The sequence below is a fragment of the Hordeum vulgare genome, chromosome 2H (assembly GCF_904849725.1).
Source record: "Hordeum vulgare subsp. vulgare chromosome 2H, MorexV3_pseudomolecules_assembly, whole genome shotgun sequence".
NCBI classification, from domain to species: Eukaryota; Viridiplantae; Streptophyta; class Magnoliopsida; order Poales; family Poaceae; genus Hordeum; species Hordeum vulgare.
This window is the reverse complement of record NC_058519.1, coordinates 453,682,744-453,754,832: the sequence shown is the minus strand read 5'-3', so window position 1 is coordinate 453,754,832 and position 72,089 is coordinate 453,682,744. Positions and strand designations below refer to the sequence as shown.

The 72,089-nt window shown below is 43.1% G+C and overlaps 3 protein-coding genes and 1 non-coding gene across 4 annotated transcripts; 2 read left to right on the top strand and 2 right to left on the bottom strand.

Annotated features, from left to right (window-relative positions):
• Nucleotides 1-30,053: 30,053 nt before the first annotated feature.
• On the top strand, nucleotides 30,054-31,176 carry LOC123430240 (momilactone A synthase-like). The gene is made up of 2 exons (XM_045114119.1): nucleotides 30,054-30,106; nucleotides 30,226-31,176. The coding sequence occupies exons 1-2, from the start codon at nucleotides 30,066-30,068 to the stop codon at nucleotides 31,004-31,006; spliced, it is 822 nt and encodes a 273-aa protein (XP_044970054.1). The 5' UTR covers nucleotides 30,054-30,065; the 3' UTR covers nucleotides 31,007-31,176.
• A 10,353-nt stretch (nucleotides 31,177-41,529) lies between these two features.
• On the top strand, nucleotides 41,530-45,016 carry LOC123426622 (chloroplastic import inner membrane translocase subunit HP30-2-like). Its single transcript, XM_045110483.1, has 6 exons — nucleotides 41,530-42,004; nucleotides 42,517-42,632; nucleotides 43,924-44,050; nucleotides 44,270-44,424; nucleotides 44,554-44,616; nucleotides 44,694-45,016. The coding sequence occupies exons 1-6, from the start codon at nucleotides 41,675-41,677 to the stop codon at nucleotides 44,719-44,721; spliced, it is 819 nt and encodes a 272-aa protein (XP_044966418.1). The 5' UTR covers nucleotides 41,530-41,674; the 3' UTR covers nucleotides 44,722-45,016.
• Nucleotides 45,017-45,472: 456 nt separating this feature from the next.
• Nucleotides 45,473-45,546, bottom strand: TRNAN-GUU. Its single transcript has one exon. It is a non-coding gene; the product is annotated as a tRNA-Asn (tRNA).
• A 752-nt stretch (nucleotides 45,547-46,298) lies between these two features.
• LOC123426621 (chaperone protein ClpD2, chloroplastic) lies at nucleotides 46,299-51,700 on the bottom strand. Its single transcript, XM_045110482.1, has 12 exons — nucleotides 50,656-51,700; nucleotides 50,186-50,355; nucleotides 49,864-50,093; nucleotides 49,648-49,756; nucleotides 49,430-49,560; nucleotides 48,920-49,021; nucleotides 48,556-48,837; nucleotides 48,343-48,464; nucleotides 47,958-48,252; nucleotides 47,621-47,854; nucleotides 47,105-47,338; nucleotides 46,299-46,812 (listed from the first exon to the last, which is right to left on the bottom strand). The coding sequence occupies exons 1-12, from the start codon at nucleotides 51,273-51,275 to the stop codon at nucleotides 46,501-46,503; spliced, it is 2,841 nt and encodes a 946-aa protein (XP_044966417.1). The 5' UTR covers nucleotides 51,276-51,700; the 3' UTR covers nucleotides 46,299-46,500.
• Nucleotides 51,701-72,089: the final 20,389 nt, after the last annotated feature.

Genomic DNA, 72,089 nt, shown 5'->3' with positions numbered 1-72,089 from the left:
GTGAGCCACGGGGACTCAGCAATCTAATGACCTTGGTACTGAATCTAGTCAAGTTACTAGGTGAGGACGGTTTAGTGTATGGGTTTGCAGCAACCTAAGCATATATGGTGGCTAACTTACGTTGATCAGAGTAATTAAATGGTGGTCTACTTTCGTCAAACATAACCCCACTGTGTTCCCGATCGAAGAGTGATCTTCGAAGGAGACAGCCACGGTTACACACACAGTTGGCAGTTTTATTAGAGTTACTTCAAGTTATCTATAACCGGATGTTAACAATTTATCCATGTTTGCCACATAACCACGGGCACGGCTCTCTGAAAGATTAAACCCTACACGGGTGCTCCAACTAGTCCATCACAAACTGCCACGGGCCGCAAAGTCATCCTCTATCATGAAACTCGTGATCTCGTCGGATTCCTTAGAGGAAAACCTCAACTTTGAGGAGACCCAAAGTTTCACCGGGATTCCTATACGCAAGATATATCGCTAAGGTAATACAAATCTAGCGGGACGTCCCGACATGTCGACGAACCCGATAGGAGTCGCGTATCTTGTTCTGAGGACACGACGGATGGGAAACCTATAGGAAACCAAACCTCAAGTTTCCTTGTGGTGGCCCCGCAGTCTGCCTAATTTGTACCAACACTCATGAGGAGCAATGGTCCGGTTGTTGATTAAATCCTCGGGGTAGCTATTCCCTATGCAAATTATTATTAGGTGATTAGAAGATTAAAACCAATGTTGGGTCGTGCCGGACAAGCCTTAACACGACACGATTTATCAAGGGGGTCCCATAACAATCCCGAACGTGTTAGGAGCAATCAGTTATGGAATCAAACACCGGTAACCGAAACTAAGGCAGCAACAACGGAACAAATCACCCGGCAAAAGTCTAGGCCTCCCGTCATTTACCAAGTATATAGGTGCATTAATTAAATAGCGGTTTAAAACATAATGATATCAAAATACTCATGTTATCACATGAGACAGATGGCACCTGCAACTAGCAAAGCTACTCATTAGAGGTTGAGCAAGCCTACTTAGCCAAACACCTTTAGCTAGGAGAGGGAGGTGTTTGGGGTTCATGGCAAAGACATGTGGCATTTATATCAAGTGGTAGGTAGCGAGCATGTATCGAAGGAAACGTGATTCCAAGCATAACAAAGCTAGATACAGTATCTAGATCACGGTCATCTTGCCTGTGATGTCTTCAGCTTGGAACTGCTCTTGATCTTCCTGCACGTACTCTCCAGAATCCATGTACTCGCTCTCTAATCCCGATGCTACCCAAGATAAGATAACAGCCAATGAACACCAACACAACATGATGCAACAAGCAATATGATGCATGTGTGAAGAAGGAAGCATGCATCACTATTCTAGTCACTTTCATATGCATTAGTTGAGTTAATTGAATTCTGGACGGAACCTCATATTAGTTATCTTGACATGCATGAATATGGCATGAACTTGTGCATCACGAGAAAATGATGCAAAAAAACATATAAAGAACGTAGAGAACGGAGTTACGGATCTACAGGAAACTACAAAACAAGATATGGAGACCTACGGTTGAAACCATCCACAAACACACTCCAATGGCACTCCCCTGGTGTTACCAGGTTGCCAGATGATCAAGCAAGAAAATATAAGTGGGTTGGTGCATGGGAACACACCACACCATCAACAATGCCCACACAAGCTTCAAATCAATAAAAACATGCAATATGTTTTCAACAACATCATAGCAGTTTGTCTACAATATTTAAAGTGGCTACAACCATCTAAATGAAGCAAGCAAGATATGAGGCAAAAGCCATCCAAAAGCTCTACAACCCTGAACAAGAAATTAATGCAAAGGAATCACCCATGAGCAGATCTATGGACACAAACTTTGACAAAATATCACGGATTCTGGGACTTAGTGAAAATTACAGATTTTCACGAGCTGCTTATGCTCTGAAGCATTTTGACAGCCTCCAAAATGATATCTACAGGAAGTGTATAAGCATGAAATTTAACAGGGAGCTAGACAAACATAAAAGCTCACAAACTTTAGTTTGTTTCATGGGCTGATTCCCAACACAGGAGCTAATTCAACCAAGACAACAGGGGAAGAAAATAACATGAGATTCTCACACTTGGTGAAAATCACAAGGTTTCACAAATCTGTCAGTTTCAGCCAAGTGTCAACTTTGACAAGGCACAATAGGTGCATACAAATTCCTAAGAACAAAACAAAGGCTCCATGTTGTAGAGGGGTTCACCCACTACCACTACATCAAGGATTCATCCTCAAAGGGTCAAGGTACCACCTAATACAAGGCACTAAACATGGCATCATGACAGAAAATAACAGTTTTATGAAGTTGCTCTAAAGTGAAATCTGATTGCACCAATGGATTCCTGGGATGATTCTACCCCAAAATCATATATAATACATGGGTACTTGCATGTAACATCAAGGCACAAAGCAAGCTCCAAAATTATCACCTAGAATCCAATATGCTATATAAGATTAACATCACATGTAAACTACACATATTGCCACATCTACACCTACACATGCACACCCACAAGCACCATACACAACTACCTCACTTTCATGGTGGAAAGCATGAGGGGTTAGACCCTCATGCACAAGTGCACATGCACCCATGCACACACATACACCTACATGAGCACACACACACACATACATGTGCTCACACACACTCAAGTGCACATACACACAAACACTACAAGAATAGGTGCAACATGATGGTTAGACCCCCTTGCACATGTGCATGTGCATCCACATGCACACACACACACACTCACATGTGTACACACATACACTCATGTGCACACATACACACATGCATATCCTCTTGCACACACATACACATGATCACTAATCTACACCCTGCTATAAGAGAGAAAGAATATGTTATCTACAAGCAAACCCCTGGCCTAACCAACAGCATCAAATAACAGCAAAAGAAATAAACAAAAAACAAGATAAAAGGGGGGTGTACACACATACACTCATGTGCACACATACACACATGCATATCCTCTTGCACACACATACACATGATCACTAATCTACACCCTGCTATAAGAGAGAAAGAATATGTTATCTACAAGCAAACCCCTGGCCTAACCAACAGCATCAAATAACAGCAAAAGAAATAAACAAAAAACAAGATAAAAGGGGGGAGGAAGTGGGTTCGAGCCCACAACCTTCCTGTCACAACAACAAGCTCCTACCACTACACTACTCACGTCTAGTTGAGCTAACAGGGACATCACCCTAGGTAAGGGGCGCTCCACTAGCACCAGCCGAAAAGACAACAAAGGAAGAAAAAAAGGGGCTTTGCTGGGGATCGAACCCACAACCCCTAGCACCACAACACGGCTATGCACCACTGGGCTACCACATCGGCTCTCGACAGAGAAGAGGAAGGACGCAGGTTGACTCTCTCTGACAGGCACCTACCACTAGCAAAAACAGAAAATGGGGGCCTGCGGGGGATCGAACCCGCGCCCTGTCGATCTGCGCGTGGGGTTCAAACCAGCTGATCTGGTGCGATGCTACTGTCCCACACGGGGAACTCACACCAGGTAAGCACGAAAAGGGCGGGGCCTTGCTCTGCTTTTGCAGAGAGGCGCCGACGATGATGTTCATCGGTGCACAAGCACGCCGGCAGCACACTATGAGCAGAGAGGGGAAGAGAGGGGAGGAGAGGGAACTCGCGCGTCACCTAGGGTGTCGAGGAGAGGGGCTTGCCGTGGAGTTGCACACGGGCCGACGACGAGGTGCTGCAGAAGGAGGCCGCCGGAGTGGAGGAAGAAGGTATCGTTTGTGCGGTCGATGTAGCTACTCCCGTTGCGTGATCTCTTTGGGAATGGAACTCACGCGACCTTTGCTTGCTCCTTTTCCGGTCGGGGAAGAAGACGAGGCGCAGATCCGCCAACGACGAGCTCAACAGGAGTCGGCCATGGCGGTGGAGCTGCTCGGGAGCGCCCCCGACGGTGCCAGAGAGGAGAGGAGGAGGAAAATGGAACCCTAGGGTTGCGAGGAGGAGCGCACCGTGCTGATATAGCCTCGGGGTGCGCGCTTGGAGCCACTAGATGAAGGGAAGAAGAGATCGGTGGTGGTGGTTCGGTCGTACAGGGTGACGACGGCGAAAGGATGGAGACGGTCGTCCTACGGGCCGTGAGCAAGAGGAGGGAGGTGAGGCGGCCCACGAATAAAACAGGGAGCCTGCCCACCTGTTAACCAGAGAAGGAAAATAAAAAAGGTTTTCTATTTTAAAACAAGCAACACACAAACAAAAATGCCCACTGCCACACAGGGTTTGAAAAAGAAACAGAGAGAGAGATCCAATCTTGGAGGCGCTCTTGCCCCTCCGCCGCCATGGAGGCCAAGGACCAGAGAGGAAACCCTCCTCCCATCTAGGGGGGAGGCCAAGGAAGAATAAGAAGGAGGGGGCTCTCTCCCCCTCTCTCCTGGTGGCACCAGAACACCATCGGGGCCATCATCGTGACGACGATCTACACCAACAACTTCGCCGCCGTCATCACCAACTCTCTCCCCCTCTATACAGCGGTGTAACACCCCTTCTCCCCGCTGTAATCTCTACTTAAACACGGTGCTCAATGCTATATATTATATCCCAATGATGTATGGCTATCCTATGATGTTTGAGTAGATCCGTTTTGTCCTATGGGTTGATTGATGATCATGATTGGTTTGAGTTGCATGTTTTATTATTGGTGTTGTCCTATGGTGCTCTCCACGTCGAGAAAGCGTGAGGGATCCCTGTTGTAGGGTGTTGCAATCTGTTCATGATTTGCCTATGGTAATTTGCTTGAGTGAGAGAAGTATAAACCCGAGTAGGTGGGTTGTTTCATATGGGAGTAAAAGAGGACTTGATACCTTATAATGCTATGGTTGAGTTTTACCTTAATGATCTTTAGTAGTTGCGGATGCTTGCTAGAGTTCCAATCATAAGTGAATATGATCCAAGTAGAGATAGTATGTTAGCTTATGCCTCTCCCTCATATAAAATTGCAATAATGATTACCGGTCTAGTTATCAATTGCCTAGGGACAAATAACCTTCTTGTGACAAAAAGATATCTACTAAGAATAACTTAGTTGTTACTTCATCTAAGGAACCCCTAGTTTTTATATACGTGTTCTTTATTTTCTTGCAAACCTATCCTATCACGCCTACAAAGTACTTCTAGTTTCATACTTGTTCAAGGTAAAGCGAACGTTAAGCGTGCATAGAGTTGTATCGGTGGTCGATAGAACTTGAGGGAATATTTGTTCTACCTTTAGCTCCTCGTTGGGTTCGACACTTTTACTTATCGAGAAAGGCTACAATTGATCCCCTATACTTGTGGGTTATCAAGGATCGGTGCAAATTTCATCGGGGCATCCAAACCCCGTGGAATGTTATGCTTTGTCACACGTAAACCTTCCTATATCTTCCACAAAATAGCCTCCATACCTACCTATCATGGTGTAAGGACGTGGATGTCGCCTAGCGGGGGGGTGAATAGGCGCTTTAAAATAATTACGTTTTAGGCCTGAACAAATGCGGAATAAAACTAACGTTTAATTTGTGAAGCACAAAACCTAAAACAACTAGGCTCACCTATGTGCACCAACAACTTATGCTAAGCAAGATAAACAACTAAGTGATAACAAGATATATAACAATAAACTATATGGCTATCACAAAGGAGAGTGCATAAGTAAAGGGTTCGGGTAAGAGATAACCGAGGCACGCGTAGGAGATGATGTATCCCGAAGTTTCAAGGAAAAACGTGCAAACGGCGAAGATCTTGGGGCGGTAGTACCGCCGGAGCGGTACTACCATTCGCCCGAGTGGTACTACCGATGGAGCGGTACTACCGCTCCCCCCAAGCGGTACTACTGCTCAAAATGGAAGAAGACCCTGAAGATGCCAGAAGAAAAATATAAGCGGAAGAGAGGCCGGTAGGGGAGGGCGGCAGTACCGCCAGAGCGGTACTACCGCTCTTCCCCAGCGGTACTATCGCTTGACACAGAAAACTCTGCCTTGAACTACCATAACTTTCGCATACGAGTTCCGAATTGAGAAAACTCAAGCTTGTTGGATCGAGGATGACAAGATCCATCATATAAGATGTGAAACCTGTTGGGGAACGTAGTAAATTCAAATTTTCCTATGCCATGCAAGGATTTATCTTTGGAGAAATCAGCAAGGAGAGAGGTTGTAGAGCATCTTCATACCTTTGAAGATCTCTAAGTGTAAGCGTTACTATGAACACGGTCGATGGAGTCGTACTCGCACCAATTTAGATCGTGGTCGGTTCCGATCTATGTGCCGAATCACGCCACCTCCGCGTTCAACACACGTACAGCCCGGTGACGTTTCCCACGCCTTGATCCAACAAGGAGGAGGGAGAGGTTGAGGGAGAGCTCCGGCAGAACGATGGCGTGGTGGCGGTGGAGCTACGTGGTATTTCGACAGGGCTTCGCCAAGCACCTCGGAAGAGGAGGAGCAGGGCTGCGCCGAGAGAGAGATTTCGTGTGTCACAAATCAGCCAAAACTCCACTATATAGGGGAAGAGGGAGGGGGCGCCCCCTTTAGGGTTCCCACCCCCAAAGGGTGCGACAACCCCATCTAGGGCTGGTGGTGGCGGCCAGGGCAAGGGAGAGGGGGGTGGCGCACCCCAGATGGGCCTTACGCCCATCTGCGCTAGGGTCCCCCCCCCCTTCCCTCTCTTGCTGCGCCTTGGACCTAGGTGGGAGGCACACAAACGCACTCTGTGCTGGTTCCCTTCCACCTTTTGGCCCATGCTAGCCTTTGGGGCTGGTGGCCCCTCCCGTTGGACCCTCGGAACCCTTCCGGTGGTCCCGGTACATTACCAGTGTCGCCCGAAACAATTCCGGTGACCAAATCCTCACTTCCTATATATAATTCTTTACCTCCAGACCATTCCGGAGCTCCTCGTGACATCCGGGATCTCATCCAGGACTCCAAACAACCTTAGGTAAGCTCGTACACTATTACCATATAACCCTAGCATCATCGAACCTTAAGTGTAAGGACCCTACGGGTTCGGGAGACATGCAGACATGACCGAGACATCTCTCCGGCCAATAACCAACAGCGGGGTCTAGATATCCATGTTGGTTCCTACATGTTCCACGATGATCTCATCGGATGAACCATGATGTCAAGGATTCAATCAATCTCGTATGCAATTCCCTTTGCCTATCGGTATGATACTTGCCCAAGATTCGATCGTCGGTATCCCTATACCTTGTTCAATCTCATTACCGGCAAGTCTCTTTACTTGTTCCGTAACACATAATCCCGTGGCTAACCCCTTAGTCACACTCAGCTCAATATGATGATGGATTACCGAGTGGGCCCAAAGATATCTCTCTGTCACACGGAGTGACAAATCCCTGTCTCGATTCGTACAACTCAACAGACACTTTCGGAGATACCCGTAGTGCACCTTTATAATCACCCAGTTACGTTGTGATGTTTGATACACCCAAAGCACTCCTACGATATCCGGGAGTTGCACAATCTAACGGTCTAAGGAAATGATACTTGACATTAGAAAAGCTTTAGCAGACGAACAACACGATCTAGTGCTATGCTTAGGATTGGGTCTTGTCCATCACATCATTCCCCAATGATGTGATCCCGTTATCAATGACATCCAATGTCCATGATCAAGAAACCATGATCATCTATTGATCAACGAGCTAGCCAACTAGAGCCTTACTAGGGACACATTGTGATCTATATATTCACACATGTATTACGGTTTCTCGTAAATACAATTATAGCATGAATAATAGACAATTATCATGAACAAGGAAATATAATATTAACCAATTTATTATTGCCTCTAGGGCATATTTCCAACAGTCTCCCACTTGCACTAGAGTCAATAATCTAGTTCACGTCACTATGTGATTGTAATGAATCTAACACCCATACAGTTCTGGGGTTCGAGCATGTATTGCTTGTGAGAGAGGTTTATAGTCAACGGGTCTGAACCTTTCAGATCCGTGTGTGCTTTACAAATCTCTACGTCATCCTACAGATGCTAATACGTACCATTTGGAACCATTCCAAATGATTGCTCCACTATACGAATCCGGTTTACTACTCACAGTCATATGGATTAGTGACAAAGCTTGCATCGACGCAACCCTTTACGACGAACTCTTTAATCACCTCCATAATCGAGAAAAATTCCTTAGTCCACTAGTTATTAAGGATAACTTTGACCGTTGTCCAGTGATCCATCCTAGATCACTTTTGTACCCCTTGACTGACTCATGGCAAGGCACACTTCAGGTGCGGTACACAATATTGGCATACTATAGAGCCTACGGCTAAAGCATAGGGCACGACCTTCGTCCTTTCTCTTTCTTCTGTCGTGGTCGGGCTTTGAGTCCTACTCAAATTTACACCTTATAACACAGCCAAGAACTCCTTCTTTGCTGATCTATTTTGAACTCCTTCAACAACTTGCCAAGGCATGCATTTTGTTGAAAGTTCTATTAAGCACTTTGATCTATCTCCATAGATCTTGATGCTCAATGTTCAAGTAGCTCATCCAGGTTTTCCTTTGAAAAAACTCCTTTCAAACAACCCTTTATGCTTTCCAGAATTTCTACATTATTTTCGATCAACAATATGTCAACCACATATATTCATCAGAAATTGTATAGTGCTCCCACTCAGTTCTTTGGAAATACAAGTTTCTCATAAACTTTGTATAAAACCAAAAACTTTGATCATCTCATCAAAGTGTACATTCCAACTCCGAGATGCTTGCTCCAGTCCATAGAAGGATCGCTGGAGCTTACCATACTTGTTAGTACCCTTTAGGATCGACAAAATCTTCTGGTTGTATCACATACAACCTTTCCTCGAGGAAACAATATTTTGACATCCTATCTACAAGATTTCATAAATGATGCAGCAACTACTAATATAATTCCAACAGACTTTCAGTGTCGCTACGAGTGAGAAAGTCTCATCGTAGTCAACTCTTTGAACTTTGTCGAAAACATGTTTGCGACAAGTCGTGCTTTCTTAATGGTGACTTCTCACCATCACCATTTGTCTTCCTTTTAAAGACCCGTCCATAGTTAATAGTCTTACGACCATCAATTAGTTCTTCCAAACTCACCACTTTGTTTTCATACATGGATCCTCACTCGGATTTCATGGCCTCCAGCCATTTGTCGGAATCCAGGCCCACCATCGCTTCACCATATCTCGTAGGTTCATTATTGTCCAACAACATGACCTCTAAGACAGAATTGCCGTACCACTCTGTAGTAGTACACGTCCTTATCCACCTACGAGGTTTTGGCAGTGACTTGATTCGAAACTTCATGATCACTATCATAAGCTTCCACTTCAATTGGTGTAGGCGCCACAGGAACAACTTCCTACGCCCTGCCATACACTGGTTGAAGTGATGGTTCAATAACCTCATCAAGTATCCACCATACTCCCACTCAACTCTTTCGAGAGAAACCTTTCCTCGAGAAAGGACCCGTTTCTAGAAACAAACACTTTTGCTTCCGAATCTGAGATAGGAGGTATACCCAACTGTTTTGGGTGTCCTACGAAGATGCATTTATCTGCTTTGGGTTCGAGCTTATCAAGCTGAAACTCTTTCACATAAGCATCACAACCCCAAACTTTTAAGAAATGATAGCTTAGGTTTCTCAAAACCATAGTTCATATTGTGTCATCTTAACGGAATTACGTGGTGCCCTATTCAAAGTGAATGCAGTTGTCTCTAATGCCTAACCCATAAACAATAGTGGTAATTTGATAAGAAATATCGTAGTATGCACTATATCCAATACGGCGCGACTATGACATACGGACACACCATCAGACTATGGTGTTCCAGGTGGCATGAGTTGTGAAACATTTTTCACGTGAAACAATTTTTACATTGTCTTAAATGTTTACCAAACTCGTAACTCAGATATATATGTTTACCTCCACGATCACATCGTAGACATATTATCCTCTTGTCACGATGATCTTCAACTTCACTCTAAAATTACTTGAACCTTTCAATAATTCAGATTTGTGTTTCATCAAGTAAATACACTAGTATCTACTCAAATAATCTATGAAGTAAGAACATAATGATATACACTGCGTACCTCATCACTCATTGGACTGCACACATCAAAATGTGTTACTTCCAACAAGTTACTTTCTTTTTCCATCCCACGAGAAAATGAGGTCTTTAGTCATCTTGCCCATGTGGTATGATTTGCATGTCTCAAGTGATTCAAAAATCAAGTGAGTCTAAACGGTCCGTCTGCATGGAGTTTCTTCATGCATTTACACCAACGGGCATGGTTTGCATGTCTCAAACGTTTCAAAAATGAGTGAGTACAAAGATCCATCAGCATGATGCTTCTTCATGCATTTTATACCAATATAACTAAGCAGCGGTGCCACAAGTAAGTGGTACTATCATTACTACTTTATATCTTTTGGCAACAATATTATGAACATGTGTAGCACTACGATCGAGATTAAATAAACCGTTCATTTTAGATGCAAGACCATTGAAGGTATTATTCAAGTAAAAAAGAATGACCATCATTCTTTTAAATGAATAACCGTATTGCAATAAACATAATCCAATCATCTCTATGCTCAATGCAAACACCAAATAACAATTATTTAGGTTTAACACTAATCTCGATGGTAGAGGGAGCGCGCGATGTTTGATCACATCAATCTTGGAAACACTTCCAACACACATCGTCACCTCTCTTTCAGCTAGTCTCTGTTTATTCCGTAGCTTTTATCTCGAGTTACTAACACTTAGCAATCGAACCGGTATCTAATACCCTGGTTCTACTAGGAGTACTAGTAAAGTACATATCAATATCATGTATATCCAATATACTTTTGTCGGCTTTGCCAACATTCTCATCTACCAAGTATCTAGGGTAGTTCTCTTCAGTGACTGTTCCCCTTATTACGTAAGCACTCAGTCTCGAGTTTGGGTTCAACCTTGGGTCCCTTCACTAGAGCAACAACTGGTTTGCTGTTTCATGAAGTATCCCTTCTTTCCCTTGCCCTTCTTGAGACTAGTGGTTTTACGAACCATCAACAATTGATGCTTCTTTTGATTTCTACTTTCGCGGTGTCAAACATTGCGAATAACTCAAGGATCATCATATCCATCCATGATAATTTAATAGTTCATCATGAAACTCTAGCAGCTTGGTGGCACTGACTCTGGGGAACTATCACTATCTCGTCTGGAAGACTAACTCCCACTTGATTCAAGTGACTTGTAGTACTGAAACAATCTGAGCACATGCTCAACGATTGAGCTTTTCTCCTTTACTTCGTGGATAGAGAATCTTGTCGGAGGTCTCATACCTCTCAACAAGGGCACGAGCATGAAATACCAATTTCATCTCTTGGAACATCTCGTATGTCCCGCGACGTTAGAAACATCTTTAGTGCCTCAATTCTAAGCAGGTTAAGTATTATGCACTAAACTATCATGTAGTTATCAAAAATGTGTATGTCGGATGTTCGCAACATCCACAGATCAGGCTTGGGGTTTAGCACACCGAGCGGTGCAGTAAGGACATAAGCCTTCTGCTTAGCAATGAGGACAATCCTCAGTCAACGGAGACAGTCCGCACAATTGCTACTTCTATCTTTCAACTAAGTTTTCTCTAGGAACATATCAAAAACCTGTGGAGCTATAGCGCAAGTTATAACTTCAAAGACCTTTTGACTATGTTCATGATAATTAAGTTCATCTAATAAAATTATTTAATGAACTCCAACTCAGATCGACATCCCTCTAGTCATCCAAGTGATACATGATCCACGTCGACTAGCCCGTGTCCGATCATCACGTGAGACGAACTAGTCATCAATGGTGAGCATCTCCATGCTGATTGTATCAATCATACGACTCATGTTCGACCTTTTGGTCTCCTGTATTCGAGGCCATGTCTGTACATGCTAGGCTCGTCGAGTCAACCTAAGTGTTTTGCATGTGTAAACTGGCTTACACCCGTTGTATGCGAATGTTAGAATCTATCACACCCGATCATCGCATGGTGCTTCGAGACAACGATCCTTTGCAACGGTGCACACTTAGGGGAATACATATCTCGAAATTTTAATGAGGGATTGATGTCTACTACACAACCTTCTCCTTGTAGACGTTGTTGGGCCTCCAAGTGCAGAGGGTTGTAGGACAGTAGAAATTTTCCCTCAAGTGGGTGACCTAAGGTTTATCAATCCGCAGGAGGCGTAGGATGAAGATGGTCTCTCTCAAGCAACCCTGCAACCAAATAACAAAGAGTCTCTTGTGTCCCCAACACACCCAATACAATGGTAAGTTGTATCGGTGCACTCGTTCGGCGAAGAGATGGTGAAACAAGTGCAATAAGGATGGTTGATATAGGTTTATGTAATCTGAAATTACAAAAACAGCAACGTAACAAATGGTAAAAGTGAGCACGAACGGTATTGCAATGCGTGGAAACAAGGCCTAGGGTTCATACTTTCACTAGCGAAGTTCTCTCAACAATTATAACATAATTAGATCATATAACTAGCCCTCAACATGCAACAAAGAGTCACTCCAAAGTCACTAATAGCGGGGAACAAACGAAGAGATTATTGTCGGGTACGAAACCACCACAAAGTTATCGTTTCTGATCGATCTATCATGGAGTTCGTACTAGAATAACACCTTAAGATACATATCAACCAAGACCCTAATGTCGCCTAGATACTCCATTGTCACCTCAAGTATCTGTGGGTATGATTATACGATATGCATCACATAATCTCAGAATCATCTATTCAACCAACACATAGAACTTCAAAGAGTCCCCCAAAGTTTCTACCAGAGAGTCAAAACGTGTGCCAACCCGTGTGCATAGGTTCCCAATGTCACGAACCCGCAAGTTGATCACCAAAACATACATCAAGTACTCACATGAATCCACGTGTGCCAACCCATATGCATAGGTTCCCAATTGTCACAAACCCGCAAGTTGATCACAGCAGATAGACACGTGCAAGACATACATCAAGTGTTCTCAAAGACTCAATCCGATAAGATAACTCCAAAGGGGAAACTCAATACATTACAAGAGGGAGAGGGGGAAGAACATCATAAGATCCAACTATAGTAGCAAAGCCCATGGTACATCGAGATCAAGACATCTCAAGAACATGAGAGAGAGAGATCAAACACATAGCTACTGGTACATACCCTCAGCCTCGAGGGAGAACTACTCCCTCCTCGTCATGGAGATCGCCGGGATGATGAAGATGGCCACCGGAGATGGATTCCCCCTCTGGCACTGTGCCAGAACGGGCTCCAGATTGGTTTTTAGGGGCTACAGAGGCTTGCGGCGGCGGAACTCCCAATCTAGGTTTCTTTTTGGGGGTTTCTAAATTTATAGGAATTTATGGCGGTGGAATTGCGTCAGTTGGGCCCACGAGGAGGTCACAAGCCTGCTCGCCACCACCGGGGGGTGGTGGCGGTGTGAGGGCTTGTGACTCCCTCATGGCCCATCTAGCCTTCTTCCAAAGCTTCGGGGGTCTCTTTTGGTCCAAAAAAAATCATCGTAAAGTTTCATTCCATTTGGACTCCGTTTGAAAATGGGCCAAAAACACGGAAAAAACAGAAACTGGTACTTGGCACTGAGTTAATAGGTTAGTCCCGAAAAATATATATAATAGCATATTCATGCATATAAAACATCCAAAGTTGACAAGATAATAGCATGGAACCATCAAAAATTATAGATACGTTGGAGATGTATCAAGCATCCCCAAGCTTAACTCCTGCTCGTCCTCGAGTAGGGAAGTGATAAAGAATGAATTTTTGATGTTGCATGCTACCTAGCATAGTTGTCCTTTGTAACTTCTCTCACGTGACATGAATGTTCAGATCCGTTAGATTCAAAACAATAGTTTGCTATTGACATGGAAACAATAATAATTCAAGCAAACTAGCAAGGTAATCATGAACTTTCAAAATAACAAGGCCAAAAGAAAGTTATCCCTACAAAAGCATATAGTCTGGCTATGCTCTATCATCATTGCACAACGAATTTAAATCATGCACAACCACGGTATTGGCCAAGTAATTGTTTCACATCTTTACTTTCTCAAACCTTTTCAACTCTCACGCAATACATGAGCGTGAGCCATGGTTTTAGCACTATAAGTGGTGTGGAGTGTGGTGGAGGTTGCAAGACAAAATAAGGAGAAGATGATCACATTAACTAGGCACATTAATGAGCTGTGGAGATGCTCATCAATAGATATCAATGTGAATGAGTAGGGATTGCCATACAAATGATGCACTAGAGCTAGGAGTATGTGAAAGCTCTTAAAGAAAACTAGTGGGTGTGCATCCAACTTGCTTGCTCATGAAGACCTAAGGCAATTTTGAGGAATCCCATCATAGGAATATACAAGCCAAGTTATACAATGAAATTTTCCCACTAGCTATATGGTGGTGACAAAACGAGAGACTCTCAATCATGAAGATCATGGTGCTTAATATGCACAAGTGTGGAAATGTGGTGGCATTGTCCCTTCTCTCTTTTTATTTCATATTTTTTTGGTGGGCTCTTTGGCCTCTTTTTTTTGGTGGGCATCTTTGGCCTCTTTTATTTCCTCACATGGGACAATGCTCCATCAATGATGATCATCACACTTTCAACTCAAAACTTAGAGCAACGATGACTCTATATGGAATGCCTTCGGTGGTGTACCGTGACAATGATCTAGCATGGCATAGACATTAATGGAAACATCATGCTAGCTATCTTACGATCATGCAATGGCAATGTAGACGTGGTGGCACATGTCATGGTGGTAGTTGCATATATCTTGGAATGACTTTGAAAAAGCCATAGTAGGTAGGTATGGTGGCTGTTTTGAGGGAGGCTAATGGTGGGTTTTGTGCATCGGCGAAAGTTGCACGGCACTAAGAAGATAGTGATGGTGGAAGGTGAAAGTGCATCTAAACCATGGACTCAACATTAGTCATGAAGAAATCATATACTTGTTGCAAAAGTTTTATTAGTAATCGAAACAAAGCATTCAACGCATACTCCTAGGGGAAGGGTTGGTAGGTATAAACAATCGCGCGATCCCGACCGCCACGCAAAGGATGACAATCAAAAGACTAATCATGCTCTGATTTCATCACATAACGGTTCACCATACGTGCATGCTACCGGAATCACTAACTTCAACACAAGTTTTTCTAGATCCACAACACCTTACTAGCATGACTTCAATATTACCAAAAACACAACTCAAAACTAATTGAGATGAATCAAACTTCTCTAACTATTCAATGCACATGAAGGTGGAAGTTTTCGTATCCCTTTGGATAACTACCCCTTTTGAGACTACTTTCAAAGCATAGATCAACTACCAAGCCACGCACCGCTGCGCTCTAAAAGATAAAAGTGAAGCACATAGAGCAAAAGTATCTAGCTCAAAAGATATAAGTGAAGCACATGTGAGCTGAATTGTCTACCAAAAGATATAAGTGAAGCTCGACAAAATCACGGTGAGTGCATGTCTCTCTCTCTAGGTGTGCAGCAAGGAAGATTGTGACACAACAAAAATAAAAGACTCCTACGATACAATACGCTCCAAGCAAAAACACATAACATGTGGTGAATAAAAATATAGCTCCAAGTAATACTATCGATGGATTGAAGACGAAAGAGGGGATGCCTTCCCGGGGCATCCCCAAGCTTAGTCTTTTACGGCATCCTTGAATCTCTTGGGGTGCCTTGGGCATCCCCAAGCTTGAGCTCTTTCCACTCTTTATCTCTTTGTCCATAAGAACTTCACCCAAAACTTGAAAACTTCATAACACGAAGCTTAAACAGAAACTCGTGATAACATTAGTATGAGAAAGCAAACCACCACTTCCTTAGGTACTGTAGCAAACTTAAATTCTACTTATGCTGATGTTGGGTTACTGTATTTTCAATATTCCATGGCTAATACCCTCCTATACTATCCATAGTTTCATCAAAATAAGCAACCAACTCAACAAAAACAGAATCTGTTAACAGCAGACCAGTCTGTAGCAATCTGTATATTTCGTATACCTATGGTACTTCAACAATTCTGAAAAATTACGACAGTCTGAAGAAATTGCGTAGAAATCAGCAGCAAAAAGAATCAACTCAAAAGATCTTACAGAAAAACAATGGAAATTCTTTTCGTGAGCAGAAAGTTTCTGTCTTTTTCCAGCATGATCAAACAATCATCACCAAGACTAATCATAACGGTTTTGCTTGGCACAAACACAAAAAGAAACACAAAACACACAATCATAACAGAATTATGATGGTGTGGAGAAAACAAAGAAGGAAGCAAAAAAGCAAAGAAAAATTTATTCATTGGGTTGCCTCCCAACAAGCGCTATCGTTTAACGCCCTTAGCTAGGCATTGATTTCAATGATGCTCACATAAAAGGTAAGGATTGAAACACAACGAGAGCTTCATGGAGCAAATGGCTAGCACATTTAAGTCTAACCCACTTACTATGCAAAGGGAGTTTGTGATCAAACAATATATTGGAGCAAGAATCAACTAGCATAGGAAGGCAAAACAAGCATAGCTTCAAAAATTTCAACATATGGAGAGGAAGCTTGATACTATTGCAATAAGTAGAAGCATATGATCCTCTCTCATAGTAATTTTCAGTAGCATCATGAATGAATTCAACAATATAAACAACACCTAAAGCATTCTTTTCATGATCTACAAGCATAGAAATTTTACTACTCTCCACATAAGGAAATCTATTCTCAAGAATAGTAGTGGGAGTATCGTAAAAGACTTGAGCACTACAAATTGTGCCCACAATGAAAAACAAGGTTTAGCAAAGGGGTTCTCGAGAGTATGACAAGTTTTATCATCCCTCTTCTTTAAATCATAAGTATCCTCACAATAATCATCATAGATAGGGGGGCATGCTTTCATCAAAATAATTTTGATCATTCAAAGTGGAAGAACTAAAAAGATCATCTTCATCAAATATAGCATCCCCAAGCTTGTGGCTTTGCATATCATTAGCATCATGGGTATTCATAGAATTCATGCTAACAACATTGCAATCATTCTCATCATTCACATAATCTATGCCAAGCATTCTATGTAATTCTTCTTTCAACACTTGAGCACAATTTTCCTTCCCATCATGCTCACGAAAGACATTGAAAAGATGGAACATATGAGGCATCCTCAATTCCATTTTTTTGTAATTTTCAGCGAAAGAACAAGAAACAAAAGGATTCGATTGCAATATCTAAAGATATACCTTCAAGCGCTAACCTCCCCGGCAACGGCGCCAGAAAAGAGCTTCATTGACGGGATGGTAGTGCCGCTTACCTAGCCTCCGCGGCAACGGTGCCAGAAAAGAGCTTCATGTCTACTACACAACCTTCTCCTTGTAGACGTTGTTGGGCCTCCAAGTGCAGAGGGTTGTAGGACAATAGCAATTTTCCCTCAAGTGGGTGACCTAAGGTTTATCAATCCGCAGGAGGCGTAGGATGAAGATGGTCTCTCTCAAGCAACCCTGCAACCAAATAACAAAGAGTCTCTTGTGTCCCTAACACACCCAATACAATGGTAAGTTGTATAGGTGCACTGGTTCGGTGAAGAGATGGTGAAACAAGTGCAATAAGGATGGTAGATATAGGTTTTTGTAATCTGAAATTACAAAAACAGCAACGTAACAAATGGTAAAAGTGAGCACGAACGGTATTGCAATGCGTGGAAACAAGGCCTAGGGTTCATACTTTCACTAGCGAAGTTCTCTCAACAATGATAACATAATTGGATCATATAAATAGCCATCAACATGCAACAAAGAGTCACTCCAAAGTCACTAATAGCGGGGAACAAACGAAGAGATTATTGTCGGGTACGAAACCACCACAAAGTTATTCTTTCTGATCGATCTATCATAGAGTTTGTACTAGAATAACACCTTAAGATACATATCAACCAAGACCCTAATGTCACCTAGATACTCCATTGTAACCTCAAGTATCCGTGGGTATGATTATACGATATGCATCACATAATCTCAGAATCATCTATTCAACCAACACATAGAACTTCAAAGAGTCCCCCAAAGTTTCTACCAGAGAGTCAAAACGTGTGCCAACCCGTGTGCATAGGTTCCCAATGTCACGAACCCGCAAGTTGATCACCAAAACATACATCAAGTACTCACATGAATCCACGTGTGCCAACCCATATGCATAGGTTCCCAATTGTCACAAACCCGCAAGTTGATCACAACAGCTAGACACGTGCAAGACATACATCAAGTGTTCTCAAAGACTCAATCCGATAAGATAACTCCAAAGGGGAAACTCAATTCATTACAAGAGGGAGAGGGGGGAGAACATCATAAGATCCAATTATAGTAGCAAAGCCCATGGTACATCGAGATCAAGACATCTCAAGAACACGAGAGAGAGAGAGAGATCAAACACATAGCTACTGGTACATACCCTCAGCCCCGAGGGAGAACTACTCCCTCCTCGTCATGGATATCGCCGGGATGATGAATATGGCCACCGGAGATGGATTCCCCCTCCGGCAGGGTGCCAGAACGGGCTCCAGATTCGATTTTGGTGGCTACAGAGGCTTGCGGCGGCGGAACTCCCAATCTAGGTTTCTTTTTGGGGGTTTCTGAATTTATAGGAATTTATGGCGGTGGAATTGTGTCAGTTGGGCCCACGATGAGGTCACAAGCCTGCTCGCCACCACCGGGGGGTGGCGGCGTGAGGGCTTGTGACTCCCTCGTGGACCATCTAGCCTTCTTCCAAAGCTTCGGGGGTCTCTTTTGGTCCCAAAAAAATCATCGTAAAGTTTCATTCCATTTGGACTCCGTCTGAAAATGGGCCAAAAACACAGAAAAAACAGAAACTCGCACTTGGCACTGAGTTAATAGGTTAGTCGCAAAAAATATATAAAATAGCATATTCATGCATATAAAACATCCAAAGTTGACAAGATAATAGCATGGAACCATAAAAAATTATAGATACGTTGGAGACGTATCAGGGATCATCTTATCTTTGCTACCGTCGTTCTAGGCAATAAGATGAAAACATGATAAACATCACATGCAATCATATAGTGACATGATATGGCCATTATCATCTTGCTCCTTGGATCTCCCTCTTTGGGGCACCATGGTCATCAATGTCACCGGCATGATACCCTGATCTCCATCATCATGATCTCCATCATTGTGTATCCGTGGAGTCGTCACGCCAACTATTACTTCTACTACTATAGCTAACCGTTAGCGATAAAGTAAAGTAATCAACATGGTGTTGCATCTCATACAATAAATTAAGACAACTCCTATGGCTCCTGCCGGTTGTCATACTCATCGACATGCAAGTCGTGAATCCTATTACAAGAACATGATCAATCTCATACATCACACATCTAACATCACATTCTTTTGGCCATATCACATCACATAGCATACCCTGCAAAAACAAGTTAGACGTCCTCTAATTGTTGATGCAAGTTTTACGTGGCTGATTTTGGTTTGTAGCAAGAACGTTTCTTACCTACGTGACAGCCACAACATTGATATGACAATGCTATTTACCCTTCGTAAGTACCCTATTCACCGAATCCGATCCGAGTAAAGTGGGAGAGACAGGCACCCGTTAGCCACCTTATGCAACTAGTGCATGTCTGTCGGTGGAACCAGTCTCACGTAAGAGTACGTGTAAAGTCGGTCTGGGCCGCTTCATCCCACGATGCCGCCGAATCAAGATAATACTAGTAACGGCAAGAAATTGACAAAATCAGCGCCCACAACTTTTGTGTTCTACTCGTGCATAGAATCTATGCATAGAAACGTAGTAAATTCAAAATTTTCCTATGACATGCAAGGATCTATCTATGGAGAAACCAGCAACGAGGCAGATTATAGAGCATCTTCATACCTTTGAAGATCACTAAGCATAAGCGTTACTGTGAACGCGGTCGATGGAGTCGTACTCACAGCGATTCAGATCGCGGTCGGTTCCAATCTATGTGCCGAATCACGACACCTCCGCGTTCAACATATGTACAGCCCGGTGACGTCTCCCACGCCTTGATCCAGCAAGGAGGAGGTAGAGGTTGAGGGAGAGCTCCGGCAGCACGACGGCGTGGTGGCGGTGGAGCTACGAGGTATTCCGACAGGGCTTCGCCAAGCACCGCGGAAGAGGAGGAAGAGGAGGAGCAGGGCTGCGCCGAGAGAGAGATTTCGTGTGTCACAAATCATCCAAAACCTCCACTATATATAGGGGAAGAGGGAGGAGGCACCCCCTTTAGGGTTCCCACCCCAAAGGGTGCGGCACCCCCATATAGGGCTGGTGGTGGCGGCCACGGCAAGGGAGAAGGGGGTGGCGCACCCCAGATGGGCCTTAGGCCCATCTGCACTAGGGTTTCCCCCCTTCCCTCTCTTGCTGCGCCTTGGGCCTAGGTGGGAGGTGCACCAACCCACTCTTGGCTGGTTCCCTTCAACCTTTTGGCCCATGCTAGCCTTTGGGGCTAGTGGCCCCTCCCGGTGGACCCCCGTAACCCTTCTGGTGGTCCCGGTACATTACCGGTGTCGCCCGAAACAATTCCGGTGACCAAATCCTCAGTTCATATATAGAATTCTTTACCTCCGGACCATTCCGAAGCTCCTCGTGACGTCCGGGATCTCATCCGGGACTCCGAACAACCTTCGGTAACCTCGTACACTATTCCCATATAACCCTAGCGTCATCGAACCTTGAGTGTGTAGACCCTATGGGTTTGGGAGACATGCAGACATCACTGAGACATCTCTCTAGCTAATAACCAACAACGGGGTCTGGATATCCATGTTGGTTCCCACATGTTCCACGATGATCTCATCGGAGGAACCACGATGTCAAGGATTCAATCAATCCCGTATGCAATTCCCTTTGTCTATTGGTATGATACTTGCCCGAGATTCGATCGTCGGCATCCCTATACCTTGTTCAATCTCGTTACCGGCAAGTCTCTTTACTCGTTCCATAACACATCATCATGTGGCTAACCCCTTAGTCACAGTGAGCTCAATATGATGATGGATTACCGAGTGGGCCCAGAGATACCTCTCCGTCACATGGAGTGACAAATCCCGGTCTTGATTCGTACAACTCAACAGACACTTTCGGAGATACTCGTAGTGCACCTTTATAATCATGCAGTTACGTTGTGACGTTTGGTACACCCAAAGCACTCATACGGTATCCGGGAGTTGCACAATCTAACGGTCTAAGGAAATGATACTTGACATTAGAAAAGCTTTAGCAGATGAACAACACGATCTAGTGCTATGCATAGGATTGGGTCTTGTCCATCACATCATTCCCCAATGATGTGATCATGTTATCAATGACATCCAATGTCCATGATCAAGAAACCATTATCATCTATTGATCAACGAGCTAGCCAACTAGAGGCTCACTAGGGACACATTGTGATCTATATATTCACACATGTATTACGGTTTCTGGTTAATACAATTATAGCATGAAAAATAGACAACTATCATGAACAAGAAAATATAATAATAACCAATTTATTATTGCCTCTAGGGCATATTTCCAACAAAACCTCTATGAATGAAGAACCGGCAAAACTTCCAACATCAAAAACATCATAGAAGATGTGCATGAACTTCGTTTTCGATGAACACGAGCTTGTCATAAAGATGACCTTAAGCTCTAAAACTCATAGAGAGAAAAACCAAACAAGAACCAAGAAATATGTTGAAAGAATGCAAATGGTTTGAGATCTCAACGAACGTTATGATCAAGCTACTCACTTGATAACCCCCCTTGACAGTAAGACAATCTATCCTAAAATAGAAAAACCTATCAAGGGCAAACCTATACCTTGCACATAGTCCACTTGAGCTAGATGATGACAATCTTGACTTCCTCAAGATGGACCACCTTTCTTGATTGTGTTGTCTTAATGAAGACTAGTTGATTGCTCCCCCATACTCACTATGGGTGAGCCACTCTTCAGCACATGTTCACAAGTCCATTGCCACCACAATGTAGGGCAAGCTTCAAGCATGATATCTTAGTGATTCTCCACTTGAACTTGCCACCGCAATCTTGTTGACGATCACCACTTGACGTCATCCTCCATGGGTTGTATGAGATCTTCCTCTTGACGCAAGCCCATGGAAACACACTTAATCCTACATAGAACTCTCATGAAGACCATGGGTTAGTACACAAAAGCATAATGGACAATGCTTACCATACCATGGGATCACTTGATCCCTCTCGGTACATCTTGTACGCTTTGTGTGTTGATCAACTTGATTTACTCCTTGACTTAGTCTTGATCAACCTTGTGTCTTTATGACCAATCTTTGGATAAAGCCTTGAATACCACCTTGGTCATCATATAAACTCCTTGAAACCAATGGATGGACTTCAAGAAGTGCCTATGGACAAATCCTACAAATATAACTTAAGGCAACCATTAGTCCATAGGGATTGTCATCAATCACCAAAAACACATATGGAGAAATATGCTCTAACACATGGCATTTACATAGCCATTCTGAGATATATTACCATGCAGATTCCGCCATTACATCATATGACTAGTTCATCCAACATCATATTGCTTTGCATGATCATATATAGATGACATAAAATTTGTGGCAAAGCCACCACTCATTTATATTGCTGATACATGTCATGACAGAGGCATTCATATTGAGTCATAGTTCTTCATATCAAGCTTTCATGAGTTGTAAGTAAATAAAAGTGGGATGGTCATCATTATTAGAGAATTATCCTAGTGAGGAAAGGGTGATGGAGACTATGATTCCCCCACAAGTAGGGAAAAGTCTCCGGATGAGAAATAAAAATGGGGGAGGCCAAATGAGCCCACCATAATAAAAGAAGGAGGTATGATGAAAGTTGAATGAGAGAAAAAGAGAGAAGGGACATTGATACTATCCTTTACCACACTTGTGCCTCAAAGTGGCACCATGTTCCTCATATAGAGTCTCATGATATGTCATTTTCATATTCTAGTGGGAACCACATTATCATTATTATAAACTTGGCTTGCATATTTCGATGATGGGCTTCCTCAAATGCCCGAGGTATTCATGAGCAATCAAGTTGGATGCACACCCCACTTAGCTTCATTTGAGCTTTCATACACTTATAGCTCTAGTGCATCATTTGCATGGAAATCCCTACTCGTTGCATTGACATCTACTGATGGGTATCTCCATAGCCCGTTGGTACGCCTAGTTGATGTGAGACTATCTTCTCCACTTTTACCCCTTTGATATCCACCACCATATTCTATTCCACCTTATGTTATGTCCATGGCTCACGTTCATGTATTGTGTAAATAATACAAAGTTGATTCACTTTAAAAAGTATGATCCAATTGCCTCACTTGGACACTGTGGTGCTTGACATTTGTATTAATGTGGCGAAGATGGAGCCATGCTTTGCTAATATGAAAGATTAATAGGGGTAAGCATTCTTTTATGATCGAATATATTGAAAGATTGATGATTTTGTTGCTTGTGCTTATAATTATTACTATGTTGATGTTTGTTAATTCATTGTTTCTTAATGAGCATACATACAAAAGATTACATATTGGGCAGCATTTTGCATAAAAAATTCTGTTTTTATCATTTACCTACTCCAGGACGAGCACGAATTAAGCTTGGGGATGCTTTATACGTCCCCAACGTATCTATATTTTTTTATTGTTCGAGGCTATTATATTATCATCATAGGATACTTTTTAGGTCATAATTCACCAATTTATATTATTTTTGAGCACTAACCTATTAACCCAGTGCCCATGGCGAGTTGCCGTTATCTGTGTGTTTTTTGTTTTTTCAGGTTTTCTGTACCAAACAAAGTCCAACTGCCACACAAAAAAATATGATTTTTTGTAGACCCAAAGAAGACTGGGATGCTTTGAGAGGAGAAGTGAAGCCACACGAGGGGCCCACAAGCCAACAAGGCGCGACTAGGGGGGTGGTCGTGCCCTGATGGCTTGTGCCTTCCTCGTGGCCCCTCTTGCTTCGTTCTTTGGCCTATAAATTCACATATATTTCAAAAACGCTAAAAAGAATTGTCAAACACTTTTTACGCTGCCATAAGTCTCTGTTCCACGGCGATCCCATGTGCGGCTGCGTTCCGGCACTCTGACGGAGGGAGGATCGATCACGGAGGGCCTCTTCATCAACCTTGCTACCCTCGTGATGATGTGTGAGCACTTCACCACAGACCTACGGGTCCACAGTTAGTATCTTGATGGTTTTCTCTCTCTCTATCTCTCTGTCTCTCTCTCTCCCTCTCGCTCGATCTTCAATACAATGATCATCGCATATTTGCTTTAATCTATCTGATGTAATTCTTTTGTATGGTGTGTTTGTTGGGATCCGATGAATTGTGGGTTTGTGTTTAGATTATTCATGAAAAATATTTGAGTATTCTCTGAAAAAAAATATGATTCTATTTGCATGACCATCATTGCTTCGTAATTCTCCCTGATCTATTGAATTGCTTTGACCAAGTAGTTTGGTATTTCTTCACTGAGAGGGGTGTGTTGTAGTGGGTTCAACCTGGTGAGTTTCTATATCTCAGTGATAGAAGGGGACAAGTTGCGTCTTTGTGTTGCTGCCACTAAGGATTAAACAATGGGGTTTATTCATATTAGTTGAGTTTACTCTGTCTACATCATGTCATCGTTCCCCAAGTATTACTCTGTTTTACTCAACACTCTAGATGCATGCTCGTTAGCGGTCGATGGTTGGAGTAATAGTAGTAGGTGCACGCAGGAGTCGGCCTATTTTCTTATGGACATGATGCCTATATACACATGATCATTTCCATGAAAATTGCATAACTATCTATTGTTATATCAATTGCCCAACGGTAATTTGTTTACCCATCATATGTTGCTTTCATGAGAGATGCCACTAGAGAACACTGTGGCCTTGGGGTCTATTCACCTGTATATTGAGAAAACTTATAATTTCCTCGCTATTATTATTTGTCTTTTATTTTATTTTGCAAGTTAAAATTATCTACACACCTCATTTGCTTGTAAATAACGAGATCAAGGGGATTGACAACCCTCTTGCCCGTGTTGGGTGCAAGTTGTTTGCTCTTTTGTTTGCAGCCGCTCAAGACGGTTGAGGATTGATATTCATATTGGTTCGATAAACCTTGGTTTCTTAATTTAGGGAAATACTTACCCACATTGTGGTGCGATTACCCGTTCCTCTTCACGGAAAGACCAATGCAGATCACAAGTATCAGCCATCTCATTTTGGTGGTTGGTTATTGTTGGCAGGTTCATTTGTCCAACACACTGGGGTTTCGGGAGCGTGTGATCACCGTCGAGTCCAAGATACTGCAGATCGAGGACACCATCGCCGTCCAGAGCAATTATACTTGGTTTGAAATATGTAAGTGGAGGATACATTATATCCTGTAAAATAATGTGTACTTGTTGAGAGAGTAATAATAGCATTTCATTTCTGAATGTTGCGTTGCACGGTCACAATATCTTAGAAAAATCTTCGACAATGCTTATTCGTAGCTGAAAATCCTTTTCTGGTTATGCAATGCATCATCTCCTCCACTGACGTTGATGTCAAACCCCCTTCTCCAAGGTAACCAGACAATCCACTTCCTACAAATTTGCAAGCTTTCTTTCTGTCAAGTCCTCCACTCAACTCTGGATAATATTTCATTGAATCTATGATTTTCTCCTGAATTGATAGAGCCAGTTACAGGTCAAAGTGTTGTGATATGAGGTAAAGGAAATATTTATGGAGGAAATGTACTTTTACACATTGTATATGTTATCTTTACCTAAATCATGTGGTCCCTTTTCAGTTATGAGTTGCAGTGGTGCTTTGTGAAGATTATAAATTTGGTATGATTGTTTTTGCTCGCTAATTCATGAGCCTCACTACAAAGTCTGTATCTAATTTTTACCATGTGATGGCATGGCAACCATGGGGCAAATATGATTAAACCTTTTTAGTTGGCCTCATGAACACAAAGATCTGTTTCATTTTATTTTCCTGGACCTCATAAATATTCATTTTGCTTATTACAGTCCTGAGGTATTACAAAAAATTAAGCAGAAAGCAATGTTTGCTACCGATTCCTGTAATTGTCTTTCTATAGAACGTCTAACGGACGTAGAGATAAAAAAATCCTAATTGCTCTAGCTGGATTTAAATTTAGGACATTGCTTTTTGGTTGTCGAACAAGGTTTCACGGTGGTAGCAACAGTTCAAACTTGCAATAACTATGTGTTAGATGAAAGACAACAACATAAGAAGCGAGCATGTCACTTATGGGTAGGTTGTTATTGCTCAACTTTTCCAATAGTCTTGCAGAAAACTTGGTTGTTGCCAGTTGAATGTATGTTATGTTCTCAAATAGAATTCAAGTTCGTCTTTTATGTATATACTAGATCATTGATGGCGCGCGTTGTTGCGCCCGTCCATTGTGATGATAAAATAATCAGAATTTTCAAAAAATAATTGCAATTGTGGAAATTTATAAGTACTTATAACTGATAATACAGTTTGATCCACCTTGTGTTTCGTATGTATGATTGACAGTCGGCCTAGTCATCATTTTCCTTTAATAAGACTGCATGTACGTTAAACATTCTTTGGCATGACATTAACATAATGAAGCGATATTCACATATTGGGCAATAGTGCACATATTGTTGAAGCACACCTAGAAAACCCTTCAACGGTGTACAGATATGAGCATGGCTGCATAACTTTCCCAGTTTCCCCACGACAGTTCGGGGAGGATTTGAGCTAGAGCTTTATCGCATGCCACAGGGACGAGGAACCAAAAATACAGGCATAACTTGACAAACTATGTGATATAGCGAAACAACAAATCTTTGAGTGCTAACCATATTTTAGTCATCCAATGATAGTTGGATCACAAATGTATGGTCATGCATAATGTCAATCCTGGAACAAATTTACCAATGATGGTCTTAGTCTTAGTTGCAATGCGAACTTATAATCTATAAGAGAATATGCTTGTGTCTTCATCAGAGCAAATGGACTACACACTACTCAACTAAATGGTATGATCGAGGACAAGGAGCAATACCGACAACAAGAAACTTCAGTATGAAGTGGTGGATTAGTTACAAATTTCTTATCTTACTATTAAAAAAGGTATGCTTAGTTATGAACTAGTAAAAATAATATTCAAAACAAATTAGGCATCGCTATTTCCTTTGATGTATCCATCAAAACACACTTCATAATTCCTATATGTGTCCTATTATACAAAAGTTCATCTTACAGCAAGTTTGATGCATTTAGTAATTGTAATCGTCAAATGATAGAAACAAGCATGCACCTGGCAATAGTCGAACACAACATTTGTACATTTCTCCAAGATTCAAATTTCTTGAAAACACCATGACACCTTTATTAATAAAGGCCAATGTCTCAAATAGGGGGTTGAGATATTTCTAGAGAGAAAACACCATGGCACCTTCAATAAAGGCCAATGTCTCAAATAGTTGTGTGGGATATTTTCAGAGAGAACGGCTAATCACTAATCAGTAAAACCTGCAACACCTGCTCTACTCTCTTCAGATAAAATTCAAATACGTTTAATCGAATATGTAGTATAGAGGAACAAACATGTGTAAGTGAATGGCATATGTTATATTACCTAGATTTGTATCTAAGTAGTTCACGAAGATACCAATAATCGTTAGAGACCACAACTTGGTGGTTGAACGCTTGAACATAATTTGTCATCCTCACATGTTTAAATGCTCCAGACCATTGACTTCACCTATAGATGCAGGTTGTTGACATGACGAAATATATTTTCTTTTCTTGCAAAAATCACCGCACACTTTCAAATTGCTAGCCATGGATTATTACAGTTAGCATTGTCACTGTCACATTCACTTTGATCCCTCCCATAATCGAACAAAATTTCAAAGGAAGATTATACATGGATTAGAAATTGAAACCCCGCGGGTATGGAATAAAACTCCTAGAAACGAACATGGTCTTAAGGAGGGAGGTTGGGAGGGGTGCACCTGCAGATTAATGAACAATAAGGTTCGTCTTGAGCGACTGCTCGTCGGCCCGCCTAGGGTTCTAGGGTCGCTGCCACCGTCGAACAGTCAGAACGCAGTGGGACCTCCCGATTGTGGTCAACATCGATGGAGGCGACGAGTCCTTCCATGATTCCTAGGTGGCCTAACAGTGGACTATTGAACCCCTCGTCGCCACCGATCTAAGAATCGAGCCCCTCTCTGTTTCAACCTTCGCGAAGAAGCTGCAAAGCAGAGGAGGAAGGGAGATGGATCGCTGCCCCTTCGATGTCCGTCTTCTTACCTGGAGCGACCTCACAGGCTCCTTTGGTGGGTTGTGCTTTCCCCAAGCGCTAGATGGGCTGCAAGGCCCAATCAACGAGAGGCCATCGATTTTTCCTCCGGAATAGACTCCCAAGGACACACAGCCCACTGATTAATTATGAAATTAAGTCATCCGATGGCCAGCAACGACCCAGAACTGATATCTAACGGTCAGAAACCTTGATGGCCTAGGAGGGCAAGACAGGTGTCCGGTTTTACTGTCCTTAATAGGTATTGATGCAACAAAATTTGATTGAGATTTTCTGAAATTTAATACAACACTAATGCATAACTAGGTAATGATATCTAGTTTGAGCAGGTCAAGTACGACACACTCGATACATGCTAGGTATACTAACATCTTACACATATCTTCGCTTTTATTTTAGTTATCACTTTTGTTGTAGTACTTTCCGTCTTTCATTTTATACATGATGATACTTTGCTATATCAGTTATGTTGTCCTGACCAGAAAGTTTTCTTTTCTCTAAGCAACACCGATGGCTTCTGATTGGTTGACATTTCAATTTGGACCTAATTTAGTTCATACAAGTTTAGTGACACAATTTTCCATGTTGGTTTGTTTTGGTATGATTTTCATGTATAAAATGTAATTGTCGGTGTGCCACTTTATTAAATAGAGCTTTCATCATGGTTGCTCTTTACCAAAACAAGCAAACGAAAATAAAAAAAATATGATTAGCAGATATCCCCGCTACTGCTCCTATAAATGCGATGCCCTTCACAAGAAATGGCCAGCTGCTGCATTTGGCTGGCATAATTCTTCTTTATTTCCTAACATGGTGGTCCTTTGGTAGAGCCATGTGAAGATTCCATTTATGCACGATGTATACAATCCATATCTTATCTGTACCGATTAGTTGTATTTATTATCTAAATTGTTCCATATGTTGTTATACCGACTAATGTATGATTATGTTTATGCAAATTTAATATATTACATATGGTTATTTATTTATTAAAAAACATTATTTAATTATATAAATAGAGGAACGCAGCAAAGCGCATCATCAATGATCTAGTTTATATGATGACTACCTATATTTGCGCCCATCATCTTGCGCTGACCAGAAAAGTATGCACACATAAGCCAATGCAGGCGCATATACATATCCGGCCGGCCGGCCGGCCAACTCCAAACTCAGTCTTCCGGCCAAGAAAAAAGCAAGTCACTGAAACGTACGGTGGATATAGGGAAAAACGACGGCGAGTAACGTATTCGGGGCTCTGGTCGGCAATCGTTGTTCCTGTTGCACGAGCCACTTCACACTTTTGCTACGTCCAAGGCTCCCCGGCACTTCCGTGAGGCGAATATCGAAACCTGGAGATGCCCGTTTAGTGTTAAAAATGAAATGCTAAATTAAACATGTTTAATCAGTGGTGCGGCTCCACAGGCCTATTACTTACTATAAAACGAGTCACAAGGGCCGCTGGTAGTAGCACAAGTTAATCAAGGTTAGCTCCCATGGCAAGCAGCTCTGATGTCGTTCCTGCCTCTGCAAGGAAGTACGAGAAGTTGCCTACTTTTTTTGCACCGTGTTGATACTTGATATGTATGCATGTGCATGGCGTACTTATGCCTTAGATGAAGGTGAAGGTTAATTTGTCATGTGCGTACGTTGTAGGCTGGACGGCAAGGTGGCGCTGATCACCGGCGGCGCGAGCGGCATCGGCGAGTGCACGGCGCGGCTGTTCGTGCAGCACGGGGCCAGCGTCGTCCTCGCCGACATCCAGGACGATCTCGGCGCGCGCCTCTGCGCGGAGCTCGGCCCGGCGGCCTCCAGCTACGTGCGGTGCGACGTCACCAGCGAGGAGGACGTCGCGGCGGCCGTCGATCACGCCGTCGCCAGGTTCGGGAAGCTGGACATCATGTTCAACAACGCCGGCATCGGCGGCGCGGCGTGCCACAGCATCCGGGACAGCACCAAGGAGGACTTCGAGCGCGTGCTGGCCGTCAACCTCGTGGGGCCCTTCCTGGGTACCAAGCACGCGGCGCGGGTCATGGTGCCCGCGCGGCAAGGCTGCATCATCGGGACGTCGAGCCTGGCGTCGGCGGTGGGCGGCGTGGCGTCGCACGCCTACACGTGCGCCAAGCGCGCCCTGGTCGGGCTGACGGAAAACGCGGCGACGGAGCTTGGCCAGCATGGGATCCGCGTCAACTGCATCTCCCCGGCGGCGGCGGCCACGCCGCTGGCCACGGGCTACGTGGGGCTGGACGGCGAGGCGTTCGAGATGGCCATGGAGTCCTTTGCTAACCTCAAGGGCGTGGGACTGCGGGTCAAAGACATCGCCGCCGCCGTGCTGTTTCTTGTCAGCGATGACGCGCGCTACGTGAGCGGCCACAACCTGCTCATCGACGGCGGCATCTCCGTCTCAAACCTTACCTTCGGCATCTTCAAGGAGTAACGGTCTAACGGAGACCGATCCATATAAATTATGCATCCAAGGATCGTCTCACATGGCGTGGTTGCTTAGCAGCTTAACGCCGACGTGCCATTTAATACGTCCCACCATCATTTATGTTGCTTTATTTATTTATTTTGTAACGCCGGATGACCAAAATCCATCGCCCATCACCACTGCCTATCATTTCCATCTCTCCTTATTTGAACAAAATAATGAGAAAACGGTGTGAGTCTTTTCTAAATTAAATTCAGATTTGACCTTCGTTTGTAAAAATTTCGGGATCTGATCTTTTTCCTATCGCGAGGCCTCATGAAGACGTGTATAACAACCTATCGTCAAGGTCCATAATGGTAGGGTTGCACGCCATACTATGAAAAAAAATCTAAGTTCCAGACACAAGGCCTACCAACGGACACCTTGGCGGTAGGGTTGCACACCCTATCACCAGCCCCTGTGACGGTAGGGTTGCGCTATGCTCACGTGGTCAAGTTGCCTGCCGCCGGAGACTTTGACGATAGGTTGTTGTACCCTATCATCATGGCCCCTAGTGGTAAAGAAAGAGTCAGATCCCGAATTTTTTGCAAACTAGGATCAGATCTTGATCAACTATCCCAAAAGTGTCAAAACACGAAATTTTGCCTCATGGAAGCTGTTGTCGTAGATCACGACCAATCTGCCCCCCCCCCCCCAAATGCAATTGTGTTGTCCTCGCCACCGGGGGACTTGAAATGTCATCGCAACGGGTACCAACCATCACCACTCTCCCCCGGGCCTCGGCCTTGTTGGTTCTCAACACAACCCTTGTTGCGAGAGCAACTGAGTGCGGCATGGACCATGTTGCAAAGCTCGTGTATATGATGGGATTGTTACGTGTCCCCAATCAAAATTTGATTAGACGATTGCGGAGGCAGTTGACACACACCCAATTTTTAGCCGGTTAAGCGCGAGTGTTTCCTTGCTTCAAACCGTACATACATTATCTAATTATAATTTTGCTTTTTCTTTTTTGGTACACTAGGTATGAAAAGCAAATGCAATATAAATTACAAAACAAATTAAAAAATTAGCTTGAATATCATGATCTTTTGACAAAAAACATGTGTCGGTTTGAAGCGTAGACAACTTTGATGAACCAACTACAATATGTGACAACATTGCCTTGTTATTGAGTTCATTTCGGATATGTTATTCATCATGTCGGGCAGGATCAATCTGACCATAAAAGTATAATCTCTACAAGCATTGACAAAAAACTTGCATGAGATGGAAAAAATAATTATTATTGGGATCGAGGTCTAGAACTAGATGGGACGAATAGTCCTGTCACCAGAAAATATTAAATTTTAGGGTTGCCAATTTTGAAAGCAACTATTTCTAGTTGATCCTTTGGACTAAGGAAATAACATATCATGGCAGGAGAATAAAGTAACTTGCAAAAAAAGTATGAAAGGACGTGGATGTCGCCTAGAGGGGGGGTTGAATAGGCGCTTTAAAATAATTACGGTTTAGGCTTGAACAAATGCGAAATAAAAGTAACGTTTAATTTGTTAAGCACAAAACCTACAACAACTAGGCTCACCTATGTGCACCAACAACTTATGCTAAGCAAGATAAAAAAAAACTAAGTGATAGCAAGATATATGACAATAAACAATATGGCTATCACAAAGTAAAGTGCATAAGTAAAGGGTTCGGGTAAGAGATAACCGAGGCACGCGGAGACGATGATGTATCCCGAAGTTCACACCCTTGCGGACTCTAATCTCTGTTGAAGCGGGGTGGAGGCACAATGCTCCCCAATATGCCACTAAGGCCACCGTAATCTCCTCACGCCCTCGCACAATGCAAGATGTCATGATTCAACTAAGGGACCCTTGAGGGCGGTCACCGAACCTGTACAAATGGCAAACCTTGGGGGCGGTCACCGATACCCGTACAAATTGCTCGGGACAATCTCAAAAACCTAATTGGAGACCCCGACGCTTGCCCGGAGCTTTACACCACAATGATTGAGCTCCGAGACACCACCAAGCTTCTAGGACGCCAAAGCATCCACGAAGAACAATATCTAGGGTACTAAGTACCAAAGGTAATAAGCTTCTCAAACTTCACTTCCACGTATCACCGTGGAGAACTCAAACCGATGCAACTCATGCAATGGCAAGAACACACAAAGTGGTCAAGTCCCTCACACTCAAATTCCTCCACAACAACAAAAGCTATGGAGAAATATGAGAGGAAGAACAAGGAGCTCACAAAGAACTCCAAGATCTAGATCCAAGAGGTTCCCCTCACATAGAGGAGAAAGTGATTGGTGGAGATGTGGATCTAGATCTCCTCTCTCTTTTCCCTCAAGAACTAGCAAGAATCATTGAAGGGATTGAGAGTTAGCAAGCTCTAAGAAGGTCAACAATGGGGGAAGAACACGAGCTCAACACATAGAATTCAGTCCAAGGGGGAAAAAGACCCCCTTTATATAGTGGGGGAAGAAATCAGACCGTTACCCCCACTTACAGCCCGAACACAGCGGTACTACCACTAGACCTAGCAGTACTACCTCTAGACCCCGGCGGTACTACCTCTAGCCCAAGCGGTATTACCTCTAGAGAAAGTCTTCGCAAAAAGTCCGACGAAGAACAACCGCTCACAGAAAGGTACTACCGTCCCGAAGCGGTACTACCGCCCACCCGGAGTGGTACTACCGCTCCTAGAGCGGTACTACCGCTAGGGAGCAGTAGTAAGAAATTACTACCGCTCCGGGGGCGGTACTACCGCTACAAGAGCGGTACTACTGCTCGATACTGAATCTGCTCTAACTTTCGCATACGGACTCCGATTTCAACGAAACCAAGTTCGTTGGAAAGCTAACAACATGGGATAACACAATCTTGATAGAAATATCAATAAGAAGCAAGTGAGAAAAGGCACATAAGAAAATGGTGAGAACCCTTCGTCAAATAAGACCGGTAAAAACTCCCAACATCGAAAACATCATAGAAGATGCATATGGACTCCGTTTTCGATGAACTCGAGCTTGTCATGAAGTTGACCATAAGCTCTAAACTCACAAAGAGAAACATCAAACAAGAACCAAGAAGTATGATGCAAGTATGCAAATGGTTTGAGCTCTCAACAAACGATACGATCAAGCTTCTCACTTGAGAGCCCCCCTTGACAGTACAACAATCTATCCTAAAACAGAAAACCTATCAACGACAAACCTATACCTTGCACCTCGTCCTTTTGAGCTAGATGACGATGATCTTGGCTTCCTCAAGATGGACCACCTTTCTTGATTGCGTTGGCTTGATGAAGACTAGTTAATTGCTCCCCCATACTCACTATGGGTGAGCCACTCTTCAACATATCTTCACAAGTCCATTGCCACCACAATGGACGGCAAGCTTCAAGCATGATATATTCGTGCTGGTCCACTTGAACTTGCACATCGCAACCTCGATGACGATCACCACTTGGCGTCATCCTTCATGGGTTGTATGGGATCTTCCTTTTGACGCAAGCCCATGGAAACACACCTAACCCCCGCATAGAACTCTCATGAAGACCATGGGTTAGTACACAAACACGTAATGGACAATGCTTACCATACCATGGGATCACTTGATCCCTCTCGATACATCTTGTACGCTTTGTATGAGATCTTCGTCTAGACGCAAACCCATGGAGACACACCTAACCCCACATAGAACTCTCACGAAGACAAAGGGTTAGTACACAAACACATAATGGACAATGCTTACCATACCATGGGATCACTTGATCCCTCTCGGTACATCTTGTACGCTTTGTGTGTTGATCATCTTGATTTACTCTTTGTCGGAGATCTTGATCAACCTTGTGTCTCTATGACCATTCTTTGGATAATACCTTGAATACCATCTTGGTCATCATATAAACTCCTTGAACCCAACAGATGGACTTTAAGAAGTGCCTATGGACAAATCCTATAAATATAACTTAAGGCAACCATTAGTCCATAGGAATTGTCATCAATTACCAAAACCACATATGGAGATATATGCTCTAACAATCTCCCCCATTTTGGGAATTGATACAACCACTTCAAGAGAGTTTATATAAGGAAATAAGCATAACCAAGCGCACACATACAAAGCAATAATGCATGTGTGCAAGATGTAAATGCTTACGCAATCAAAGCAAAACCCTCTAAACATATCCAAAGCAAACTCTCTAAACTTATCCCCCATTGGCATCGATTGCCAAAATGGACGAAAAGTTTAGAAAGCCAATATAGTAGGTGGTCCTCCAAAAAGAGTGTACTTCTTAGCAAAAGAGTGCAAAGAAATGCACAAATAGAATGATAAGTAGTTGGAGGAAAACAAAGTATATTGAGGACCCAAAGATTGCAAATAACAGGATCGTATGCCACAAAGACATACAAAAATAGAGGCAAGCAATATAAAGATACCAGATGGAACAAACAATAATATGGTCCTTCGAACCACATGAATAAAATATATTATGATAAAGGCAACAGAGTGTTTTATCAAAACTAGAGAAGCACCCCATGATTTGTGCACTAATAAGAGATTTTTGTATTTGATACAAGTGCACAAAATAGGATCGTTGCTCCCCCAAAATTAATAAAAACACACAACGAGTGCAAGAAGATAGATGAGACAATAAGCATATCACTTGCACAAAACAAATGGTTGAGCAACATGTAAAAGAAGCAACTTAAGAATAAGCTCAACCAAAGTAATGTGTGTGAGTCATGGCAAAGCACTTGAGAAGACTAAGATATGGATGAACATGACTCATCACATAGTCTTGATGAAATGAGATACAAAGTGCAAGACAGATCATTCCCACACACACATACTGGAAAATGGGTTCACAAGCTTACTAATAAACAAAATAAGAACCAATGCTTGTGACAACCCATTGTGAAGATAGGAAATAAGAACCTTGTCAAGAGGAGGGATACCAATCGAAATGGAAAAAACCCTCATCAAGACAAGCATGAGGAAAAATAATCTTCACATCCAAAAAGTGCATCAAGATGTAGGAAAATAAGATACGCACTCAAGACAAATCCTTTCACGAAGCCACCAAAAGCTGAAAAAGGAAATGCAATGGTGGACGTGAAAGAAAAGAGGATATCAATTAGAGATGCAACTTCTCTCATGTGTAAAAGATTCTAAGTAGAAGACAATCATGATGATATATATATCCACAAAGAAGGATGTACACAAGAAATGGTTACAAGAAGGAACAAACTAGATATCCAAAAAGGAAGTCATAAATATATCAATGAGATCTTTTGCTTGGAAGCATAGCACATGGCTTAGTGTTTTCTTATTGTACAATATGAACTTCCAACATACGAACATCAAAGACATCCTAACTAGTAGTAAGACATCATCGTTCGTATGCTTTGAGAAAGCAAACAAGTACTACAAGAACAAATCAAGAGATTCATGCCATGATGCAACCTGGAAAAGAAAAGACAGGTTGGGTCCTTTGCAAGAAAAGAATGCATGAAGTGGATACTTGTTACCGAGACAACATTGGATTGATGTAGTAGATAGTTGTTCTTTGGTCATCCTAACTTGGCTCCAATAATCACATGGTCTCAACTTCTTCCTTATAGGTGAGCCGAGCATCCAATGCATCTCTAGTTGTTCCTAGAACAACAAAACAAACAAAGTGGTGCCCAAACTCATTGGGACCAAAGAGTTAGAAAACCAGCAATACATAGGACAAACTCCACATACATATGTGCATATAGATATGAATTTGAATTTCATGCACACTTTAGCCAATTTATGACAAGTTGGAGTTTCTCCTATATATCGGGTCAAAGAAGGAAAGCAAGCAAAAGAAGTTGTATATAGTAGCTAGATACGCATGCTCAGGACTTCTCAAGAATCAACTCAACACAAAGTTGATAAGTCACCAAAAGACAAGGTATCAAGTGATAATAAGATCCTAAAACAAAAGAACTATCACTTGAAGGATATCAATTAAAAGATACCTCAAGGAATGAGATATCCATTGACACATGCCAAATAGAAGGCAACAAGAAACCAATTGAAGGAAAACAAACACGAGGTATCTAGTTTCCAAAAGAGAGCTAGGTTCCAACAAACCAAGCCCTCGACGAATTTTCATGATGGCACAAAGCATCATAAAGAGCAAGACTTGCCTCCCATCAACACATACTTGATGGGGATATAAATATTTTATGATGGGTGAATAAAGAAAGTGTTCTAAAGAAAATAGGATAGCTCCCCCAAGGGACATGCATTATATAGAATTTGCATTTGAATACAAAACGCACACGATGGGATCATCACTTTCTCTATATCTATAAAAATACTAGACATGTTAAAATAGATTCATAAGAGGCAAGGAAGACAAACGACACACAAAATCCAATGTAAAGATGATTAGCAATTCCTATCACATGATGGGAATACCAATTGTCAAGGACAAGAAGTATTTTTGAAGTGATACTCATTGGTAGATCACAAATATATCCAGGATCATCTTTACCCATAAAACGCAAGCAAATGACACTTGTAGAGCTAACATGCCACCTAGGAACAAGATAATTTACAATATCAACACTAAGTGGCAACACGTCAAATGTACACATTTTCTAGGTTTGTAATATGCACATAGCATATTACTCCCCCATAATGTGATAAACCAACAACATTAACAAGTGGCAGATTAAAACCAACAAGAGATACTTAATGGACCATATAGAATTTGAATTCCTCATGAGTAAGACATACCACATAGAAACTAGATAATCTTGAAGTATCAAAACTAAGTGGTATTCCCCATGTATACACATTTATAGGATTGTGAGGTGTGCAAAGCACATCACTCCCCCACAATGGGATAATACATTAATCTCTCACAAGAGCCAACAAAAAAAAATAAACAAGATGCAAAAAGGCTCAAAACAAGACTCACATGTACATGATATGCAAACCAACATACCCATACTCGATTACTCAAGATAAGCAAGTTGGAAGCACAACATATACAAACGCATGCAAGGTACAAAACCACAACATGCAAAGGGGCAAGCACCTAACAATGTAAACAATTTAAGTATAAGTTACCGTAAGGAGGCTCATTGGATATAAGATAGAAACTTGATAATCCAAATGACTTGGCTTGAGATAATATGAATGATGAAGACCCCTTAATTCTTCATTATGTATCCAAGTCTCTAATGTCCTCCATAGTCACCTATTGATCAAGTTTGAGCTTGTTGGTCCCCAACTACGTTGGGTCCTAAGAGGTTAATCACAATAGGCTTGGAAACCCAAATGGTTCTTTTCTTGACACCATTTTGAGTACCAACAAACTTGGCAAACACATTGCCAACCTTATCCTTCCCAAGGGAATAGGTATCATCAATAGTGATTGGGTTTGATAAGTTACCTCTTGTGCAAGACGAAGCGACGTGACCCTTCTCACGACATAAGTAGCAACATCTACCCTTTGCTTTCTTCCCAGTTGATTTCTCACCTCGGGGAGTGTTGGCTTGGGTCTTATTGGGAAGAGGCCTTCCTTCAACTTGTAGCTGAATATGTGATTGAGTTTGTGGCCGCTTCCCTTGTTGCTTGTGACTTTGAGACTTCGTCTTCAGAGGGCAAGATCTAACATGGTGCCCTTTAACTTTGCACTTGAAGCAAATGATTTTGGCCGAATTATTGACTTGTTCTAGGCCCCTCTTGTTCTTGTTTGAGTTTACTTCAACATCATTTTTGTCATTCGGAGATGTTTTCTCACACAGGACGTTGTTGAGTGTGGACATCCCTTCATGACACTGTTCCAAGTCTTTCTTCAAAGAAGTGACTTGGGCCTTTAGTTCTTCTATTTCCTCTGCACGGTTAGTATCAATGCAAGTACTAGAGGAAGTGTAAGCTTTAATGTTAGAGCAACAAGGCAAGGAAAGTAATTCATCACACGAGGTAGCAACATTATTAGTAGACGAATTACGAGGACTAGCACATGGAAATATAGTACTTTGACTAGAAGTAGTGCCATTGTCCACATGAGGCTCACTTGATGTTACCTTGGTGATGATAGCCTCATGAGCTAACTTTTGCACATTATGGGATGTTAGAAGATCGGCATGAGAGCTTGTGAGCATTACATGGTTTTCTTCCAACTTCCCATAATTGCTAGTTAGTAAATCAAGTTGAGCACGTAGCTCAACATTCTCCTTCAATGTTGATACTTCAAAAGAGATAGGGTTAGATGTACAAGTATCATCAACAATATGAGAGGAGTAAGTAGCGACTAGAGACTTCTCATGAGTAGATCGCCGCGAGTACAACTCCATCGACCGCGTTTATAGTAACGCTTCCGCTTTGCGATCTTCAATGGTATGAAGATGCTCTACCTCTCTCGTTGCTGGTTTCTCCTAGTTTGATCTTGGTGTGACGTAGGATTTTTTTGAATTATTACTATGATCCCCAACGATAAAAGATAAAATAGATTAGGAGGAGAAACAAGAAAAGGCGAAGGTGAAAATAAAAAATAAAAATAAAATCTCAAAAGGAAACAGATAAAACTAAAAAACAAATAAACAAAAGGAAAAAGCTAACCATCACCCGACGGATCACGATGGCCGCGTACACCACTTCCCTTATATGACACGCATTCAAATGATGCCTCACATAGGATTTTTCAACATGGACTATGTTTGTGAAACATATATGATGTTGTAATAGTCAATGACGAGTCTATGTTCTGCAACAAACTCTTTATTATGGATTATTTTTTACTGCAAGATCTCAATTGTAAAAAAATTACAACAAACCCTCCGTTTTAAAAAAAGCCGCAACAAAACAGTTGTTGCAAAAAAAATTTACAACAAGATCTATGTTATAAAAATAATTCTACGACGACCTGTGCTGCAGACCTGCAGTGATGAAGGCGTACTCGGCTCGTGCAATGTAACAAATCTGACGGCTCACGACCAGCCGACCGACGCGTAGCACATCCTAGAAAGAAAAGGAAAAATGTCATACAGAACCTTCCTAAAATAAGGCTAAATAGAAGTTCTCAAAACCATAGAGAACAAGCAAGAGCTACATCCACAAACCCGGTCATGGGCCACTACCGGCTTCAGAACACACGAGAGCCGAGCATTGTAGTAAATAGGCTTTCCAAATCACTACTTCCTCCGTCACAGTTTAAAAGATATGCACGTATACCTAGATCATCAATTTAACTTATATAAAATATACTGTTTAATATAAAAATTATACCATTAGAAAATAATACATCTAAAGTTTATAATAATATACTTTCTCCGTCCCAAAATAAGTGACTCAAAAATGACTCAACTTTGTACTAAAGTTAGTGTAAATTTAAGTCAATTTTGAGTCACTTATTTTGGGACGGAGGGGGTATATTATTTGTTATATATGACTCTTATTAAATTGGTCAAATTGACGATCTAGATATATGTGTCGGACTTGTAAACTGAGACACAGGGAGTAGTTGAGGAATATACCTTTCAACGATTAATCCCATCTTCCTAGATTGTGACAAGTGGCGCACTATATGCGTGCCATTTATCGCAACCTGGAAGTTTTTCCTTTTTTCTTAGATTCATATTTTAAAAATGTTTTATTTTCTAAACCATGCGTTCAAATCCTGAACTGTTTTCACCGTTGGGTTTATCGCGTTGAGATTTTTAAAACTAGATCCCATGTTGATAAGTTTTGACAAACTTTTTTTTCACGAAAAAACCGGACAAAACAACTGCCGTGCCTCTCGCGATAACAAAATCGTGCCTCTCGCGAAAGCAAAACCGTCTCTCTCACGGAAAAAAGAAAGAACAGAAAAACGTTTTTCTCCTTTCCGAAAGGCACGGGTGTGCCTCTCGCGATAGCAAAACCGTGTCTCTCGCGGAAGCAAAATCGTGCCTCTCATGAAAAAAAGAAAGTGAGAAAGCAAAAAACACGTTTTTTATTTTCGAGAGGCACGGATAGCAAAACCGTGCCTCTGGCAGAAAAAAGAACAGAAAACGCGTTTTCCCCTTTTCTGATCGTGCCTCTCACGATAACAAAACCGTGTCTCTCGCAAAAAGAGAGAGAGAGAGAGCAGAAAATGGGTTTTCCCCCTTTCCGAGAGGCACGGCCGTGTCTCTCGCGAGAAAAGAGAGCAAAAAATGCGTTTTTTTTCTCTTTTCGAAAGGCACGGCCATGCGGAAAAAATTAATCTAAAAAATCAAAAACACGTACTAAAAAATAAAAAAAGTAAAATACGAACAGAACGCTCAGAACACGACACGTGGCGATGGCTAAGAACGCATCAAGTGACGACGCGCGAGAGTGATTGTTGGGAGGCTCGAGTGCTGGCTAACTAGTTGTTTCATAGGCTTTACGAGCTTACATGGATAATACAAAGATCATGTGGGCTTAATGTACTTGTGTTTTACGCAGATCTCGACGAAGCGCCGGCCCATATGATACACGAGAGGGGTTTGGGGTTGGTGGTGGAACCCTGGAGGCAGCAACTGAAGAGAAATATTAGCGGAGCATCCGAGGGGAGGGGATAATAAACAACCAATCGAGGAGCTCCGCCTATCTCTTCCTCCTCTTCCTCCTCCCCTACCCCAACACATCGAAACACCTGAACGGCGGGATGGAAGGGATGGGGCAGAAGAGGCGCCCGCTGGTGGTGATGGCCTCCTCGTCCACTACGGCAGCGCAGTCCGCGTCGCGGGGCGGGGCCAACCCGCTGGCCGAGCTGACCGACCGCTTCAGGTCGCTGGAGGTCGGGGTGCGCGAGTGGATGGCGAAGCAGCCCACCCACATCGAGGCCGCCGTCACCACGGCGTTCGGGGCTGTGCAGGGCGGCGCGCTCGGCGGGCTCATGGGCACGTTCGCGCCCGAAGGAGGGGCGGGGCTCCCCGTGCCGCAGCCGCCTCCCGGTCTCGACCCCAAGGCCATGGCCACCTTCAAGCAAGCGCAGGTCTCCTCCTCGCCCATGTATACCAGTCCTTTCGTTACAGATTTAGATGGAGACCATCATTTTCGGTTTATTTTCTGGGATATTTACTTACAACATAAAGCAATTGGTCCCTTGTTCACACAATACTTGAAACGTCGAGTGTCAAGGTTCTTTTGTTCGACTTAAGACTGGATTTGTCATTTGGAATCGGACCAACTTTGTTAAAATCAAATCGAGATAGCTAGTACGCATGTGATGTCTTTTCCTTTTCGTAGACATCAATTACTTTTCCTTTCTCGTTTCTTAAAGCAATCATCACTCTTCCTTTAGTTTTAGTGCAGCAAAGTCTTTATTGGTCCTCAAGGCTGTCTGACATATACTAGAAACTAAGAACATGCAGAGGCAACGATTACATTCTATCGATCATGTACATTCTATCGATCATGTACTAAGTACAACATTATCCTGGTTGATGCAAATCCAATCATCCTCTAATCCTTCAGGTTAACGGTATCTTTTTTCAATTATTATAGGCTTTGGCAGGCGGGCCACTGGTGCAAGCTCGAAATTTTGCAGTCATGACTGGTGCAAATGCAGGCATATCTTGTGTTATGAGAAGGGTACGAGGAGTGGAGGATCTCCAGGGCAGGTGAGGGTTCATAAGTTCTTGTTTCTTGTTATGTGAATATTTGCAAGTAACAGGAAGCCAACAACACATTTGATAGAATAGGTGCATCTTATTCTGTTCACATAAGATGCTCTCCTTTTATTTCTTAGCTATTGGTCAGTTGCATATCAGCTGGCTAGGATATAAGGAATGTTTGGTTCCAAAGAGTATTTGTTCTACCTGATATAAGGAATGTTTGGTTCCAAAATACTAGTAGTTAAATGGAACCCCAAAACCTAAGTGAAAAGACCAATATAACTGCAACACCGCAATATGTTCTTGCATACAAATTGTATATATGTTTCCTCAATATGGAAGCCTAGTATTATATTTTGAGAAAATTAACCAATCAGTGGCATTGCCTAGGCTGAATAAAATAAAGCAAATGTGGTATCTAAAACCAATGTGGCAATAGGCACCTCTATGAGTGGGCCTAAGGTGTAAGCTAGTTGATCGTGTCAGCCTGTTAAGTGCTGAAAATCACGAAGTTTCATGGCATGACCCAGCGACATGCACAATTATTTTCAAACCACAGTAAAATTGTGCAACTGGGGTCGAATTAATGGATAAAAATGCAATCTTTCTCTCTCTCTCTCTCTCTCTTTCTCTCTAGAATGTAAAGGGGGAACATACCATTACGACCACTAGCTGGATCCATTTGAAGCTGTAAAAATAACATGTTTCCAGACTTATATGTCACTATTTGTGCATGACGAACAAATCAGAGTGTACTTTGTTAGGTAATTGATAACTAATTATTGTAATGGTGTTGTATTAACTAAGAGCAAATAATACCCTTACAATCATGCTGGACAACCGCTTACACGCAGGGTGAGATTGAACTCAGCAAAACATCACAACTCGACTCTTCCCTACAGAATCAAGCCAGAGAATGTGCCACTTTATTTCCATTTTGGTTGCCTTTTACCACCCTAAAATTTGGTAATTGCCGAAGCAACTTCAGGGTCTCTGAAGTGATTCCCACCATTAACCGATACCTATTTTCTACATGATTGATTTCATACGGTTTCTCTAGTGTGTTCATGATTATCTTCTGAAAACAATGGCATATTGTAAGATAAACTTGATATTCTAAGGACTTCAGCAAATAGTAAAACATAATACAAGGAAAACGGAAGGTGATATCACACCCTTCATCCTTTCAGTCAATCATGATTGGTGTTACAAATTCAGAGGACCAATTGTTAATAAGATGAACATATTTGGTATGTATTTTCAACTGCATGATTGATCAACACTCTCTTTTATATAGCATGACAGCAGCTTTTGGTTCTGGTGCTCTATTCTCCATTGTGAGTGGAATGGGAACCCCGAATCCAGTTGTTAATGCAATTACAACTGGTATGGCTTTTGCAGTATTTCAAGGTGGCTTTTTCATTGTAAGTAAGCTGTACATGCTTCCTGCAAATGAAAGTCATTTTGTACTTGAATTATGTCTCTAGGTTTTAGTACTGAATGTGCTGGTGAGCCTTCACGCTGCATTGCAACTTCACTGTTATATATCAGTAGGATAGGGCAATGTATCCTTAATTTATCTATGGTTGTTGTACTCTTCTAATTCTTGGGATCAATCTTATGGTCAATCCATCTAATTGTAGGTTGGGCAGAAATTCTCGAAGACAAAGACGCATAATGAAGATATGAACTATTCTCGTGGAAGAACTATGTTGAACCAATTGGGCCTCCAAAACTATGAGAAGAATTTCAAGAAGGGTCTTCTAACTGATGAAACACTGCCTCTTCTCAATGAAAGGTACATTTTGTAATATTTAACTGAGTCCCTGCAACGGCCGAAAAAATCAATCTTTAAATTAGTAATATGCTTACTGAAATTTACCATTCAGTTGTTGAAAATTCACATTTGTGTTGCATTATCCTCCAGCGCACTCAGAGATGTGAATATCCCCCCTGGTCCAAGACTTGTCATACTTGATCACATTAAAAGGTTTGGAATTATTGCATGCATTTCCGGTTTCTGGTGCGCCAGTTTCTTTTATGATCTGATAGTTTGCAATTTTGCAGAGAACCTGGGTTGGCGAAATCAAACTGAAGTGATTGCATTGGCACCAGTTTTTCCCAAGTTGCATAAACTATGGTCTGGGAAGTCCGTCCAGTCCAGTCCAGCTCTTTCAACGATGATGAGCTCTTTAGGCAGCAGTATGATTGTAAAAGATAACTTAGTAAATGTTTTGTAGTAATTAGGCTGATTAAATTACATGGATTATCTGTATTGAAGTTTCAGTCGAGCTACTTTCTGCTGTTGTCATGGTAGAAATTTTATTTCCAGAACACGTGAGCTTGTTCAGAGTTATTTTTTGAAAATTATTCAGAGTTATTTGTGTAAAGACAAGATGGAATGTCTCAGTCTGGCTGGAACATGTTAATACCCCTTCCTCCTGTTTGCCAATCAGATAGTTAAATGCTGCTAGTTGTAGCAAGGATAAGTGCAGGATTGCCGTACGCTTCAACATGGAGAAGTGGCTTCAAGCACGCACAAACTCTTCCAAGAACGTATCTTAACGTGCAATATACAATCCCAAAATAGTTGTGAAAACCACAAAATTTACATAGTGAAAATAGTTGCGAAAGCCAGAAAATGTACATATTGAAAAACCTGATTCAGCAAAAGCAAAACAGAAAATTGATAACAATTGAAAAAAATCCTGATTCGGAAAATCCCGATTAAAAAAAGTAAAATGGGAAATCTACAAGTATCAATTTTTTTTCATGAAATCCCGATTAAAAAAAGAGTAAAATGGGAAATCTAAAAGTATCAAAAAAAATCAGTAAAAATAAAAAATCGCTAGAAGGAGGGCTCGAACCTCCGACCTTGTGGTTAACAGCCACACGCTCTGGCCAACTGAGCTATTCCAGCTTCGTTGGTGCAGTTGTAGTTGGAGTCTAAACATACTTGAGCAGAGAGAGCAATGCACTTCTTCATAATATTCCATGTATATTACCGTTTTATTTGGCAACTGGATAATAAATAGAGTTCTTTTTTGCGGGCAGATAATCAATATAGCTGTTACACCGTGCATGTTAAGGTCTTTCTGTATAGTATCCAGCAATATGATGGTGAATGCAGTGAAATACGATAGTATAAAGTTTGAGGCCTAATCATATATTCCAAGCCTTGTCATACCATATCACATATTCACTTTACAAGATCTAGTGTTTAGTCTAGTTGATAAATACTCCCTCCGTTTCAAAATATAAGACCTTTTAGGGATTTCACTAGGAGACTACATACGAAACAAAATAAGTGAATCTGTACTTTAAAATATGTCTATGTACATCCGTATGTAGTTTATAGTACAATCTCTAAAAGGTCTTATATTTAGGAAGGAGTATCATATTCTTCAGAAACTTGCACCGAACCTGATTGACAAAATCAAATTGGAGTGATTCACTGTCTGTTGGTCAGCTATTTCTTATGTTGAGTGATGGGTGTTCCCGGAAGTCTGCCAGTCTACGGCAAAATTTGTTGCTCAGAAAGCTTGAGATTTTTACTTTGAGCAAGTAGGTGCTTATTCAGAAATCTTACTCAGAGTGCGTCTGGAAATAAGCAGCAGGTGTTCAGCAAGATATGTTGAAGCACAACACAATCACAGTATGTACATTCCAGTCTGACGTAAACAATGTACACATGTTAGAAATGCAGCAGTATGTACAGGTGATGTAAGACTTCAATTTACATTATATTCACGGAGAAACTCCAGCATCTGGAGAATATGTACATGAACTACGGAACCTATACCGCTATGCACGAAAGAATCAACAAGCTTATCCACAGCGCAGTAAGCCTCGCTATACACTGGTGCTCAAGCCTTCAAAGCGTTGGTGTTGGATCAGAAACTTGAACAGTCTGATCATTCAACCGGCTCAAGCAAGGTTTTCCCTTGTCATCAGTGTCCATCATTATGGTATCACCAGGTTTGTACTGCCCAGAGAGAATTGCTTCGCTGATGACATCCTCAACCAATTGAGTGACGGCCCTTCTAAGTGGCCGTGCACCATAGCTCTTGTCGTATCCTTGCTGAGAAATCATGTTCTTCATGGCATCAGATACTACTAAGCCGATACCGAGGGCCAAAAGCCTACCCTTCACCTCTTCCATAATTATATTAAGAATAGCCAGCATCTGAAAAATGTCAGGAAGTGTTAGTGCATCATTTGCGATACTTAGCATGATTCCATAAACTACATGTCAGAAGGTGTAATGCAACAATTTTTTCCAACAACAACAAAAAATCTGATGTACAAAATTTTACTAGGTAGTAGGTACGTAGGTGCAAAGAGGACAAGGGGTTGCAGCGCAGGTATTGCGTAATGGCGCACAAATGGACCAGTGGTTTTAGTTTTATAATGAACTAATATGATATCTAGAATCACATGATAATAACTAAGCAACCTAAATAAATGAAAAAACAGACCTGAGTCTTCTCAAGTGGACGGAACACAACCACCTCATCCATTCTATTGAGCAATTCAGGTCGAAAAAATGCCTTCAACTCTTCCATTACCAAGGATTTCATTACAGCGTATGTGTTCTCTTCTGTATCACTTTGCGTCTGGAAACCCATGCTCATCGTTCCTTTGGAAATCGATGTAGAACCAACATTTGATGTCATGACAATTAATGTATTCTTGAAGGAAACCCTGCGGCCCTGTAGTTCAGAAAAAGATAATGATGGTTTCATTTCACTAAGATGGATCCAGGGTCTTGCCTCATCTTTCTAAGAGAAGTTCACACAAGATTTAGCAATGCACATGAGAATGAGTCTCATAAATAGGATCGCCCTTCTAGGACAAGTCATGGGTCATAACAATGAACAAATAGCTTGTTGAGTTTGCAAAAATAGCTAGCCCGACTTTCGAGGTGCAAAGTACAGTATGAATTTTATTTATCTACTGCAGAAAGTAATATCACGAATGTCAGGATCTAGCACCTGTGAGTCCGTCAAATGACCATCTTCAAACACTTGGAGAAGAATATTGAAAATATCAGGATGAGCTTTCTCTATTTCATCAAACAATACCACAGTGAATGGTTTTCTCCTGACTGCTTCTGTCAAAGTACCACCTTCACCAAATCCCATGTACCCTGGAGGAGAGCCTATAAGCTTGCTCACAGCATGCCGCTCCATGTACTCACTCATATCTAATCTAACCATAGCTGACTCCTGTTAAACGAAAGAAATAACCTTTTAAGATAAATTCCATATAACATGTTCTTTAAGTTGAGGAATAATTATAGAAAGATATAACCAGGAAAGAGTGACCTACAGATCCAAAGTAAGTTGATGCTAGAGCTTTGGTTAATTCAGTCTTTCCAACTCCTGTTGGACCACAGAAAAGTAGAGTAGCAATAGGTCTGTCGGGATCACTCATGCCAACGCGTGATCTCTTCACAGCTCTTGATATAGCCACAACAGCATCATCTTGACCTATGACACGCTTTCTGAGTTCATCGTCTAGTCCTACTAGAAGCTTTCTTTCATCTGCAGTCAGCTGCTGGACTGGTATACCCGACCACAATGATGTGACTCTTGCGATTTCCTCTGATCCAACCACAGATGGTCTGCATCATTAATTGTGTTTTGAAATTTAGATGCCTATATTGTGAAATGCGAAGTCTACTCAGGATGAGATCATGAATGAGAAAACCTACTCATCAGCTGAAGTTGACGGTGTTGTTCTTGGACTTGTCTTGCTATCATCCAGTACTTCAACATTAACCTCATTCTCTTGGTCATTTTCATTTAGAGAATATTTCAACCTGTTAGTTTGTGCCTGAAACGTGTTGTGAAATGAATTGAACATCTGCCAGCAGATGCCATGCAAAAATGTTACTTGGAACAACTCTATTTAAATATTCTATTACCACTTCATGCATGGCCTGGACAGCTCTAATCTCTTGCCAATATTCATCTGGTGACTTCAAAATAATGGAGCACTGCTCTTCCTTCTTCTTTTTAAATGATTCCATCCGAGCTCTGCTACCGGCCTCATCAATTAGGTCAATAACCTTGTCAGGAAGATGCCTGTCAGGGATATACCTCATTGACAAATAAACTGCCGCATTAATGCCTTCTAAGGTGTATTTGCATTTGTGATAAGTCTCATATTTTTCACGCAGACCAAGTAATATCTTCACAGCATCCTCCTGCAAAGAGAACGAAGGGAAATTAAAAGAAGCTAATAAGGAAGAGTACCAAGCGGTTTTGAGAATTGAAATTCTGCACTACCTGACTAGGCTCATTTACAAATACTGGCTGGAATCGGCGGGCCAAAGCCTTATCCTTTTCGAAATGCAAACGATGCTCATCCAGAGTTGTAGATGCAATGCACTGTGAGTTCAGACAAGTATCAGCACATGGAAAGAAAAATAAGAAAAGATGCTATGTTGCAGTATGTCAGCAGATGAGATATATAACTACTTAATACTATTACCTTCATCCCAAATTAGCTGTCTTAGATTTGTCTAGATACGGATGTATCTAACACTAAAGCATGTCTAGATACAATGTATCTAGACAAATCTGAGTCAATTATTCGGATGGAGGGAGTACTTTGCATGGAAACATTCCATGTGGATCATGATGGCTGATTAGCACAAATACTTCACAGGTATTTATAAAGGGACGTCACTCAAGTGACACGCTACATAGTACAACATCAGGAGTATGCGCAGCAGTAACAAATCAGTACAACATCAGGAATAGCCATAGAAGGAGTTCCTTGTGTGGAAACAATACCTGCAATTCACCCCTAGCAAGTGCAGGTTTCAGCAGATTAGCGATATCAAGACCAGCTCCCTTATTTCCTCTTCCAGCAATTCCAGACCCAATAAGAGTATGAACTTCGTCGATGAAGAGAATAACATCATCTACATGAAATAGGGAGCTATTTGTAAGATCAAAAACTGAAACAAATGCTTAAGTGTTCCATTTATACTGGTACAAATAAGATAAACCTGCTTTGCGCACTTCACGTATTAAACTAGTAACCCTGGCTTCCAATTCGCCCCTCTCTTTTGCACCAGCCATCAGTAAAGCAACATCTAGTGACAGTATACGCTTTCCCTACATAAACAATGTGAATTAGTCATAACTATAAGCTACTGTTTGCAAGCATTTTTTTTTCTTCATCAAACGTGATTGTTTATCTATAATTGGTAGTGGAAACTCACCACAAGGAAAATAGGCACATCTCCATTAGCAATTTTAAGAGCCAACCCTTCAGCAATGGCAGTTTTTCCAACACCTGCTTCACCCAAAAGAATTGGATTGTTCTTTGTGCGCCGGCATATAATCTGAACTACTCTTTCAATCTCCTTTGCACGACCAATAACAGGATCAATAAACCCCCCACTGGCTCGCATAGTCAAATCTATACAAAATTGAGCTAGTGCGCTCTTCTCTGAAATGACAAGTAAATAAGCTCATTCTTTCCACACTCCATATCATAAAGAAAATTAATACAAACACCCACAGAGCAGCTTAATCCCTCACCTTTCTTTTTATTGGAGTATTTGGCAATTCCAGTCCTCCCATTTCCAGCAGTGGATTTATCACGCAATTTGAAAGAAGACAAACCCAGAGGCTCTCTGCCATCCTTCGCTAGCTCCCCTTTGACTCGGGTAAGAGCCTGCTTTGCTAGCTGAGCTGGAACTACTCCTAAGCTACAATGAACATCATTAATTAGCTAGTACCCAGTTAATCGGATTCCCATTTAATTACAAGTGCCAGATGGACAACATTTTTTAAATTTACAGTTAATCGGATTCCCATTTCTTTGAGGAGTTCACATAAATTCATTTGCATTTCCCGTTTTGAAAGTTCAAAAAATCGAATGTTGCTTATTGTTTAGACGATCAAGAGAAAGTTTGATGCGTTATTTAGCTGTTGACATTTTTGCCGACATGAAACCACAAATTGCAAGCTCTTCTGGAGAAATGAAGCAGGAAAACATCAGCACCAACCTCTTGAGGATGCTGTTGGTTGTCGGATCGTCCAGGTCGAAGAGGCCGAGCGCAATGTGGTCCGGGGAGATAAAGTTGCACCCCATATTCCTGGAGAACTCGACGGCTGCGACGAACACGCGCTTGCTGGCCCCAGAGAAGGGCACGTCCGTGGCCAGCCCCGTGGCGGCCTGAGCGGGCCCGCCCTTCCCGACGGCGGCGCGGCACGCCTCGCGGGCTCGCTCGATTCGGACGCCCGACGCGAGGAACCCCGCCGCGGACCGGTCCTCGGCGACGAGGCCCAGCAGCAGGTGGTGCGGCGCGACGACCTCGTCCCCCATCCCGCGGGCCTCCCGCTGCGAGAGCACCACCGCCTTGACTGCCCGCTCGGTGAACCGCTCGAACACCGCCCTGACGACGAGGCCCGCGGCCCCGCGCCGCTGCTGCCCCCGCCGAGGCGGCGGCGGCGCCAGCAGGGTCCCGGAGGAGGCGCGGAGCGGGTGCGCGAGCGCCACCGCCCTACCGCCCGACGCGGCGGCCGCAACCGTCGCCGGGGAGAAGCGGCGGCGGAGGCCGGCGCCCGTGGCGAGGATGGAGGCGGGCGGGGCCGCCGCTGACGAGGAGCAGCAGCACGCCTCCATCGTCGTCGGTTCGGTGTGTGATTGGATGCTTCCTCCTCCACCTCCTGTTGGATTAAACTATGGGCTCGCACCGGCTGTAAGGTGCGGCCTTAAAGTTGCACGAGACGGAATAGAGTAAAGCTGCAGCCAGGCGGTTAGCTGTGCGCCACCGCCGCTCGGGAATCGAGTGATTGCATGGGGAGGAAGTGACCTGCGGGCGGCACGCAAGGAAGGAGGGCGGGGTGGGGAGACCGGCGCGGCGGCGCGGTGGTGGATGGAGATGCGTTGCGGTGCGGCGGAGGAGGAAGGAAGGAAAGGAATCTGCTTGTGTCGGGAGGCGAGGTACGGTGTTCCACCGCGCGGGGGGGTGGTGTTCTTTGGTGGCGCGCGCGTGACGCGGGTTTATCCGATCGGGATGGCCGGTCGGGGGCGGAGGATGGGCGCCGGTGGCCAATGTGTGCGGGTTTCCGCGCGCGGAGGTTTGCGTCGCGCGCCGGTGGCCCAAATGTGCCGCTCCGGGCATCGTGTTCCGCACTGGACACAACACAGTGGCTGGTTCGCAACGTGTTTCATGCGTATGCGAATGCGTGGGGCACTCCCGGGGAAATGCATGCATGGATGGTATTTACCCACATTTGTAGCCACTGGCCAAGGTAACAGTATCTACACCAGACTTTGGTAAATCTGTCCCTATACGCCGTCGGGCGCATCCGCCAACACCATATGCGTCCTTTCATTTGGACTGTTGTGAATGTGTTTGTACCATTTTGCCACATTATGCTTTTATAAAATTTAGAATTAATTAATATATTTTTTGTATGCTTATGATGATTGATTTGGTTGTTACTTGCATGTGATTGATTGTGTTTTAAATCATAAAAAATAATCTTTTCTCAAGAACTCCTTTGTTTGACCCCAAATCTTTGTCCAATAATCATGTCATGTGAGTAGAATTAGAAACTACTTTTATAAAATATATTTTTTATACAAAGGCATTTATTTATTTTAAGCTTTTAAAAACCACTGAGTTCAGATTTGTATTACAAGTCCTCAATTTAGGAGAGATGTTCTACCCCAAAGATTTCATTTGGAACCTATTATCAAAAAGGTTTTCCAAAACCATAAAATAATTATTTTTAAAAGTTATTTTTCTATTTTATTTAAATACCTTTTTCTGAGGCCAAAAATGGTATTTCATAGGAAACAAATATTTTACTACTTCAAAAATATTTGATTTTTTTAGGAAAACTCACTAGACATATATTTTCCATACATAATAGTTTCAACACATGATCACGTTTAAAATATTGGACAAAATACCTCAAAACCCTTTCTGACTATTTCAAGCTTTTGAAATATTTTCATAGGAAATATTTTCAATAAATTTCAGGAAACTTATAGCGAGTCACATATGATATATGTGATGATCCTGCAAAGTTTCATCTCAATCCAAGTTGATTTCGTCCATCTAAATACCCCAAAATATCATCTCTATTCATAACCAAATTTGAGCAACTTTACAATGCCAAGTTTATCTACTTGATCCCAAATTTTACGGAGGAGATCTAGACTCCAAAGAAGGATGCGACACCAAGTTGTGTATTTGTGAGAGTTGATTTGTTCACCTAGGTATACACGAATCTGATTATGTCTATTTTTGGGATTTTTATGTTTACATTGCCAACTTTGCTCAAATGACCTCAAACTTAGTGATCCCAACTTATTTACCCGCAATTACATCCTATTAAGTTTCACCCTTAGGCAAAGGGATCTTGCCCAAAACAACATCAAACACCTTCTGGCATAATTTCAAAATCGCTGCTAGGGCACCCAAAATATTCTCCTTCACTCCAACTTTTTACCATAACTTCTGTGAGGCCCAAGGCATCTCCAGTAGCCACCCCAATGGCAATCTCCATGATTGCATGGGTAAAAACCCACTTGCTGCCCCTCGACAACATCTTTCTTCCTTTCTCTCAGCCTGCCCTATCCTTTGGCCAGCATCCAGGGCATCCAAGGTCCTCTCCTAGTAGTTTACTCCCCCTGCAGCTTTAGGACACAAGTGGACACGCCAAAGCGCGTCAGTGGCGCAATTATGCTGGCCAAAGTCGGGCTCTCGAGCGCGCCATAGAGCATCCGAGAGTTGACCTCGCCCGCGCGGCCACCTCGTACTTCCCAAGCACGCGAGGAGGAGCGTCCCGACGTCCGCAAGACGCCAGGGCAACACCCCCATCCTGCTGCCCCCTCCCGCGTGCGCGCTGCCGCCCGAGCCCCCCAACCGGTGAGCTCACACGCGTGGCGCCACGGGACCCTCTCGTTTGTCCTATCTCCCCGGCGCGTCCCCGCGGTCTCACTGACCTTGCATGCACCTCTGGTTCATGCCGCCACAGCCTCAATGCTCGACCCCGAGCTCCCCCGCGCGCCCAACACCATGTCCCCGTCACACGCCTATAAAGGGGCCTCCCCGAGTCCCTCTCTCCCCTTCGGACGATCTCATCCACCCTTAGTCGAGCCGTAGAGCCACTTTATCCTCCACTCGAGCCCCGTGTGCTCAGAATCGAGTTCGACGCCGTCGCGTCGGGGCTCTGTCGATCTCAGGGTACAGGTCCGCTCCAACTCTCCTTTCTCCCCCTTAGAACCGCATCATGTTCCTCATGCCTCTCCTCCTCTCTCCCACCCTTTTTCTACATGAATCACCGCCGGTGACCACCCTCCCGAAGCGCCTCCGCCATGGACCTCACCGTCGACGACTCCCTGCACCTCACCTCCTCCCACCACCCCCAACCGAACGGTGGGACCACGTCGGTCTCATTCCCATCATCGTCGAGCCCAGCCGTGCCACATCTCGTCGCTGGTGAGCTCCCCCTCGCCCGTGTAGAGAGGTAGAAGACGATCGTGGGTGGGACCCGCGCGTCAGTCTCTTCCCGCCTCTCTCTCTCGCTGACAGAAGGGGTCGCGTGCAGGTTCAAATTGAAACCTGTCATGCGCAACCCTTCGTCCTAGGCCGATTTCATCTGGGCCAATTATGCTCGCGCCGGTTTCGGCCCACAAGGCACAACACCTCTTTCTTTTTACAATTTAACAAAAACTAGCAAAAATCCCCGAGGATAAAATAATAGTCCAAATACAGTGATTCCAAATCCTAAATTTTCCTTAAAATCTAAGCTATGTAATGGTATAACTTGTGTAATTTTCACAGAAATTTTTACACACTCTTTTATTTAAAAACCTAGTTTTAGATATTTTAATTATATGTTAAAATGTTTTTCAAAACTTTTTACACTTCAAAACCAGAATCCAATAATTTATAAGTACCCTACTATTTTACAAAAATGGTGTGACATTTTTAGGAAGACTTTATTTTCTCTTTTTTGCCGTGCCCTTATTTTTGCCCGTTAATATTGCGTCGATAAATTGCGTTGTTGACGAGGGACTTGGACCAGAAGACTTCAAAGACCCCGAGAATCTTGTTGAGCCACGCAAGCAACCCTTTGACCATGTGTAAGAAACTACTTTTATGCATGTCATATAGCACTTCATTCTGATGCATTGAATCATGTTGAATTGGTGACCAGCTCGTTGGGTTGTCTCTGGAAAACTCCTCATTGATACTTGCGCTTGGGCATGACCCTACCTTCCTATGAGGGTTGTGTGGGTGGGAAGTAGTTAGGTTGCTACATAGCTGCTACGCAAATTGGGATGGGAATATGCAAGGTGACGGAAAGGAAAATATTTCAAAGTCTTTTCGAAAACCCCGTCGGGTGCCACTAATACCCGAGGGAGATGGTGTTAAGTTGGGTGATCACTTCAGCAGGAAGTAGTGTGCCAAGAAAATTTGTGTGTGTGTGGTTTCGAAAACAAGAGATATTTAAGATTTGTTGACCATCCCAACCTTACATGTGTGACCAGATACCCCTTTATGTGACGGGGATTTGTTGATTAACTTGGTCGATGCTACCAGAGAGCCCTCATTACTAGTGGCGGGAGGGACGAGTCACCCTCTCGATGTTGGAATTATGCCCTAGAGGCAATAATACATATAGTTATTATTATAATTCCTGTATCAAGATAATCGTTTATTATCCATGCTATAATTGTATTGAATGAAGACTCATTTACATGTGTGGATACATAGACAAAACACCGTCCCTAGCAAGCCTCTAGTTGGCTAGCCAGTTGATCAAAGATAGTAAGTGTCTTCTGATTATGAACAAGGTGTTGTTGCTTGATAACTGGATCACGTCATTAGGAGAATCACGTGATGGACTAGACCCAAACTAATAGACGTAGCATGTTGATCGTGTCATTTTATTGCTACTGTTTTCTGCGTGTCAAGTATTTATTCCTATGACCATGAGATCATATAACTCACTGACACCGGAGGAATACTTTGTGTGTATCAAACGTCGCAACGTAACTGGGTGACTATAAAGATGCTCTACAGGTATCTCCAAAGGTGTTAGTTGAGTTAGTATGGATCAAGACTGGGATTTCTCACTCCGTGTGACGGAGAGGTATCTCGGGGCCCACTCGGTAATACAACATCACACACAAGCCTTGCAAGCAATGTGACTTAGTGTAAGTTGCGGGATCTTGTATTACAGAACGAGTAAAGAGACTTGCCGGTAAACGAGATTGAAATAGGTATGCGGATACTGACGATCGAATCTCGGGCAAGTAACATACCGAAGGACAAAGGGAATGATATACGGGATTATATGAATCCTTGGCACTGAGGTTCAAACGATAAGATCTTCGTAGAATATGTAGGATCCAATATGGGCATCTAGGTCCCGCTATTGGATATTGACCGAGGAGTCTCTCGGGTCATGTCTACATAGTTCTCGAACCCGCAGGGTCTGCACACTTAAGGTTCGACGTTGTTTTATGCGTATTTGAGTTATATGGTTGGTTACCGAATGTTGTTCAGAGTCCCGGATGAGATCACGGACGTCAGGACGGTTTCCGGAATGGTCCGGAAACGAAGATTGATATATAGGATGACCTCATTTGATTACCGGAAGGTTTTCGGAGTTACCGGGAATGTACCGGGAATGACGAATGGGTTCCGGGAGTTCACCGGGGGGGGCAACCCACCCCGGGGAAGCCCATAGGCCATAAGGGTGGCGCACCAGCCCTTAGTGGGCTGGTGGGACAGCCCAAAAGGGCCCTATGCGCCATACAAAGGAAAATCAAAGAGAAAGAAAAAAAAGGGAGGTGGGAAGGAAGGGAAGGACTCCCACCCACCAAACCAAGTCCAACTCGGTTTGGGGGGGGAGCCTTCCCCCCTTGGACTCGGCCGACCCCCTTGGGGCTCCTTGAGCCCCAAGGCAAGGTCCCCTCCCTCTCACCTATATATACGGAGGTATTGGGGCTGATTTGAGACGACTTTTCCACGGCAGCCCGACCACATACCTCCACGGTTTTTCCTCTAGATCGCGTTTCTGCGGAGCTCGGGCGGAGCCCTGCTGAGACAAGGTCATCACCAACCTCCGGAGCGCCGTCACGCTGCCGGAGAACTCTTCTACCTCTCCGTCTCTCTTGCTGGATCAAGAAGGCCGAGATCATCATCGAGCTGTACGTGTGCTGAACGCGGAGGTGCCGTCCGTTCGGTACTAGATCGTGGGACTGATCGCGGGATTGTTCGCGGGGCGGATCGAGGGACGTGAGGACGTTCCACTACATCAACCGCGTTCACTAATGCTTCTGCTGTACGATCTACAAGGGTACGTAGATCACTCATCCCCTCTCGTAGATGGACATCACCATGATAGGTCTTCGTGCGCGTAGGAAATTTTTTGTTTCCCATGCGACGTTCCCCAACAGTGGTATCAGAGCTAGGTTCATGCGTAGATGTCTTCTCGAGTAGAACACAAAAGTTTTTGTGGGCGGTGATGTGCGTTTTGCTTCCCTCCTTAGTCTTTTCTTGATTCCGCGGTATTGTTGGATTGAAGCGGCTTGGACCGACATTACTCGTACGCTTACGAGAGACTGGTTTCATCGTTACGAGTAACCCCGTTGCTCAAAGATGACTGGCAAGTGTCGGTTTCTCCAACTTTAGTTGAATCGGATTTGACCGAGGAGGTCCTTGGATGAGGTTAAATAGCAACTCATATATCTCCGTTGTGGTGGTTGCGTAAGTAAGACGCGATCCTACTAGATACCCATGGTCACCACGTAAAACATGCAACAACAAAATTAGAGAACGTCTAACTTGTTTTTGCAGGGTATGCTTGTGATGTGATATGGCCTATGATGTGATGTGATATATTGGATGTATGAGATGATCATGTTGTAATAGAAAATATCGACTTGCACGTCGATGGTACGGCAACCGGCAGGAGCCATAGGGTTGTCTTTATACTAACGTTTGTGCTTGCAGATGCGTTTACTATTTTGCTAGGATGTAGCTTTAGTAGTAATAGCATGAGTAGCACGACAACCCCGATGGCAACACGTTGATGGAGATCATGGCGTGGCGCCGGTGACAAGAAGATCGTGCCAGTGCTTTGGTGATGGAGATCAAGAAGCATGTGATGATGGCCATATCATGTCACTTATGAATTGCATGTGATGTTAATCCTTTTATGCACCTTATTTTGCTTAGAACGACGGTAGCATTATGAGGTGATCTCTCACTAAAATTTCAAGACGAAATTGTGTTCTCCCCGACTGTGCACCGTTGCTACAGTTCGTCGTTTCGAGACACCACGTGATGATCGGGTGTGATAGACTCAACGTTCACATACAACGGGTGCAAAACAGTTGCGCACGCGGAACACTCGGGTTAAGCTTGACGAGCCTAGCATGTGCAGACATGGCCTCGGAACACATGAGACCGAAAGGTCGATCATGAATCATATAGATGATATGATTAGCATATGGATGCTTACCACTGAAACTACACTCAACTCACGTGATGATCAGACTTGAGCTAGTGTAAGTGGATCATGAACCACTCAAATGACTAGAGAGATGTACTTTTTGAGTGGGAGTTTAGCAAATAATTTGATTAAGTTAAACTCTAATTATCTTGAACATAGTCTAAGTCCACTTTGAATATATTTGTGTTGTAGATCATGGCTCACGCGACAGTCATCCTAAATTTTAATACGTTCCTAGAGAAAGCTAAGTTGAAAGATGATGGAAGCAACTTTGTAGACTGGGCTCGTAGTCTTAAGCTAATCTTACAAGCTGGGAAGAAGGATTATGTCCTTAATGCTGCGCTAGGAGATGAACCACCGGCTACGGCTGATCAGGATGTTAAGAACGCTTGGTTAGCACGTAAGGAGGACTACTCAATAGTTCAATGTGCAGTCTTGTATGGCTTAGAACCGGGACTTCAACGTCGCTTTGAGCGTCATGGAGCATTTGAGATGTTCCAGGAGTTGAAGTTTATCTTTCAGAAGAACGCCCGGATCGAGAGGTATGAGACCTCCGATAAATTCTATGCTTGCAAGATGGAGGAAAACTCGTCTGTCAGTGAACATGTGCTCAAAATGTCTGGGTACTCAAACCGTCTAGCTGAGCTGGGGATTGAACTCCCGCAAGAGGCTATCACTGACAGAATCCTTCAATCACTGCCGCCAAGCTATAAAGGCTTTGTGTTGAACTACAACATGCAAGGGATGAACAAGTCTCCCGGCGAGTTGTTTGCGATGCTGAAAGTCGCAGAGTCTGAACTCTGTAAAGAGCATCAAGTGTTGATGGTGAATAAGACCACTAGTTTCAAGAGAAACGACAAAGGCAAGAAGGGTAATTCGAAGAAGAGCGGCAAGCCTGTTGCCAATCCGACGAAGAAACCCAAAGCTGGACCTAAGCCTGAAACGGAGTGTTACTATTGCAAGGGTATGGGTCACTGGAAGCGCAATTGCCCCAAGTATCTGGCAGATAAGAAGGCGGCCAAAGAAAAATCAGGTATATTTGATATACATGTTATTGATGTGTACTTAACCGGCTCTCGTAGTAGTGCCTGGGTATTCGATACCGGTTCTGTTGCTCATATTTGCAACTCGAAACAGGAACTGCGGAATAGACGAAGGCTGGCGAAAGATGAAGTGACGATGCGCGTAGGAAATGGTTCCAAGGTTGATGCAATCGCCGTCGGCACAGTTTCACTTCAGTTACCATCAGGATTAGTGATGAACTTAAATCATTGTTATTTAGTGCCTGCGTTGATCATGAACATTATATCTGGATCTTGTTTATTGCGAGATGGTTACTCTTTTAAGTCAGAGAATAATGGTTGTTCTATTTCTATGAGTAACATCTTTTATGGTCATGCACCTAATGTGAGAGGATTGTTCATATTGAATCTTGATAGCGATACGCATATACATAACATTGAGACCAAAAGAGTTAGAGTTAACAATGATAGCGCCATATTTTTGTGGCACTGCCGCTTAGGTCATATTGGTGTAAAGCGCATGAAGAAACTCCATGCTGATGGACTTTTGGAGTCACTTGACTTTGATTCACTTGACACGTGCGAACCATGCCTCATGGGCAAGATGACTAAGACTCCGTTCTCCGGAACAATGGAGCGTGCAAGTGACTTGTTGGAAATCATACATACCGATGTGTGTGGTCCGATGAGCGTGGAGGCACGCGGCGGATATCGTTATTTTCTCACCTTCACTGACGATTTGAGTAGATATGGTTATGTCTACTTGATGAAGCACAAGTATGAAACATTTGAAAAGTTCAAGCAATTTCAGAGTGAAGTGGAAAATCATCGTAACAAGAAGATCAAGTTCCTACGGTCTGATCGTGGGGGTGAATATCTGAGTTTCGAGTTTGGTACTCACTTAAGACAATGTGGAATTGTTTCACAGTTAACACCGCCTGGAACACCACAGCGTAATGGTGTGTCCGAACGTCGTAATCGTACTCTATTAGAGATGGTGCGATCTATGATGTCTCTTACTGATTTACCGTTATCGTTTTGGGGTTATGCATTAGAAACAGCTGCATTCACTTTAAATAGGGCACCATCAAAATCCGTTGAGACGACTCCATACGAACTGTGGTATGGCAAAAGGCCAAAGTTGTCGTTTCTTCAAGTTTGGGGATGTGATGCTTATGTCAAAAAGCTTCAGCCTGAAAAGCTGGAACCCAAAGCGGAAAAGTGCGTATTCATAGGTTACCCAAAAGAGATAGTTGGGTACACCTTCTATCTCAAATCCGAGGGCAAAGTGTTTGTTGCTAAAAACGGAGCTTTTCTCGAGAAGGAGTTTCTCTCGAGAGAATTGAGTGGGAGGAAGATAGAACTTGACGAGGTTGTCGAACCTCTCATCCCTCTGGATGGTGGCACAGGGCAAGGGGAAACCTGTGTCGTTGCAACGCCGGTTGAGGAGGAAGTTAATGATGATGATCATGAAACTCCAGTTCAAGTTTCTGTCAAACCACGCAGGTCGACGAGACCACGTGCTGCTCCAGAGTGGTACGGTAATCCCGTCTTATCGATCATGTTGTTAGACAACAATGAACCTGCAAATTATGAAGAAGCAATGGTGGGCCCAGATTCCAACAAATGGCTAGAAGCCATGAAGTCCGAGATAGGATCCATGTATGAGAACAAAGTGTGGACTTTGGAGGTACTACCTGAGGGCCGCAAGGCTATTCAGAACAAATGGATCTTTAAGAGGAAGACGGACGCTGACGGCAATGTGACCGTTTATAAAGCTCGACTTGTGGCAAAGGGTTTTTCACAAGTTCAAGGAGTTGACTACGATGAGACTTTCTCTCCCGTAGCGATGCTTAAGTCCGTCAGAATCATGTTAGCAATAGCTGCATTTTTCGATTATGAAATCTGGCAGATGGATGTCAAAACGGCGTTCCTTAACGGTTTCCTTAAGGAAGAGTTGTATATGATACAACCCGAAGGTTTTGTCGATCCTAAGAATGTTAACAAGGTGTGCAAGCTCCAGCGATCCATTTATGGACTGGTGCAAGCATCTCGGAGTTGGAACAAACGCTTTGATGAGGTGATCAAAGCATTTGGGTTTATACAAGTGGTTGGAGAATCTTGTATTTACAAGAAAGTGAGTGGGAGCTCTGTGGCATTTCTAATATTATATGTGGATGACATATTGCTGATTGGAAACAACGTGGAGTTTTTAGAGAGCATAAAGGATTACTTGAATAAGAGTTTCTCTATGAAGGATCTAGGAGAAGCTGCTTACATTCTAGGCATTAAGATCTATAGGGATAGATCAAAACGCCTGATAGGACTTTCACAAAGCACATACCTTGATAAAGTTTTGAAGCGGTTCAAAATGGGACAGTCCAAGAAAGGGTTCTTGCCAGTTTTACAAGGTACGAGATTGAGTAAGACTCAGTGCCCAGCAACTGATGAAGATAGAGAGCATATGCGCTCCGTCCCCTATGCTGCAGCCATAGGTTCTATCATGTATGCAATGCTGTGCACTAGACCGGATGTTAGCCTGGCCATAAGTATGGCAGGTAGGTTCCAGAGTAATCCAGGAGTGGATCACTGGACAGCGGTCAAGAATATCCTGAAGTACCTGAAAAGGACTAAGGAGATGTTTCTCGTGTATGGAGGTGACGAAGAGCTCGCCGTAAAAGGTTAAGTCGATGCAAGCTTTGACACAGATCCGGACGACTCTAAGTCGCAAACCAGATACGTATTTATTCTTAATGGGGGTGTGGTAAGCTGGTGCAGTTCCAAGCAAAGCGTCGTAGCAGATTCTACATGTGAAGCGGAGTACATGGCTGCCTCGGAGGCAGCTAAGGAGGGTGTCTGGATGAAGCAATTCATGACGGATCTTGGAGTGGTGCCAAGCGCACTCAATCCAATAACCTTGTTCTGTGACAACACGGGTGCCATTGCCTTAGCAAAGGAACCGCGGTTTCACAAGAAGACCAGACACATCAAACGACGCTTCAACCTCATCTGCGACTACGTCGAGGGAGAGGACGTAAATATATGCAAAGTGCACACGGATCTGAATGTAGCAGACCCACTGACTAAACCTCTTCCACGGCCAAAACATGATCAACACCAGAACTGTATGGGTGTTAGATTTATTACAATGTAATTCACATGATGATGTGAGGGCTGGATTATTGACTCTAGTGCAAGTGGGAGACTGTTGGAATTATGCCCTAGAGGCAATAATACATATAGTTATTATTATAATTCCTGTATCAAGATAATCGTTTATTATCCATGCTATAATTGTATTGAATGAAGACTCATTTACATGTGTGGATACATAGACAAAACACCGTCCCTAGCAAGCTTCTAGTTGGCTAGCCAGTTGATCAAAGATAGTCAGTGTCTTCTGATTATGAACAAGGTGTTGTTGCTTGATAACTGGATCACGTCATTAGGAGAATCACGTGATGGACTAGACCCAAACTAATAGACGTAGCATGTTGATCGTGTCATTTTATTGCTACTGTTTTCTGCGTGTCAAGTATTTATTCCTATGACCATGAGATCATATAACTCACTGACACCGGAGGAATACTTTGTGTGTATCAAACGTCGCAACGTAACTGGGTGACTATAAAGATGCTCTACAGGTATCTCCAAAGGTGTTAGTTGACTTAGTATGGATCAAGACTGGGATTTGTCACTCTGTGTGACGGAGAGGTATCTCGGGGCCCACTCGGTAATACAACATCACACACAAGCCTTGCAAGCAATGTGACTTAGTGTAAGTTGCGGGATCTTGTATTACAGAACGAGTAAAGAGACTTGCCAGTAAACGAGATTGAAATAGGTATGCGGATACTGACGATCGAATCTCGGGCAAGTAACATACTGAAGGACAAAGGGAATGATATACGAGATTATATGAATCCTTGGCACTGAGGTTCAAACGATAAGATCTTCGTAGAATATGTAGGATCCAATATGGGCATCTAGGTCCCGCTATTGGATATTGACCGAGGAGTCTCTCGGGTCATGTCTACATAGTTCTCGAACCCGCAGGGTCTGCACACTTAAGGTTCGACGTTGTTTTATGCGTATTTGAGTTATATGGTTGGTTACCGAATGTTGTTCGGAGTCCCGGATGAGATCACGGACGTCACGAGGGTTTCCGGAATGGTCCGGAAACGAATATTGATATATAGGATGACCTCATTTGATTACCGGAAGGTTTTCGGAGTTACCGGGAATGTACCGGGAATGACGAATGGGTTCCGGGAGTTCACCGGGGGGGGGGGCAACCCACCCCGGGGAAGCCCATAGGCCATAAGGGTGGCGCACCAGCCCTTAGTGGGCTGGTGGGACAGCCCAAAAGGGCCCTATGCGCCATACAAAGGAAAATCAAAGAGAAAGAAAAAAAGGGAGGTGGGAAGGAAGGGAAGGACTCCCACCCACCAAACCAAGTCCAACTCGGTTTGGGGGGGGAGCCTTCCCCCCTTGGACTCGGCCGACCCCCTTGGGGCTCCTTGAGCCCCAAGGCAAGGTCCCCTCCCTCCCACCTATATATACGGAGGTATTGGGGCTGATTTGAGACGACTTTTCCACGGCAGCCCGACCACATACCTCCACGGTTTTTCCTCTAGATCGCGTTTCTGCGGAGCTCGGGCGGAGCCCTGCTGAGACAAGGTCATCACCAACCTCCGGAGCGCCATCATGCTGCCGGAGAACTCTTCTACCTCTCCGTCTCTCTTGCTGGATCAAGAAGGCCGAGATCATCGTCGAGCTGTACGTGTGCTGAACGCGGAGGTGTCGTCCGTTCGGTACTAGATCGTGGGACTGATCGCGGGATTGTTCGCGGGGCGGATCGAGGGACGTGAGGACGTTCCACTACATCAACTGCGTTCACTAACGCTTCTGCTGTACGATCTACAAGGGTACATAGATCACTCATCCCCTCTCGTAGATGGAGATCACCATGATAGGTCTTCGTGCGCGTAGGAAATTTTTTGTTTCCCATGCGATGTTCCCCAACACTCGAGACGGGGTCGTACTTGGTAGGGTGACCATGAGCTGCTTTTACAGGAACTTGGCACACCGTTGCGTGCCCTCATGGATGGTACGATCGAGAGCGAGGCTCGTATGATGTACATCGTGACGGATGGTACCAACAAGTGGACTATTTGTTTAGTGTCGCCAGGGGCTTACCTCAGGTATGTTATATACCGGGAGTCGTGAATGACACGGAAGTTCCCCGAGTCTTGTGGGTACAACGCGCAACCTCTGCAGAGTGTAAGACTATTCGAATAGTCATGTGCACAGTCAAGGACACTTAGGTAATCCTGCTAAAACTACGTCTTGAGTTTTCGCATAAACTAAGTGTGCGTGGGTGAGAAAGGTGATTGTGTGAGAAAGATTGTAGTGTGATTCATGAACTAAGTCAGATGACTTGGCATGATGGTTGTGCATGGGAGATTCAACCCTCGGTTGATATTGATATTTGTAACATGTTCGTATGGATATTGGCTACGCTATGATGCACACCCTCCAAGATATTGATCATGTCATTGCACTTAAAATTAGCTTTCTGCAAATTACCCATTCAGTGTCATATCATGTTTTGTAATTAGCTTGTTCCACGACATGGGTTGCTTCCGAGTAAATTCAAAGTATCCATTGGCTTTCCACTGGTTATTTAATTGGCCAGGCATGGAAGAGCAGGGATATGGTGAAGAGTTCGTCGGAGACGAACATGCGAACAAGGACGCTTCCCAATCAGAATGTGTGTAGGTTAAGGCAAATGGCATGGGATCACGCTTCCGTTCCAGATTTCCGTTGCTAGTTATGTTTGGTGTGTCGGCCTTCGAGGCACTTGATACGTATCCAACTTATCTAAAATTTATGAAGTATTCATGCCATGTTTACAATAATTTTATATGATTTTGGTATGATTTGATTAGAACTAACCCGGACTAAAGCTGTTTTCAACAGAACTATCGTGGTCTTGTTTTTGTGCACAAATAAAAGTTCTCGGAATGAGCTGACAATTTACAGAGAATATTTTTGGAAAATATAAAAAATACCCGTGAAAGAATCAACCGGAGGCGGTCCACCACCTGGCCACAAGCCAGGGGCGCCGCCCTGTCTTGTGGCCCCCCGGGGCACCGCCTTGACGGGAGACCGGCGTAAAAAATTCCTGAAAATCAAGAAACCTCCAGAAAGAAATCTAGATTGGGAGTTCCTCCGTGGCAAGCCTCCAGAGCCACAAAAAACAATCGGGAACCCGTTCTGGCACCCTGCCGGAGGGGGAAACCATCACCGGAGGCCATATTCATCATCCCAACGGTCTCCATAACGAGGAGGGAGTAGTTCACCCTCGGGGCCGAGGGTATGTAGCAGTAGCTATGTGTTTGATCTCTCTCTCTCTGTCTCTCTGTCTCTCTCTCTCTCTGTCTCTCTCTCTCTCTCTCGTGTTATTGAGATGGCACGATCTTGATGTATCGCGAGCTTTATTAATATAGATAAATTACATGGAGTTTTCCCCTCTCTATCTTCTTGTGATGAATTGAGTTTTCCCTTCGAACTTTTCTTATCGAATTGAGTCTTTAAGGATTTGAGAACACTTGATGTATGTCTTGCGATGGGATATCACTGGTGACAATGGGGTGTTATATAGATCCACTTGATGTATGTTTTGGTGGTCAACTTGCGGGTTCCGTGACCTTGGGAATCTATGCATAGGGGTTGGCATATGTTGTCGTCTTGACTCTTCGGTAGAAACTTTGGGGCACTCTTTGAAGTTCTTTGTGTTGGATTGAACATGATGAATCTGAAATTGTGTGATGCATATCGTATAATCAAGCCCATGGGTACTTGTGGTGACATTGGAGTATCTAGGTGACATTAGGGTTTTGGTTGATGTGTGTCTTAAGGTGTTATTTTAGTACGAACTCTAGGGTTGTTCGTGACACTTATAGGGATAGCTCATAAGATTGATCGGAAAAGATAACTTTGAGGTGGTTTCGTACCCTACAATAATTTCTTCGTTAGTTCTCCGCTATTTGTGACTTTGGAGTGAACTCTTTGTCACACGTGAGGTATTTACATATGATTCAACTATGTTAGTATTGTTGAGAGAACTTGCACTAGTGAAAGTATGAACCCTAGGCCCTGTTTCTAAGCATTGCAATACCGTTTGTGCTCACTTTTATTATTTGTTACCTTGTTGTTTTGATATTTTCAGATTACAAAAACCTATATCTACCATCCATATTACACTTGTATCACCATCTCTTCGCCGAACTAGTGCACCTATACAATTTACCATTGTATTGGTGTGTTGGGGACACAAGAGACTCTTTGTTATTTGATTGCAAGGTTTCTTCAGAGAGACCATGTCCATCCTACGCCTCCCATGGATTGATAAACCTTAGGTCATCCACTTGAGGGTAATTTGCTATTGTCCTACAAAACTCTGCGCTTGGAGGCCCAACACGAGTCTACAAGAAGAAGGTTATGTAGTAGACATTAACCCTATCTATGTAAGACTTGACCTTAATGGTCTCTATTTGTATTAGATGGTATGTATGGACGTAAGACTCTTGTTATTCAGCTTCTGTGTGTTCGGTGATCATTGATCGATGAGATCACTGTACACGCGCATTCGGTAATCACGACTTATAAGTCAGGGTCCCCATAGAACTGGTATCAGAGCCATCCCGACTGTAGCAAGCCCTAGGTAGCATGGACGTCAGATAGGATAAACCCCTTCCAGAAACTATACCTAGTACCTATACTTAGGAGTTTCTGCACTTCTTACCTCTTCGACTCTACTTCAAAAGCATTACTGACACCCTTCCCTTAAACCTTGTAGATGGTCGTCGTACCCGAAGACCTCCTAGCATCCGGCTTTCCCCTACTCCATGAGGACAGCCTGGAGAAGTGCGAGTTCCACCGATCACCCATTTTCCTCTACCACGAGCACTGGGTCGATGCCACCATGAAGGAGTACCACGTTGATGTGGTCATGAAGGAAAACAACTCCCCGACAAGCTAGTTCTTTGAAGGACCACAAATGGAGAGCCTGGTGTTAGCAGTTGAAACAGCTGCACGAAAGACACTCATCCACCTTCGAGACATCCTTCCGGAGATGGCTGCTGCGGCAACAAAAGTCCTTCCCTGGCGCGTAGGAATTCTTCTTGTTACTTCTCTGGTTTGCGTCGGTTTTTCCCTTAAAGAGGAAAGGGTGATGCAGCACAGGAGCAGTAAGTATTTCCCTTAGTTTGAGACCAAGGTATCGAACCAGAAGGAGGGCCTCGTCAAGTCCAAAGTACCTGCGCAAACACATACAAGCTTGCACCCAACGCTTCAAAGGGGTTGTCAATCCCTTCAAGAGTGTTTGCAAAGTGAGATATGAAGGTGGAAAGTGCAACGAAGTAAAAAGTGTAAGGCTGAAAATATGGTGTGGAGTAGACCCTGGGGGCCATAGTGTTCATTAGAGGCTTCTCTCAAAATAGCAAGTATTACGGTGGGTGAACAAATTACTGTCGAGCAATTGATAGAACCGCGCAAAGTCATGACGATATCTAAGGCAATGATCTAGCATATAGGCATCACGTCCGAGACAAGTAGACTGACACTTTCTACATCTACTACTATTACTCCACACATCGACCGCCATCTAGCATGCATCTAGTGTATTGAGTTCATGACGAACAAAGTAACGCTTTAAGCAAGATGACATGATGTAGAGGGATAATCTCAAACCAATGATGAAAACCCCATCTTTTTACCCTTGATGGCAACAAAATGATATGTGCCTCGCTACACCTTCTGTCACTGGGTGAGGTCACCGCACGGTATGAACCCAAAACCAAGCACTTCTCCCATGGTAAGAATCATAGATCTAGTTGGCCAGACAAAACCCACAACTCGAAGAGAATTACAAGGATATGAAATCATGCATAAGAGATATCAGAAGAAACTCAAATAAGATTCATAGATAATCTGATCATAAATCCACAATTCATCGGATCTCGACAAACACACCGCAAAAGAAGATTACATCGGATAGATCTCCATGAAGATCATGGAGAACTTTGTATTGAAGATCCAAGAGAGAGAAGAAGCCATCTAGTTACTAGCTATGGACCCGTAGGTCTATGGTGAACTACTCACGCATCATCGGAGAGGTCATGGTGTTGATGGGGAAGCCTTCCGTGTTCGAATCCCCCTCCGGCAGGGCACCAAGACGTGCCCCAGATGGGATCTTGCGGAGACAGAAGCTTGCGACGGTGGAAAAGTGATTACGATGCTCCCCTGATTTTTTGGGAATATTTGGGAATTTATAGGAGCAAGATCTAGGTCCGGGGACCTCCACGGGGGCCACAAGCCTGCATGGCGCGACCCCCCTCGCCGCGGGGTAGGGGCTTGTGGGGCCCCTAGGGCTCTTCTGGCTTGGCCCCCAAGCTCTCCGATCTTCTTTCGTTCCAGAAAAAATCTTTTCGGGGATTTTCTTCCGTTTGGACTCCTTTTCAAAATCTCCTCTGAAAGGGGTCAAAAACATGGAAAAAACAAGAACTGGCACTTGGCACTAGATTAAAAAGTTAGTCCCGGAAAATAAATAAAAGGCATGCAAAACATCCAAAGTTTGACAAGATAATAGCATGAAACCATCAAATATTATAGATACGTTGGAGACGTATCAAGCATCCCCAAGCTTAACTCCTGCTCGTCCTCGAGTAGGGAAGTGATAAAGAATGAATTTTTGATGTGGAATGCTACTTAGCATAGTTGTCCTTTGCAACTTCTTTCACGTGACATGAATGTTCAGATCCGTAGGATTCAAAACAATAGTTTGCTATTGACATGAAAACAGTAATACTTCAAGCAAACTAGCAAAGTAATCATGGACTTTCGAAATAACAAGGCCAAAGAAAGTTATCCCTACAAAATCATATAGTCTGGCTATGCTCCATCATCCTCACACAAGTAATGTAAATCATGCACAGCCCCGGAATTGGCCAAGTAATTGTTTTCGCACTCTTACTTTCTCAAACTTTTTATAACTATCACGCAATACATGAGCGTGAGCCATGGATATAGCACTATAGGTGGAATAGAGTGTGGTGGTGGTTGTGAGACAAAAAAGGAGGAGATGGTCACATTAACTCGGCGTATCAATAGGCTATGGAGATGCCCATTAATAGATATCAATGTGAATGAGTAGGGATTGCCATATAAGAGATGCACTAGAGCTATAAGTATGTGGAAGCTCAAAAGGAAAACTAGTGGGTGTGCATCCAACTTGCTTGCTCACGAAGACCTAGGGCAATTTTGAGGAAGCCCATCACTGGAATATACAAGCCAAGTTATATAAAAGATTCCCACTAGCATATGGTAGTGACAAAGCAAGAAGCTCTCAATCATGAAGAACATGGTGCTAATATGAAGCACATGTGTGGAAAAAGATAGTAGCATTGTCTCTTCTCTCTTTTTCTCTCTTTTTTTTTATTTGGGCTCTTAGGCCTCTTTTTTTCTTCTTTTCTCCTTTTTTTTGTTTTTGGGATCTTTGGCCTCTTTTTTTATTTCCTCACATGGGACAATGCTCTAATAATGATGATCATCACACTTTTATTTACTCAAAGCTCAAAGATCACAATGATGATGACTCCATAGGAAATGCCTCCGGCAGTGTACCGGGATGTGCAACGATCTAGTATGATCATGCAATGGCAATATGAGAGTGACGACACAAGTCATGAGACGGAACGGTGGTAGTTGCATGGCAATATATCTCGGAATGGCTATGAAAATGCCATAGTAGGTAGGTATGGTGGGTTTGTGCACCAACAAGAATTGCGCGACACTAGAGAGGCTAGCAATGGTGGAAGGTGAAAGTGCATCTATACCATGGACTCAACATTAGTCATGACGAACTCATATACTTATTGCGGAAGTTTTTATTAGTAATTGAAACAAAGTGCTAAACGCATACTCCGAGGGGAATGGTTGGTAGGTGTAAACCATCGCGCGATCCCGACCTCAACACAGAGGATAACAATCAATAGATCAATTATGCTCCGGCTTCCTAACATAGCGATTCACCATACGTGCATGCTACGGGAATCACTAACTTCAACACAAGTATTTCTAGATTCACAACACCCTACTAACATAGCTTTTAATATTCCCGAATCCATGTCTCAAAACTAATTGAGAGGAATCGAAACTTTTCTTTCTACTCAATGCACATGAAGATGGAGGTTTTTGCATCCTCTTTGGGTACCTAGCACATGGGACTACTTTCATAGCATAAGCCAACTACCAAATCACGCACCGCCGTGCTCTAAAGATATAAGTGAAGCACAAGAGCAAAAGGTATCTAGCTCAAAAGATATAAGTGAAGCACTAGAGAAAAAGTATCTATCTCAAAAGATATAAGTGAAGCACTATGAGCAAAAGTATCTAGCTCAAAAGATATAAGTGAAGCACTATGAGCAAAAGTATCTAGCTCAAAAGATATAAGTGAAGCACTATGAGCATTCTAGCAAAATCACGATGAGTGCATGTCTATCTCTCTAAAAAAGGTGTGCAGCAAGGATGATTGTGACACAACAAAAAGAAAAGACTCCTAAGATACAAGACGCTCCAAGCAAAACACATATCATGTGGTGAATAAAAATATAGCCCCAAGTAATGTTACCGATGGATTGAAGACGAAAGAGGGGATGCCTTCCCGAGGCATCCCCAAGCTTAGGCTTTTTGGTGTCCTTGAATTTGGCTTGGGGTGCCTTGGGCATCCCCAAGCTTGAGCTCTTTCCACTCCTTATCTCTTTGTCCATAAGAACATCACCCAAAACTTGAAAACTTCACAACACAAAACTTAAACAGAAACTTGTGATAACATTAGTACAAGAAAACAAACTACCACTTCTTTTGGTACTGTAGAAAACTTGAATTCCATCTATATTGATGATGGGCTACTGTATTCTCACTTTTCCATGGCTAGTACCCCCTGATACTAACCATAGTTTCATCAAAACAAGCAACCAACTCAACAAAAACAAAATTTGTCAAAAACAGACCAGCCTGTAGCAATCTGTATACTTCGTATACTTCTAGTACCTAAAAAAATCTTAAAAACTACGACGGTCTGGGGAAAAAGCATATCAATCAGCAGCAAAAAGAATCAACTCAAAATCTCTTTCTGAATAAAAATGAAAAATCATCTCGTGAGCAGAAAGTTTCTGCCTTTTTCCAGCATGATCAAACAACCATTACCAAGACTGGTCATAAAGGCTTTGCTTGGATCAAACACAAAAAGAAACACAAAAAACACAATCATAACAGAATTATGAAAGTGTGTACACAACAAAACAGAAAGAAAAAGATAAATTCATTGGGTTGCCTCCCAACAAGCGCTATTGTTTAACGCCCTTAGCTAGGCATAGAAGCGATAGAATCACGTATCGTCGCCTTTGGTGCTCAAACTATAAGTGGCCCTCATCATGGATTCATAAGGCAATCTTATTTTATTTCTAGGAAAGTGTTCCATACCCTTCCATAAAGTAAATTGAAATATAATATTCCCTTCCTTCATATCGATGATAGCACCAATAGTCCTTAGGAAAGGTCTACCAAGAATAATAGGGCATGCAAGATTGCAATCAATGTCAAGCACAATGAAATCCATGGGTACATAGTTCCTATTTGCAATAATAAGAACATAATTGATCCTTCCCATGGGTTTCTTGACAGTAGAATCAGCAAGATGCAAATTAAGAGAACACTCTTCAATCTCATTAAAACCCAGAACATCACATAAAGACTTTGGAATCGCAGAAACACTAGCACCCAAATCACACAAAGCATTGCACTCATAGTTTTTGATCTTGATTTTGATGGTAGGTTCCCACTCATCATGAAGCTTTCTAGGG

Excerpts from the sequence above, each read along its gene's own strand:
- LOC123430240 (XM_045114119.1), top strand. The coding sequence starts at position 30,066 with ATGGCAAGCAGCTCTGATGTCGTTCCTGCCTCTGCAAGGAA. Across the intron at positions 30,107-30,225 it reads GTTCCTGCCTCTGCAAGGAA|GCTGGACGGCAAGGTGGCGC; the intron begins GTACGAGAAGTT and ends CGTACGTTGTAG.
- LOC123426622 (XM_045110483.1), top strand. The coding sequence starts at position 41,675 with ATGGAAGGGATGGGGCAGAAGAGGCGCCCGCTGGTGGTGATGGCCTCC. Across the intron at positions 42,633-43,923 it reads GTGGAGGATCTCCAGGGCAG|CATGACAGCAGCTTTTGGTT; the intron begins GTGAGGGTTCAT and ends TCTTTTATATAG. Across the intron at positions 44,425-44,553 it reads CTGCCTCTTCTCAATGAAAG|CGCACTCAGAGATGTGAATA; the intron begins GTACATTTTGTA and ends ATTATCCTCCAG.
- LOC123426621 (XM_045110482.1), bottom strand. The coding sequence starts at position 51,275 with ATGGAGGCGTGCTGCTGCTCCTCGTCAGCGGCGGCCCCGCCCGCCTCC. Across the intron at positions 50,356-50,655 it reads ACCAACAGCATCCTCAAGAG|CTTAGGAGTAGTTCCAGCTC; the intron begins GTTGGTGCTGAT and ends TGTTCATTGTAG. Across the intron at positions 50,094-50,185 it reads ATACTCCAATAAAAAGAAAG|AGAAGAGCGCACTAGCTCAA; the intron begins GTGAGGGATTAA and ends TTGTCATTTCAG.